The 72089-nt window shown below is 43.1% G+C and overlaps 1 long non-coding RNA gene across 1 annotated transcript; it reads right to left on the reverse strand.

Moving 5' to 3' along the window:
• Window positions 1-26653: 26653 nt before the first annotated feature.
• Window positions 26654-47298, reverse strand: LOC121855657. Its single transcript, XR_006086824.1, has 2 exons — window positions 47267-47298; window positions 26654-29232 (listed from the first exon to the last, which is right to left on the reverse strand). It is a non-coding gene; the product is annotated as an uncharacterized LOC121855657 (long non-coding RNA).
• Window positions 47299-72089: the final 24791 nt, after the last annotated feature.

The raw sequence follows: 72089 nt of genomic DNA on the forward strand, positions 1-72089 counted from the left end.
CATTAAAAACAACGGCATAACTTATCTTAAGACAACAGTAAAGCTTAAGGCAACGGCAAAGCTTATCTACAGACAACAGTAAAGCTTAAGACAACGGCAAAGCTTATCTACAGACAATAGTAAAGCTTAACACAATTCCCTACAGTCCCACAAAAAAAAATGAGGAAAAAATCCCCAGAGGTAAAAATCTTCCCTGAAAATCTTAGCTGAAAAAAATATATAAATAACGAAAAGGGAAACAGCCGTAACTAGAAGCATTAGGTTAGGTTAGGTTAGGTTAGGTTAGGTTACGTTAAGTTAGGTTAAATCAGGTTAAATTAAGTTAGGTTAGGTTAGCTTTTAACTGACAAAATAGGTTAGAGTTAAATGAATACACTAAACATGTAAACATTTCTGAATTCTGGATGCATTTTTTTTTTACCCAGGACTAACCAGTGATACCATCTAAGAAGGTTACCTACATCCAGGTTCTTACTCCTGGAATATAAATTTACTTCATTAGATGTCAATTTCTTTTGATGTCGAGTCTCTTGACGTACAGAGTAATGACGGCAGCTGCTGGAGTGCCGAGCATTACGGCCCCCAGCGAGACACGTGTCAACCTGGTCTATACTCTGATAACCCAATATATATGTATATATTATAATTACTATTTATTTAAAGTGAGGAGAAATTGTTTTATTATTTTGTTTTGTTTTTTCATTAATTAAATTTAATATATGTAATTTGTTGTGTGTTTTACATAAGGTGTTTTAGTATTGTGTTTAAAAAAATGCCGTTTGAGTGAGGGAGATGTAGAATGTTGTTTGTAGGCACACACACACACACACACACACACACACACACACACACACACACACACACATCTCTAACCCTAATCATTATAATTGAACCCAATTTACGATTAGTACCAATTAGAGTTAAGGGTCAATTTGGACTGTCCTCCAATCCTAATGAATATGTATGATTAGGTTTAGCTTACCTAACCTAACCTAATCTTTAGAATTGAGGCCATTAATGATTGCCATCCAATAGGTTAAATTACCTAATCAAACCTAATCATCAGAACTGAACTATTTACAATTAGTGTGGTTTGGATAACCTAACCTAACCTAACCTAACCTAACCATTGAAACTGTAGCCAATTACAACTGATACCTATTAGAAGTCGAACCTATTAAGTCTGGAGCCCCATTTCAGCAGTGAGTGTAGCCCCATTTGAGCAGTGAGTGTAGCCCCATTTGAGCAGTGAGTGTAGCCCCATTTGAGCAGTGAGTGTAGCCCCATTTCAGCAGTGAGTGTAGCCCCATTTCAGCAGTGAGTGTAATACACACACACACTCATACTGCTTCCCTCTCTCCCCCCAAACTAAATAAACACAGGAGGTTATGAGGTCTAGTAAGCATTGTTTACACTTGACGTCATATCCGGGTTATGGTGTCACCTGTAAGGAGACTCACCACACATGACGTAGTAGTGTACCTGGACTTTATATCAACTGTGTGTGTGTGTGTGTGTGTGTGTGTGTGTGTGTGTGTGTGTGTGTGTGTTTGTATGTATGTATGCATGTGTATGTATGTGTGTGTGTGTGTGTGTGTGTGTGTGTGTGTGTGTGTGTGTGTGTGTGTGTGTGTGTGTGTTAAACTAAAGAATTAATAAATGCGATTCTACCTTTAAATGTTATGTCCTTTTAGTTACGTATGTTTACTTAAGTTTAATTAAAACCTAAATTAGAGAAACTAAACCTAAACTAAAGATACATAAAACTTAACTGAAAGTCTTGTATAAACTAACTTGGTTTAGCCCAACTTAAGTTTAACCTAATCTAATCTATTATCAAATCAAAATTAAGATAATCTAACTTAGCCTAACTTAACCTCTTACCTAACTTTACTTAATAACTAAGTCTAACCTAACCTAACTTTAATTAGTCCAACTTAAACCTAACTTAAGTTAACCTAAGGTATATCAATGAAGCTAACCTATTTTAGCCCAATTAAAATTTAACCTAAACTAACTTAACCTAGCCTAACTTAACCTAGCCTAACTTAACCTAGCCAAACTTAACTTAGCCTAAAGCCTAACCTAAAATAAACTATGCCTAACCTAACCCTACTTAGCGAACCTTGCAAGTTAAAAACAAACCTAACTTAAATTAACATACCTTTTCACTTAGACAAAACCTAACGTATCGACACACAACCCGGACACAACTCTCATGTGGTAGGGAGGAAAGAGGAGGAGGAAGGAGGAGGAGGAAGGAGGAGGAAGGAGGAGGAGGAAGGAGGAAGGACAGGAGGAAAGGGGCGGGGCGGAGGAAAGGGGGGCAGGGAGGGCGGAGGAAAGGGGCGGGTAGGGGGGGTAAAAATGCCTTTAAATTACGCCTTATGGCTTTACATTCCCACTGCAACGATATGCCGACGTAATGTGAGCCGTAATTATAACAGACAGCATTGTTACTTCATCCCATTAGTCGGGTAATGAAAACAGAGGGACCTCGCTCACTGTGCGGCGCCGCCCTTGTCCTTAATGCATGATCGCGGTTGTACCGAGTAATGGCGTCCACTTGGCTTCGTTTTCCATGGGGCTATAAATTTTAATTATCCCTCATGGTGCCGTAGGATTCCATTATCTTCCATGGTGCCATAGAATTATATTATGATCTTACCATAGGTCGTGTTCCTATGGTGTTACATGCTGCCATCACTCTTACCATTCGTGTTTTCCTAGTGTTACAGTCATTTCCATTATTTCTCCCATAAAAAAAATCCCATGATGGTATTGTCATCGAGAAAGCAAGCGATCACGGAGTTCTTCAATCACTAAACAACTGAGACTGAATCACGCTTAGCTACAAGATTTTCAGTGTAACAACAAACTATACAAGGATTATATTAGTGATTATGAACCAACAGAATGGAAAAAAATTACCATACCACATCAAAAACCGTAATAGTATTAAACAATTCAAAGGTGAAACTAAATAATACATAATAGATGAAACTACAGGAAGAGTGGTTCGCCAGCCTCGGATACCCCAAGTACAATGTAATGCTCGTTAGACCTATCAATAAACTCCCACTAATAGTCCTGTTGATGTACGATTACTGATTAGAGACCAAACGTAAGCCTATAAGCAGAGGACTCTCCTGGAAATAAGCACCTGAAAGCTTTGTCGGCTATCCTTGGTCAAGTTGCCTCACTGTTTACTATTGGTGTCTACCTGTACTGTCTAGGTATAGTAGCTAAAACAACTATCTGTGCAGGTGGGGGTCGATATGCTCCGAAATATTACGTGTGACTAGTGACAGCCCTCATATACCAAAATTTATCGTCCATGGTGTCATAGTGTCTCCCACAAAGTATGCACAGATAGTTGTTTTAGATACTGTACATAAGGAACTATATACTGCCACTGTGTACACCATATACCTGCATAGTTTATATCCATGCTGAACTGTATACCTGCATAGTTTATATATATGCCTTTCTAATTGTAAACTTGTAGGATAATTTTACTGACTTATTACCATTATTATTATTATTATTATTATTATTATTATTATTATTATTATTATTATTATTATTATTCATGACTATGGTAGCATACACTTCCAATTATTTCCCTATCATATTTCCCTGATGGTGTTTATGTTTTCATGGCACCATTCATGTATGTTATCTCCCCAGTTCCATGATTCTATGGTGACATTTCCTTGGCACTATTCACGCTTCTATGGTGCCAAGGGCTTCAATTTTGTCTCCATTTATGTTTTCATGGCACCATATATTTCCATTTATCAGCCACTCCCATTTACATTCTATCATCCATTTCCATCCATATTCCCCTATTGTCACACGTACACCCATTACCCACCATAACCGTTCTAATCATTCCCCCATAGTGCCATCCACTCCCATTACCATTCCCATGATGAGTCAATTCTATAACCCTTTCCTACGTATCCCCATAGCCTCATACATTAACTCCCATTATCCCCACCATGACGTCATTAACTCCCATTATCCCCACCATGACGTCATTAACTCCCATTATCCCCACCATGACGTCATTAACTCCCATTATCCCCACCATGACGTCATTAACTCCCAGTATCCCCACCATGATGTCATTAACTCCCATTATCCCCACCATGACGCCATTCACTCCCATTACTCCCATAAGCAAATTAATCCCACTGTCCTCCGTCACTTAATCTCTTTACCATGGTACCATTCATTACCATTACCTCCCGCTGCCCGCCTCCTCCTCCTACCCCCCCCCTTCTCCCCCCTTATTCTAATTTCCTATACTGCTCAGTTGATGGCATTAAAACTAGCTGCGGGGGGTCAACGTTCTGAACTTCAATTAAGTAACTGAGCTATTATTCTCACTTTGAGGTGGGGTGGGGGGGTGGAGGGGTGGGGGGGAGGGTCACTGCTACACCCTCACCCCCCTCCCTCCCTCACCCAGGACCTATCTATGCTTATTCTTGTCTCTCTCTCTCTCTCTCTCTCTCTCTCTCTCTCCGTACCACAGTAAAGGTTAAGCTCAATGGCCACACGGTGAAAGTGCATTCACAAAAGGCAAAAATTACCTTCATACAATAAGAAATAAAAATATGCTATCAAACAAAATATGAAAGTGCATTCACCACATAAAAGTGAATGCAGACATGGGTTTGACATAACAGTGTAAGTGTACTCAGATACGGGGAATAAGTGCATTCAAACACACCGTAAAAGCGCATTTAAACACAGAGTAAAAGTGCATTCAAACCCATAGTAAAAGTGAATTCAAACCCAGAGTAAAAGTGAATTCAAACCCAGAGTAAAAGTGAATTCAAACCCAGAGTAAAAGTGCATTCAACTCGAGTAAAAATGCATTCAAATATTAAAACTGCATTCAAACAGGGTGAAAAAACAAACATTCAAACACACCAAAGTTGAAATGCACTCCAAAGCCAAAATGCATTAAATGAAAATACACTCAAAACACAGATTAAAAATGCATTGAAACTCCGTATAAAATTGTACACACAGACATTAGCTTTAAAAAACAAATAACTAACTCAACAGATATGCATTTAAACACAAGGCAAAGTGCATTCAGACATAACCAACTATGCACTAACTATATACTATTTAAACAATGTAGCTTTGAGGAGAGAATAATAGTTAGTTACGATCATTTAAAACAATAAAAGTCACCAAGCGGATGGAACTTTTCAACTAACAATGTACCTGAACAAAAAAATAATAATAGCATTGGCGTTTCAACAATGTATTTACTTTCATTGTAAATTGTTTAATATTTTTTTTTTTTTACAGTGTGTGTCTCGTATATTTAGTGGTTTACTTTCATATTTATGCTTACGATGTAAACTGTGTACCGTGAGTACTTGTATAATGTGTACATAATCTCTCTCTCTCTCTCTCTCTCTCTCTCTCTCTCTACATCAGCATACAACATTCCGAGCTTCTCACTAGCCAATAGCAAACCTTTTAAATTACAGCATAAAACATCTACAAACATCTACAAGTGGCAGACCCTCACCATTATATAATCCACACAATAACCGAAATATTATACCCACATTTTTACATATATATCCGTTTAATATCCGGGTATTCCTTTTCGATGACTACTGTATATATATTTATTTGCCATGAATAATATACACTCACAACATCAATATATATATTCAAAACACCTACTATACACATTCATTACACAGTCAAAACACAAAATTACATAATTGGCACCTGTCATTTTGCCCCCCCTGTCAGTTATCTGTTTCTCTTTTTTGTCATTTTAATTACATGACTTTGTGACAGGGGTAAAGCCTTCATTTATGTCATATTAAATAACTTTGTAATAATGTATTTAGTCGAACGGGGGAAATAAATCCGTATATATCCATCCATTAATTTACAAGAACACCTGAGGACTCTATGGGATTTTTACCTTGGGTTACATGGTCTCTCTCTCTCTCTCTCTCTCTCTCTCTCTCTCTCTCTCTCTTCCATTTTCACTCTTATATATCTTCTCTTGAGTTTCCCTTCCTTATTTCTTTCATCTTCCCTCCCATCACTTCCCATTTCTTCTATCACTCCCCTCGTTACCCATACCTCCCTTCCCATCACCCTCATCACTCTGCCTCACCTTTACCTCCCTCCCCATGCTCCCATTACTCCCTCACCCCCACCTCCCCATCACCCCATCACTCACTCCACGATGTGAGAGAGGTGTACTGAGGTCACAAGGCGCATTGACTCGTCCAGATGAGAGGGAAAGGAAGGAGAGAGGAAGGAAGGAAGGAGATAAATGGGAAAGGGAGAAGGAGAATGGAAGGGAAGGAGGGAGGAAAAAGAGAAGAGAGAGGGAGGAAAAAGGAGGGATGGAAAAGGGGGTTGAGCAGCTAAGGATGGAGAAATGAGAGGAGAGAGAGAGAGAGAGAGAGAGAGAGAGAGAGAGAGAGAGAGAGAGAGAGAGAGAGAGAGAGAGTTTATTTCACAAGAGGTTCTTTATTTACGCACTTAATGTTGTTTTATCCCCAGGTCCTTCCTCTATCTTCCTCTTCTCTTTCTTTTTATCTTCTTCCCTCTCTTCTCTACCTCTTTCTCTTCCTCTCCTCACTCTTATCTATTCCTACCTCTCTCACCTTTATCTATCTAACCTAACCTAACCTAACCTAACCTAACCTAACCCAATCTACCGCAGCCTAATCCAATTTAACCAAACCAGCCAGCTAGCTAGTCAGTCAGTCAGTCAGTCAGTCAACCAGCAACCCAGCCAGTCAAAGTCCCTCAATCACACCCATTCAATCAATCAGTCAGTCAGCTACCCACCCAGTCAACCACCCAGCCAATCAGTCAATCAGTCAACCACCCAGTCAGCCAGTCAGTCAGTCAGTCAACCACCCAGCGGACGTGTTAGGAAAGGACACTTGGTTTAGGCGGTGAGAGTATCCTCGTGCAGGTGATGACCCTCGCAAACTCTCAATGGTACTTCAGTCCACGACCCACCGCCCACCTACAACACCCTCGCTTGTTGGATGACGGGGGAGCCATTAGCCAAGCCGGACACGAGAGGGTATGTAGGGAGGTAGGGAGGTAGGGAGGTATACGTAACCAGTTGAAGGAGGAGGTACAACATGTATAGGGTGTTGGAGGAGGAGGTGCAACAGGTAGGGTGATAAAGGGGTGGAGGAGGAGGTAGGGAATGTTGAGGCTGGTGGAGGAGGAGGAGGAGGTACAGGAGAAGGTACAGGAGCCTCACAGGAACACTCGGGCAGGTGTAACACAGGAGAGATACACCTCTTACTGTAATTACCTGAGTGGACGGTGGATTAACCAACTCTAATATTCCTTTTGAGCGAACACACACACACACACACACACACACACACACACACACACACACACACACACACGCACGCAACACTGCAGTGAGGCCTGTGTTGAGCACCGCGTTATCAAACAGAACACAAGTAAACACACCCATTGTCTTTCTGCACCTCTTAAGTTATACAGGGGAAGGCTGTAAGCGTGCGGAGCTATCAGGCAGGAGGAGGATGACAGGATGATTGGGCAGGAGTATGATGAGAGGGTGATTGGGCAGGAGGATGATGAGCGGATGATTGGGCAGGAGTATGATGAGAGGATGATTGGGCAGGAGGATGATCAGAGGATGATTGGGCAGGAGGATGATGACAGGATGATTGGGCAGGAGTATGATGAGAGGATGATTGGGCAGGAGTATGATGAGAGGATGATTGGGCAGGAGGATGATGAGGATGATTGGGCAGGAGTATGATGACAGGATGATTGGGCAGGAGTATGATGACAGGATGATTGGGCAGGAGTATGATGACAGAATGATTGTGATGACAGCTGTTCAACACGATAAACACATCGTTCAATATTGTTCAAAAGTCTTTATAGAAAACAAGAATAATAAGACTTCCATCACTCTAAGTTTACTAATAATAAGCCTTTCGATAATCCTGTAAAAGTAATATGATAAAGGAGCAGTCAGAGTATTATAACAAAGGAGCAGTCAGAGTATTATAACAAGGGAACAGTCAGAGTATTATAACAAAGGAGTAGTCAGAGTATTATAATAAAATATACTTGAACAGTCTATATTCTGTATATGATCATAAATTTACCTTGTATACACCAACTCAAGTATTATATTCCAACACTACATCTCTTTATACAATTATACCTGTATATAGTTCATGTATAGTGATATGTAGTTTGTATAGTTTATGTATAGTGATATGTAGTTTGTATATTCTATGTATAATGATGTGTAATTTATATACGGAGAAATTTAGATAGTTTATATATATATATATTTATATGTGTGTGTGTAGTATGGTGTATATTCTGTATATTATGGTGTATATTCTGCATATTATGGTGTATATTGTGTATTATGGTGTATATTGTGTATTATGGTGTATATCCCCGTATGTACCCGTGGCTCGTTCGGCAGTAAGCTTGGGTAGCGTCGATAACCCTCGACATATTAAGGCCACTCCTGTAGGCCTTCGTATCTACTGTTGCCTTCCAGAGGTCAGAGGTTAAGGTAAATCAAGGAACACGGGAAACCAGGCCAAGAGTCATTCGAGGTCAGGGGTCACACACAGAGGTCCAGTATAAAGGGGGCTTGGGGATTCGCTTAAAGTAAAATTATTCATAATCATGTCTCGGGTCAGGGTCACGAAATGTCTGTACCATCGTTGGATTTACTTAAGGTCAAAGGTCATTAATAATTACTGATGATCAATGGTTACTGTAGAATCACCATATGTAAATGGTTTAATATAAGGTGGAGTTGGCGGCAAAGGTGGAGGTGGGCAACAAAGGTGAAAAGTGGGCAGCAAAGGTGAGAAGTGGGCAGGAAAAGGTATGGTGTGGTGGTAGCCTGTTATTCCCCCCCAGAGACACCAGGAATCACCATCACCAATTAGACGAACCCTGATATCCAATCATCCCAGGAGAAACATTACCAAAAAAACACACACACACACACACACACACACACACACACATACCACCTATAATTAGGATATTTAGCCCCATTTCTTTCTTTTTCATTCTAATTAACCATGTAGTAAATTTTTATTATAGTGTACATCAAGTCAACGTTAATATATTTATATTTTTTATTTATTCCAATGTATATATATATTACCTCTTCTCCTCCTCTCTCTCCTCCTCTTCCTCTCTCTCACACGAGCGCAATGACTGAAGGCTACATCAGATACAGTATTAATAGAACAACATGATGGAATAGAGACAGTAAGTAATGGTACTGTATTATGGAACAGATCCGGAAGTGGAAGTGGAGGAGGAAGGGTTATGAGCGAAGAGGAGGAGGAGGTGGATGAGGAAGAAGAGTTGTGGAAGTAGAAGAGGAGAAGAAAGGGGAGGAGATGTGAGGAGAAGGAGGAAGAAGAGAAAAGAGATAAAGGAAGGGAGAAAGAAGAGAAGATAAACATAATACTGGTGTGTGTACCTCAGGCAGGGCGCCAGGAAGAGAGAGAGAGAGAGAGAGAGAGAGAGAGAGAGAGAGAGAGATCTTGAGCCAGGACCCTTGAGAGTAGAGGTGTGAGGTGTATCAGCGAGGCAAAAATATTATTACGGTGAATGTAGATGGCGTCGACGAGTACCTGCTGAAGGCGTCGACGAGTACCTCGAGAAGGCGTCGACGAGTACCTGCTGAAGGCGTCGACGAGTACCTGCTGAAGACGACGATGAGGAGGAGGGTTTCCGGGTAGTGTCCTCAATGCTAAGATAACAAGGAGGGTTTCCAGTCAGTGTACAGTGGAACACGACGCTAGTAATGCTGAAACAAGAAGCACAGAACGAGTCACTCCTGAAGTACTGAAACGACGACACTCGCAAAATACGACACAAAACAGGAAGACGACGAAGACGACGACGATGAAAACGACAAAGAACACTAGAGGAGGAGGAGGAGGAAGACACAGAGAACACCCAGGAAGAGGAAGAAGGAAGGAAGGAAGGAAGGAAGGAAGGAAGGAAGGAAGGAAGGAAGGAAGGAAGGAAGGAAGGACCCAGGAGAAAGTAAGGAATCATGGACTATACTTGGCACGCACAAGGTTTCAGGAGGCAGGATATTCAATTACACTGGAAGGTGGAACGAAGAGAAGCCACACTGATTACTCCCCTTAACTTGTAAGACACCGAACGAGGTAATACTGGCCAAGGCTGACACAGAGAGAGAGAGAGAGAGAGAGAGAGAGAGAGAGAGAGAGAGAGAGAAGGGCGGACGGATGGATGGATGGACGGACAAATTATTGGGTAGACAGAATAACGGACAGATGAACGGATTTACGGACGGACAAACAAGCACAAACTAATAAGCCCCATTTGCTTTGCCGGTACCATGAAAGAAAAAAACAAACAAACATAAAACAGTTAAATTAAAACACTATTGAAATATACAGTCAACAGTCCAGACACACACACACACACACACACACACACACACACACACACACACACGGTAACACAATGAAATAATACAAACATTAAGAACAAAGTCATGCAAAAATAAAAATAAAATTGCAGAGTTATAACTACACTCACAATAGTTTACCTTCATGTTGCAATTAAAAATAGACAAATAATTAACCCACCCCACCCAAAAAAAAAAAAAAAATATATATATAAATAAATAATAATAATAATAATAATAATAATAATAATAATAATAATAATAATAATAATAAAGTAAAGAAGTAATAAAAAGGTAATAAATAGCGCAAAAAATGTATAAGAGTTAAAGCTAAAAAAAAATCACCAAAGTATATCTTATATATTCACGAAAAAATATATATATAATTTACGAGGAAAATGACAGTGGTTGCCGTAAGTGTTGGGTAGTGTGAGTAATGCCAACACTGTATACTAAGCCATCAATGTGAGAGAATATACGATTGGCACTGCACACTACCGCCTTCCATTTCCCAAACTGTAAAATTAAGTACCTAAGTCTCAGCTGGGTCGACAAAGAGGGTTGTACTAAACCGGTATCTGGTAGTGGGTATCAAACAGGTGATCATTGAATAAGGAGGTGAATAATTTTTACCCACTCAGCCACCGCGCCCTCATAAAAAATATAAAAATAAACTAAATTGAACAGGAATTACAAACATAAATATTATAAACAAACAAAAGAAATATATAAAACACAACTGTGACAGACATTCATACATATTCACGCAACACTTCACGGATAAACAATGTTGCAGCAAGTAAAGCAATTCCATCACCAGAGTCTAAAATACAATATGCAAATAGAACAACACACACTAAGAACGTCAAATCTGTATTAGAACAATGGATAAATATTCAAAAACACACACACACACACACACACACACACACACACACACACACACCAAAAGTTGAAAATCAAGTGTGAAATGCTAACCGAGACACCCCACCCCACTCCGCCCCCTGCCCCGCCTCACCCAAACTGGAAATTAATCCCCCGGGCAGATCAGTCACCTCCAAACACGATTACAATTCCGTGATAATAATGCCCCGTCAATAGTGTAACTGAATATACCCTTGCCAATTATTGTCATTGGCTCAATACCCCTCAACTTTGTGCTACAGTTATACGAGTGGGTGATTACTGCCCCTCCCCCATGACGTAGACACTGTGAGGTGAGGTTAGGTTAAGTTGATTAGGTTAGTGTTCATTTTATTGATATACACACACACACACACACACACACACACATCCCATTATTCCCTCTTATAGAATATGTTTACTTAAAAAAAAATCACCTTGTTGACGATTACTGTTAAAGGCACAAACTTACAGAAAAAATTGTAAGTGGAGATATAAGTATAATTTTTAATGACAAAAATATGTAAATAATTCCATGAACTTTTAGATATTGTAGTGGAGGGAAGAATAAGCCACACACTTTTTACTCTACTCACTACAACTCTCCGCCAGTGAGTGAGTGAGTGAGTGAGTGAGTGATGTATAAAGCCGCTGACGCAACTTAAAAATAAACTGAACAATTTTTTATCCTTAACTTTGGGTAAAAATAAAAATGATCGTCTTAAAGTTTTTGTATAAGTAATGTAACATAACGAAACACCATCTTATAGGAGTTACTGTGTTTTTGTTATGGTGTAGATGTAACAAAAGGCAAACAAGTACATAAAACAGGCAAACAAGTACCCAATACAGAATAAATAAACAAGAACAAAATACAAGACAAACAAGTACATAAAACAGGCAAACAACTACACAAGACAAACAAACACGATAGAGTCAGATAGCTATACATGCCCATTGAGAGTTTTTTCTGACTCTTTGTTTCTGAATCATAAAAGTTTGGCAATATACCGGAAAGTTAACACACACACACACACACACACACACACACACACACACACACACACACACACACACACACACACACACACACACACACACACGGGATAAAAATACTAAGTGGGTTAATAATAATAATAATAATAATAATAATAATAATAATAATAATAATAATAAAAAGGCAAAAATACTAATAAATAATAACAACTACTTACAACAGCATTAATAACAACAATAACAAAAAGCAACTCACCAAGATCACTAACCAACAATAACAGTCTAGAGTTGGACAGGATTAAACGTATCGAAACATTTATACAGATTATCATTTTAACCAGGAGGCGGCGACAGACGTTCACACACCATCAGACACACCACCCTGACAGCCCTAACCCTGACTCCCATGATAATCAGGTTCCTCTTTGAATTATAATGAATACACGGCAAGACGCACTAAAGACTTTGTTGAGAGAGTGTGTGTGTGTGTGTGTGTGTGTGTGTGTGTGTGTGTGTGTGTGTTTGCTCGCCAGGGCATAAAAAGAAAAAACCCACATATTAGGGGAAATTATTTTGTAAGGCAGAGGAGATTATTTTACGCTTTCTAAAACTTTCCTTTACATAATACCGAAGGAGTGAAAGTTTATAGTGTTAGAGAGAATATGAAAGTTTATTTTGTTGAGAATTTGCTGGAGAGGATATGAAAGTTTATTTTGGTGGAGAGGGATAAAAGTATAAGTAAAAACCAAAAGTAAATCAAAGTAAAAAAAAAGTAATAAACGTGACCATAAAAGTAACTATAAAAGTATCACATTTCTTCGAGGAATAAAAAAGTCCTTAACCCGAAAAGCCGTGTGTGTGTGTGTGTGTGTGTGTGTGTGCGTGCGTGTGTGTGTGTCCTCGTGAGTTGTCGTCTTAACCAGAATAACCTGGCCCCTACTGCCCCCCCCACTGCTGACCACCCCCCATCGCTGACCACACCTAACCACCTCCCACCCCTGACCACACCTACCCCTCCAAACTAAGTTACATTAATCCTTCAGCGCCAAGTGTAGTTTACTTTCATAAAACAAAAGTTGGGAGAGGTTTTAAAAAGTTTTAGTTCGATCCACTTTTTCACCCCCGGCTAATATTTTTTCCCCAGTACGTGAGGGAGCGTTTGATGTTGGTCGTCGGCACCGTGTGAGAGGCGGTTCATGATGTGTATATATGTAGCGAATAATATATGACCCAGAGTTGAATGTTATGGACAGTGGGAGCCAGGTGTGTGTACTGTACTGGATGGTAGGGGTACAGCGGGGCACACACACACACACACACACACATAAACACAACATCAGGGGTAAGAGAAATACCAACAGACGCCTGCTCCTGCCCTGCCCTACCTCCCCCACCTCGCCCCGCCCCGCCCCACCCTACCCCTCCCTCAAAATAACCTTGGAGGCAAAATTAACACATTATGAGCCGCCTTCCCCAACACAACATCTCTCTCACCTATATCTACCCACGACGCCGCCTATAATTTGACGATAAAAGATTCTAATTAACTTCTGCAAGCCAGCCGTCGTAAATTTGTGTACGGCCACGCATTAGACCGTCTTTGTGTCGTGGGTTATGTTGTGATGTTGGGTTTAGCGGCCGTGATGGAGGGCTACTGTGGGGGGGGGGTGAGGGGGCAGGAGGTGAAGGTGGTAGGGGGTTGGATGGTGGGGGTGGAAGATGGAGGGGGGAGGTGGGGAGGACTAGTGATAGGGGGAAGACTACTGTGGGGTGAGGAAGGTGAAGGCACGGGGGACGATGATTACAACAACAAAGTAACAAGAATGACAAGTGAACGACACGACATATGATAACGAGTGATTTACTACCGCGAGAGCCAGTACAGCACTAGCAGCAGCAGCAGGTGGAGTTGATATACAGTGCATGGTAGGTCCTAACAGCTGTAGTAGGTATAGGCACAACAGAGGAACAACAACGACAAACGGAAATAACAGCAAGAATTAAGAAGACTCAAGAGGAATCATTAACAGCCGTGCCCTTTACAGCAGCAGTAACAGCATGATGTGAGAGAAACAAAGTCACAGTTACAGCGGCACCCACCAACATAAACACCGGCATCCTTCTCAATAATCGCAGCAGTCGTGACAGCATTATACAGCCATCAGGCGGCACCTGCCATCACCGCCTGTGGCAGGAGCGCGGTGAGCTCGTTGGGGGCGCCGTCTGGCACAGGAGAGGAGACTCCTGGAGCAGGGAGGCCGACGTGGGGGGGGGGGCGTGAGAGGGGGTAATAGAGGGCCTCCACCGTCTGCCTTGGGGCCAAACTTGAGACCAGCCATGCAATAACCAGTCTACTGTATCACGGACACAATAACCAGTCTACTGTATCACGGACACAATAACCAGTCTACTGTATCACGGACACAATAACCAGTCTACTGTATCACGGACACAATAACCAGTCTACTGTATCACGGACACAATAACCAGTCTACTGTATCACGGACACAATAACCGGTCTACTTATCACGGACACAATAACCAGTCTCCCGTATCACGGACACAATAACCAGTCTACTGTCACGGACACACAACCAGTCTACTGTATCACGGACACAATAACCAGTCTACTGTATCACGGACACAATAACCAGTCTACTGTATCACGGACACAATAACCAGTCTACTGTATCACGGACACAATAACCAGTCTACTGTATCACGGACACAATAACCAGTCTACTGTATCACGGACACAATAACCAGTCTGACTGTATCACGGACACAATAACCAGTCTACTGTATCACGGACACAATAACCAGTCTACTGTATCACGGACACAATAACCAGTCTACTGTATCACGGACACAATAACCAGTCTACTGTATCACGGACACAATAACCAGTCTACTGTATCACGGACACAATAACCAGTCTACTGTATCACGGACACAATAACCAGTCTACTGTATCACGGACAATAACCAGTCTACTGTATCACGGACCCAATAACCAGTCTACTGTATCACGGACACACCAATAACCAGCCCTTACTGTATCACGGACAAAGATTCAAACACCTGCTAACACACGACTCTGTCCGTATTCACAGTCACCTATACCTTCACACACACACACACACACACACACACACGGTAATCATATGCAAATGATACACAAGTGTTTTATTTTTTCCAGGTGGTCAGTGACGTATTGACTCAACAAATGATTTAGGATCAATGTCAAGTATATTCACTGTAACACCCATTTGGTCCCTGTGTAATGTCCTGAAAGCTTCGTGTTTTATGCAGAGGCGTTTATCCTGCTCTGCTTTTAGTGTAATTTTTGTTAAGCTCTCAGACCTCAGTAATCATTGATATAAATACTCCTACATTGTTTGTTTTTGTGTTTTGTTTTTAGCTCATACACGACAGGTACATTATTGTTTACAAGACACGCGGGACCTCTTTGTTTACCTGTCTATTGTGTATAAATGACTCAGGCTTCAAGGTATGTACATACACGTACACCTGTCGGAATTAACTCACCTGTTCTCAACTTTCTGCGTAATTTATATCTTTGTATGTCCTAAATGGTATAAGAGAAATAGCTTTACATATACCAGGAATAATCTACAAAAAAGAGGATTTATCTACAAAAAGAGGATTTATCTACAAAAAGAGGATTTATCTACAAAAAAGAGGATTTATCTACAAAAAAGAGGATTTATCCACAAAAAAGAGGATTTATCTACAACAAAAGTGAAAGTGGATCTCCGTTGTTACGCCACACAGTGTATTAAGCCTGAGGTAAGTAAGAAGGCAGATTGGACAGCATTGCTCTCGGAAACTAATGAAACTACAATAAATGAAAATAAAACAAAGAGAAGCGAGAATGTAAACCTGTGTAGGCCAATGATACGTACAATAAAGTCCAGACCACACACACACACACACACACACACACACACACACACACACACGCAAATAAAAATAAATCGCGTTAGTACTGCATAAAAATAAATTGAATGATATACTCCCCAAAATCCCGAATTGACCCACAAAAAAGTTACATACAAAACAAGATTTTCCAGTAATGTACACACACACACACACACACACACACACACACACACACACACACACACACACTGAAAAAAACAGGGAAGGAATGATGTTCAAACAGCGAAAAATTACCTGTTCCTTCTTTGTTTGTTTACCAGGTTACGGTCACCCTCTCACCTGTGTGTGTGTGTGTGTGTGTGTGTGTGATAGCCCATAGTATTCATTCATTAATAACATCCTACACTTTGCCCACCTGTATAATGACTTGTATAATATTTGGGGTGAATTACAAACCTAAAGTGCAAGTGATGATAATGAGAATGACGAGTCTGGCCAATGATGATGATGATGATGATGATGATGATGATGACAAAAGATCTGGCAAAAATGTGGGAGTCATTCACTTTACTTTAATTCACTGAATTTTATGAACTCCTAACCTAACCTAACCTAACCTAACCTAACCTAACCTAACCTAAACTAACCAAACCAAACCAAACCAAACCAAACCAAACCAAACCAAACCAAACCAAACCAAACCAAACCAAACCAAACCTAACCTAACCTAACCTAACCAAAACTAACCAAACCTAACACTAAGAGACTAATTAAGGGGTGTTGGTGATACAGAGTTAACGACCGTATCTCTTACCACCTTATCCTGGGTTCATTCTCCGGCCTGGGACACTGTGAGAAGGTATAATCCCGTGTTTTCGCCAGGTAGGCCTACTCGGTTTTCCTCCAATAATAACACTAATTAATAAAGGTCATAATAAAGCAATAAAGAACAGACCACCCGCCCAAACGGCTACTGATGAAACGATACTACTACTACTACTACTACTACTACTACTACTACTACTACTAATAATAATAATAATAATAATAATAATATGACGATAGTTGAAATTAAAGATACAGTTGAACAGTAGATAGACAATGTTCAGACTTGGTGTTAGTGATAGATAAACTTAAGAATACACTCAAGGTACAAGAAGGACAGCAGGTAAACACAAACTCACCTGAGGAGACTTGGTAAAGGTATGTTAATTACGGGTTAGTGGAGAGAGACTGACTTCAATGCAAGATGGTAAGTTCCATTGGAGTATATGAAGGCAGGTCGATCAAAGGAGGGAGTATGATAAGATTGCTTTCCTTCAGACAATGACTGATAAGGCCGCACTTCTGAGGCTAGGCCAACGCTGTCCTAGCCAAGATAACTGGATAAGGTCAACGTATTGGTGCCATTTAACTTCATGGATGTTCCAATTTCGGATAATGTTGGATTTGCAGATGAAGTTGAATGGAGGCCAATATATCCAGATTATGATACCGCTGTGAGGGCGAACAAATCGATCAGAAATGCTGAGCAAAGCGACTACCTGGATCTAGGCGATGTATTCACTCCATTCAGCTTCATAAATCTCTTACTTGTGGATAATGTTGGATTAGAGCGTGATAAGAGTGACTTAAGAGAAGACTTTAAAAAGAGAGAGGACTCTATCTCTCAAACACAGAGTTACCAGGAGAAGATCTGCAAAAATAAGGCATTACCACAATTCTAACATCCTGGGACATATTTATTCCGTTTGTGTGTGTGTGTGTGTGTGTGTGTGTGTGTGTGTGTACGGAAACATACTCTTACTTTCGTTTCTCATATTATAAAGTTCTCCACTGGCTTCAGAATTTATGGCTAGCGAGGAAATTTACACATAAAACTACCGGGGTAATACTTGTCGTTATCACTACAGCTTTATGTTTCAATAATAAACGCGACAATCATTATGTATAACAGTGTTTACGATTGAAGTAACTCTGAAGAAAAAACATATATGCTTATGTAGTCAGTTATTCACCACTACCTTCTTTAAAAAAATGATTAATGAATAATAAGGAAGGAGAGCTGAAGTGGGTTGCCTCGCCCGTGTGTGTGTGGTAGAGGAAGCGAGCCTGATTACTTCTAATTTCCAACTCTGTTTACAACTTTTCAAACTCTTCACCGCATCTGAAATCAAGCCATTCCTCTCTCACATCAACTGCTTATATAGACGAGAAAAAAAAAATATTCTGAAGACTTTATTTTTTTTCTTACTCGTGATTTAGAGCGAAATTCCCATTGGAGTGTGCGGAGGGCCGAGTGTGAAGTGTAAGGTGGGGTGTGTCAAGGGCGAGGTAAGAGGGTCCTCCTCCACCCTCACCACACCATCACTACCACAAAGGCCACGCGTAAAAATTCATAACCAGCTTTTCCAGCATTTCATTAACAAGTGCTGGTGGGAATATATTATAAACAGAAAAATGCTTCCATGACCAATGTGCGGGAACGAAGCTGTGGTTAGTATTGATCAGCACAACAAGAAGAATCAGAATAAGGAAATCAGTTGAATTTATTACTATGAAATCTCTTTAACATCAATACAATCAGAGAATCTAGGAGACAGCGTAACTAACCAAACACACGACAATGGACATATGACAATTTACCTATACAACAACACAAGAGAATCAGCGTCACATTGGACAAAATATCCACATTAAATCATTCCAATTGTGTGGCATCATACAACTAAAACCTTAATTTAAAATATAAAATATGAAGGATATCGTAAACATCAATGACAACTATACATACCATTTTCTCATTTGGAATTTTCAGTGTAATCGAAAAAAAAAAAAACCTCGAACATGACAAAAATTACTTCATTTATTTGGATGATCTGAATAAAATACAACTGCGGAAAATGGAGAGTTAGGTGAACAATGGCTCCAGCACGTTGTAAAATATTAGGCAGCACCAAAATGACACCGTGATGTACTGTTTCAAAAAGATGCTACGGGGGTGAATAATAAAAACACCTGGTCATTATTTATACAAGAACACACATGATACCCCCACGATCCTCTGGTTAACCATGGAAGCACCAGATCCGACCTCTCGACCTCTCTGACCTCTCTGACCTCCACACCGTTAATGGCCTCAATATTACACTGAAACTATACCCTAACAGCTTAATTACACACACACACACACACACACTCTTCACCCCACACAAGGAAAAAATTAATAACCAAAATTTTTAATCTTTGGTGATGAAGTTAGACAGGTGGCGGTACAGGTGTGTGGAAGTTAGACAGGTGGTGGTACAGGTGTGTGGAGGCTAGACAGGTGGGGGTACAGGTGTGTGGAGGCTAGACAGGTGGTGGTACAGGTGGTGGAGGCAAAACAGGTGTGAGGTGTGTGGAAGCTAGACAGGTGGTGGTACAGGTGTGTGGAAGCTAGACAGGCCTGCAGGTGTGGAGGCTAGACAGGTGGCGGTACAGGTGTGTGGAGGCTAGACAAGTGGTGGTACAGGTGTGTGGAGGCACAGGTCACGGTGGCCCCAGTGTACACGTTCAGTACATGACCACATCACCATTACTGTACATAAAACCCATTAACCATCGTCCCTCATTACAGTAAAAAAAAAAAAAAGTCACCATTACCAAATTATTGAAAAAAAAATCTACTTTCGTTCAATATATTAAAAAAAAATAAATGTCGTTTATCATTGATTATAAATATTCAATGTTGTATAATCCAGCAAATGGCACAACTTACATATTTCAAGGATCTTACTTGTTTAAGCACAGATATAGATACAACACACACACAAACACACACATATCGGCACACAACCAAACACCATCACTCACAAACCATCTCGTGTGTGGTATAGTGCATGATGGTGTGGTGGCCCTTCTGACACCTGCCACACCATACTTGAGTCACCATCTCGGCCACACAGTCACCATTTTAAGCGTCAGAGGATGTTGTACCTTATCTTCATGAACACCTCTTGTATACACATAGTTCCCGGCGTTAGTGTTGTACAGGATGGCAACGACTGTGTGTCTTGTCCCGGTGGAGAGCAGGTGAGTGTCCAACAGCAAATACAAGGCGGCCTTAACTTCCTGTACAGTGTTCGTTTATTTTTATTTATTTTTTTAATATTACCAATAATGACGATGTAAGTGACCCCCAGATAGCTGAATTTCATTATTATTATCATTATTAGTAATATTATTGTTGTTATCGTTATTATTATTATTATTATTGTTATTATCGTTATTATTATTGTTATTATCATTAATATTATTGTTATTATTATTATTATTATTATTATTATTATTATTATTATTATTATTATCGTTATTGTTGCTATTATTATTATTATTATTACTCTGTCTAAAATTTCGTCGACTATTCAAACTCCATCTTACTTTACACTGACTTTGGCCATGTGTACATGTGTATTTACCCATATGTGCGCATGAGAAAAATCAAACCAGTGTGTGTGTGTGTGTGTGTGTGTGTATTGTGATGCACAGTCCGCCAACACAACAAACACCATGTCTCTGTATACCCACACGCCGATGTTCTCTTGTTTCTCACACTCGCTTGATGTTAGCGCGTTTCAACTATTTCAGCGGATGTGATGTAAAACCCTGACGAGAGAGAGAGAGAGAGAGAGAGAGAACAACTACTAGCATAATATTTGCTGGTGGTCAAATATAACCCCGGATCTACCGAACAATGGTGACTAAAAACAGGTCACATAAATCACACTAACGTTTCGACTCAATGGTAATGAATTTCTTTATATGTGGCCATGTAACTAATTATTTCATTACTTATATATATAAAAAGTCATTTATTTTCATCTTTGAGAAGCTTTAAGATGGACAAGGGGAGGATGAGATTTACCGCAATACAATATTCAACTCATAAATATTGATCTCTGTACCGTATGTCAACACAGCAAGGACGGAGCTGAAGATTACACACCCTAGCTTATGTCGTAGCATGTCTCAATATCCTAAGCTACCTGGGTTAGGTTGGGTTAGGTTATTGCGTTTAATCATTAGGTGAAAATAACCTGGAAAGTCTAATCTCCAGGTGATGCAATTAATCGCTTGAAAGGTGATGCAATTAATCGCTTGAAATTCCCAAATAAAATATATCTATCAACAAAATTAGAATATATATATATATTTTTTTTTAAACTTCAATATAAATATTCACACACAACTTATTTTTTGGGAGGTTTTCTTATAAATATTAATATAAACGACAAAGCGGATTTTTTACTCCATATTTTAGTATAATTTTGGTCGAGATAAAAAAAATACTATACGAGTAATGAGATTTAAACTGCCAATTAAAATGACTTCAAAGAATCAGATTAAAAAAAAATATTAGTGATAATAATGTATTTTTTCCTTATTGTTTTAAAATTCGAGAGTTTGATATTTTGACCGAAATTAGCGGTTTTATATCAGTGGTACTAGGACTTGACATTCAGTAGATACCATCACTTAACATTCACTTAACATACACTAACATTCACACCTATAATGTCACTGGGGCAATTATCTGTTTTCATTAACTGATTAATATTTCCCCCTTTTTCAGCACACGACACATTTAATTTACACTAATAATATGTAAAATGATTTGAACTACCGGTTGTGTTGTCATAATCTGTCTGTCCTGTCGTGATGGAGAGAGGAGTTAAATAAATGGGTTTTGTTGGTTATTTTTGGGGACAGTTTAAAGGCCACGTTATTATTGTTAACTGAGTTGGGTTGGGTTGGGTTGGGTTGGGTTAGTTGGGGTTGGGTTGGGTTGGAGTTGGGTTGGGTTGGGTTGAGTTTAGGTTGGGTTGGGTTAGGTTGGAGGTTGGGTTGGGTTGGGTTGGGTTGGGTTGGGTTAAGTTAGGTTAGGTAAATTAGATGAAATGTGATGGTGAAAAATACGGATTGATATATTTTTTTTAATAAGTGAAATGAACAACTATTAATTAAATCAATTAAAAACTTTTAAAGAATAAAACGAAAAACTCTTTAATAAATGATATGAATGAAGGAAATGAAAAAAATATCTGAATAAACTAATAAAAAATATACTTAATAATTGAAATGACAAAAACTCTCTCTCTCTCTCTCTCTCTCTCTCTCTCTCTCTCTCTCTCTCTCTCATTCTTCCTATTTTATAGCACTAGACATTAATATTTCTTGAGGTATTAAACTATAAGCTATATTAAACAAGTACGCTCTCCAGGTGTGTCAGAGGTCATATAACCCACTAATTAATGTGCTTGTGAGGCAGGTAAAGGTAATTAAAACATACTCACCTGGGAGCCATACCTGTCTCAGTATAACTCCTTCAGTATATTCTAAAATGATTTCCTCAACTTTTCTTAAACATCACCAGCAGAGAATAAAGAAATATTTAAATCTTATTAGCACAAAGAATAAAGTGGTAGAATATTTAACAGCAAACTTTTAAAACTTAACTTCATAAAATAAGGAAAAAAGATGATTTAAAATTATTCTTGAGGAAAAGTCAAATGAAAAACTGTACTATGTGTGGGGGTCAAGATCTCTGCCCCCCCACCCCCTCCCGTCACCGGTCCCTAAGTAGCTTGGGTTTAAACCGACGCGCGTGGGTTAACTTCCTCGTGGTGTAATGAATAAAACAATAATATTCCCCTAGATCACCACACAGACAGACAGACAGACAGACAGACAGACAAGACAGATTCATCCATCCACCATCCCTCTATACCTACACCCACAGCCCTACACCACCCCCCCCTCCCCACACACGGTAACTCAGACAACAGTATATATTATGTAATTTAAATTCCTTCAGCAGGCCATGCAACGTAAACACAACAACGAGAAACTAACAGATACCTCGGAATATCTCTGTTTACTGCTCTTCTCTTATACAGTTTACGTGTTGATGATTCAAGTCTCCAGGTATAATGTTTTAAGAGAGTCGAAACAACTTAAAACAAAATCGTCAAATTCATTCAGTAGTTTCCATCAGCAACTCATCAAGCCTCGAGGTAATACTTCACTGACGTCAATCGTGTTAGTTGCTGAGGACAACGTCTATCGATAATTAAAAATCGAGAAAGTTTTTAACCTGCTTCCATCTAGGTGCCCAGGGGTTGAAGGCGCACTGCTCAACACACCTAAATGATAATGACCATCACACTGTACTTGACGTAAGAATCAAAACCACCAACAAGCTGTTCTTTAGTCGTGTACAAGATAATATTTACACCATGAATCTAAAAATCCATAATGTATAACAACAACAACAACAACAACAACAAAAACAGTCAAAAAATAGCCCATTACTCCGGGTCTGTTTCGAGGCGCGGAGTTGTCACCTGGTGTCAGCATAGCACTGGCTCTCGCTGGACTAAGCTCTTCTCGCCGTGTTCACAACCCAAAGCTGAATATATTCCCTCAGCTGTCGGGCCGTGTTCACTGTTGTGCTATTTAGAGAGTAACATCACCAGTGTGTAAACCTGATCTAAGGTCTTACACACTGAACTCGGAACGAATACTTCAATAGGTAAAATGAGAAGGAATTAATACCATAGTTTCCCCCCCCCCCCTACTGCTAAGTCCAGCTGCCTATTACTGAGCCCTGCTGCCTACTGGTGAACCCTGTTATCACCTACTAAAGTTATGTCTGCTCCTGAACTCTGCTGCCTGTCTCTAAATCCAGTTGGCGTTAATATACCAAACCAAAAAGACACGAAAACACAGCAATAAAGATATTCTCAATTATTAACACCGTAGCGAGCGTCAAAGTGTACAGCAGTAAGTTCACTACACAAGTTTCTGAAGAGACGCTCAAATTACAGGTCACATGATTACAAGGTATATATTGCATGACGCTCACACGATACGTATACCAACCTCCTTCCTGAACACCATGAGTCACCACCGACACGCAGGTACAATACATCACCTGGAGGGTAACAACGGTGTGGTGGGGGATGGGGTGCAAGGTGTGGCAACGGGTTAGGGTGTTTTAAGGGTTGAGGGGGGTGGTGTAGGTGGTGAGGGGGCTGGTGTAGGGGGATGTTGGGGGGTGTAGTGGGTGTTGGGGGGGTGAGGTGGGTGGTGTAGGGGGTAGTATGGGGTGAGGTGCCTGGTATAATGGGTGAAAGGGTGAGAAGGCTGGTGTGGGGGGTGGGGGTGAGGGAGCTGGTGTAGGGGGTACTCGGAGGGTGGGTAAGCAGTTATGTAGTGTTTGGTTCTCTAAATGATGGAACTGTGGCGAGTAGACTGGTGGTGAATTCCTGGGTGGCGACTCTCGTATTGGCGAACTATTGGGTGGCGACTCTTGTAGTGGCGAATCGGTCCATGGCAAAAAGAACCCTGACCTTCTTAGTATCGCCAATAACATGACCTACACTTAACCACTTCACCTTAACTCACTTGTAAATGACGGGGTACACGAGAAGCTCCCCTAGGTCACCAAAGTGTAATTACTCCGGTGAAACGATGCCAAATTAGGTAGGTAGGCGAATTTCTCCCTACCCCACACCTATTCTTCCCCATTTGTCCTCCCCTTCTCCCTCCTCTCCCCCATTTGTCCTTCCCTTCACCCCCCTGTCTCCCCATCTGTCTTTTCCTTCTCCACCCTCCTCCCCATCCACCCTTCCCTTCCCATCCTCCATATTTACTTTCCCCTTCTCCCTCCCCAACTACCCTCCCCTTCTTTCTCCCCTCCTCTCCTTCTCCCCATCTCCCCTCCCCATTGTGTCGGACGCCCAGCAGCTCCGGGGCCAATTTCCACCAAGACTTCCTCCCCTAATTTCACCCCGACGGTCGATCGCTTATTATAACCATAAAATTATTTTCTTCATCAGCCTCGGGGACGACAGCGATCGACAGCCAGAGTATCAAGCAAGTTATTAGCCTTCGTGTGTGGCATATTAAGGTTATAGTGCTTTGGGTTATAGTGCTCAAGAGTATATTACGTTGAATTATAGTGTTTACGTATATTGGGTTATAGTGGTTACGTGTATATAAAGTTATACTGTGTTATAATGCTTTCAATTTCTCGATTTATCCTCATTGTATTGTATAGTCTAATAGATAATGTCTAATAGGTTAGGTTAGGTTATAATGCTCACCACTTTATAACCAAAGTGTAATTACCTCTTAACAATTAGAAACAAAATAATAATAATAATAATAATAATAATAATAATAATAATAATAATAATAATAATAATAATAATAATAATAATAATGTGATGTATAGTGAAGAAAGGAGGTTGTAGTGAGGGTAGGAGTGTAGCAGTGAGGGGAGAGGGTGTAGCAGTGAGGGGAGAGTGTAGCAGTGAGGGGAGAGGGTGTAGCAGTGAGGGGAGAGGGTGTAGCAGTGAGAGGAGAGTGTAGCAGTGAGGGGAGAGGGTGTAGCAGTGAGAGTAGGAGGAAATACATGATAAAAACGTTAGTGTGGGAAGAGTCTCTGACCTAACTGCGAGGTGAGTGCCAGGCAGCAACACACTCTACAGCCTCACTACTCTCAGAAGTGTGTCATGACGGGGCTCTAAAACTCTTCATTACCCGAATTTTTGCCCACCGATATAAGACAGTGTCGGTATAGCCCCTACGGAAGCTGGCGGTGGTGAAGGTCACTTGAATTATTAAGATAAATATTACGACAAAACAGGAAAGTCATTTACATACTTGTATATTCATAAGTTTGTCGTATTTGTTTGTCATATATTAATCCACACGTTACGTCACATGTTTTAGTGAGGTACGAGTACTGTTTGTGGTACTTTATCCATGTATACAGTGACCTGAGCGCTGATGTAATCGTGAAGGAACTAACGACTTAATACATAATACATCAATAAACTAAGATTGGTACCTTACACCCACCTGGCAACACGACCAGGTAAAACTTAGTCACTTCTCACAATACTTGGGTAAATATTTATTTTCTTCATTATACCTGAAAGACTAAACCAGCTCAGATGTCGTTAGATACTCGTATAATCATGTGAAATATCGTTTATCGACGACCTGTACTTAGGATGAACTACCAGTTATTAATTGTTTCCTAACAGAGTAAACTTGTTATATAATTCTCGAACACGGTCTAACACTACAACGTCAAAAGTAAATAAATATCCTTACCTGGAATCTTGAGTCAGTCATGTGATTACATTCTAAAACACATTTCACTCTCCTAAGGACAGCACTTGGCATTGTTTACACTAACACAAGCGTCACTTACCTGGAACTCGAATTTGGGGAACTGATCCACGGTGTTGACGTCAGTCTTGGGGGCGGCGATGGCGTGGCACTGGTGGGAGGGGATGACTTGACCCTGACCGTCGTCCACCAACTCACTCTGCCTCTCCGCCCGCCGCTCCCCTCCGGCTCCCCTCGCTGCCTCCTGCGGCTTATCCTTGAGCAGGTGGGGGTTGGGTGTGCCGGATGAGTAATAGTACACGTACACCAGGGCGCATGCGGCCAGTAAGCCTAAGAAAGAAAGCCGCAGCCAGCCGCGGCGAGGCACCATCTTCACCATTATGGCTATCAAGTGCTCGTGTGGCCCCTCACTATCAAATTAAAAATCAAGTCTAAAATCCAGTTTCAAAATATTTTTTTTAAATCAGTCTTTCATAAACCACTATTCATAAAAACTCTCTGGCCTATTGTCTGTTGGTACACTAAGTCTTAACCGTGATGGTTCACTGGAGGAACATGAGAGAGGTGGCTCAGCTCAGTCTACTTCAAGATGTCAAAGGCGTTCGACCCTCTTATTCTTGTCGACGTCGTGGCTGTGACGGGATGTGACAAGGATGTGACAGAAGGGGATCTTAGAGCCTGACTGACGAGGGCTTCCTATTCAACTCTTGTTATCACGTCACTGTTTTCTGTTACACAAAGAAGGTTGTTTACAAACACTTTTTTTTCGGTGCTTTTTTCTGCTCGTGTTTTAAAAGTCCTCACTATTGTTCACTTTTCGTCTTTTTACCTGCAGAAGCAACGTTCTAAGGGATGGTGTGTGATTCTTTATAACTCAGTTCGTCAAGGTCTAGCCGGAGCTTCACACTATAGTGTTAGTCAAGTGATAAATGATGACTTCGGCAAATCCTTCTTCAAATAAACGTGACTGAGTGAGTGGTGACCAACCTTTGTGTACCTCGTTAATAATTGTCACCGTCAGCTACGTGTTTACTCCACTTGTGTCAAAATTAAAATATATATATATATATATATATATCGTTTTCACTTACAGCTGACGAGATCAGTGATTAAAAATGACCAAGTTTACCTTTCCTTCCTTACTAAAAGAAAATGGAACAATTCAAGGTGTTGACAGAGGCGAATCAACAGGGCGTTGGCTGGAGTGGCCGCCGGCCTCGTGTGTTGACCGACAATATGCAGCGTCAGTGTGCAGCTGCAGCAGAGACAAAGCCGCAGCCGAGGAGGTACAGCAGCCTGTACACGTCCCTCTCAACCCTCACACGGTGCCGCCTGATGCTTCAATTCTTTATTAATTTTTCTTAATCCTGTGCGACATATCTCACAGCCTCGCGACACAGACTGCTGCTGTTAATCTGCTGCCCCACAAATTTCACGAGTCATAAAACAATGAAAAGGTCTTGGTCGTAAACCTTCTCTCTTCTCTCCTCTCGAGACGCTGCCCATAAATCCCGCTCTAACTGTCCTTCCTTGTGACTAAGCACCAATTTCCATAATAATTCTTTGCGCCGTGTGTCGATGGACGTCCGGGTCTGCAGATTTCTTTGCCTCAAAAGTGGCTATAAATTCTCGAGTCTTTGTTTTTTATATTAGGAAAAATTTAGACAGGAATGATACACAAGTCTATCACATATAAGACTAGGTTTCTGTTCATAAAACTTCGTGTTCTATAGATTGGAATTTTTCTGCACAGACATTTGGTTTCAGTATCACAGACAATGACCGGTTCCCGACGTGAACCGCACAGATTACACCTCACTGTACACTGCCAAGCACACACTTTAAAGTTAACAAGAATTACTATAGAATATATTCAATACTGACGTATACTTAAAAACAAATTTAAAGCCTGACTTTCTACGCTATATACACCGACTACACGGGTCCCGGGAAGGCAAGGTCAACCAACAACAACAGTCATGTAGGCAATATATTGAGCTACGACTTATCACATAGCAACACTTTTTACTTTGGCTTCTCTTCTATGACGTCATATCCAGACGCTAGGTCAACTCTTTCATCAAGGGTCAAAAGTCACTGGAAAAACGATCTGTGTTGACAGTGGGCGTGATGAACCTCCGGGATAATACTGCTTGGCCCCCTCATCATACGCGGGTGGTGGTGGTGGCGGGTGCTAGGAGTCTGGACGGGGGCAGCAGTGGTGCACACGACGGAGGGCAGCAGCAGGTGGCACGAGAAGGCAACGCCATCAACACTTGGGTCCTCAGATGATATCTTCTCTCGAACAGAGGAACGAGAGAGAGTGGTCGCTGGGGTGGCGGTGTGTGTGTGTGTGTGTGAGGGCGTGTACGCGTGTGTGTGTATGTTGTGTAAGTTTGCTGGGGACAAGTACCGTCGAGGGTTGTCGCTAAGAGGATGGTTATCACAACACCTCACTCTCTTGACTGCATCGATTCTGCTTATAGACAGATCCCCACTGTTACTGGATGGTGAAGATGGTGAGCGCAATAGACTACTACTACTGTCTCCTCCTCGACTGTGTCTCGCCTCAATACACCTGCGTGATGGAGTCCTCTTCCTCACACATTTGGGGGCGTCAAAGGCGTGAAACAAATCACAGCGAGAATGAGGAGAGTGTGCTGGTGCTGAGGGGCTGCTGCCGTAATCTCATCACCACCGTCTTTCTCTGATGTTGCTCCTCACTCTTCACTCCTGGGAGGCCCGTCCTGGAAAGTGGAGAAAACGAAATTAGGACTCGTCAAAATAAAACTTTTAGGCCATGTTGTCCCTCAAGAACACCTTCGAGGACTCAATCTTCTTTCCCTAACAGAGATAAAACATCAGGTCATATAATTACATAATAACTGTTCTTGATTACACTTAGAGAAACAAAATCGTGATAGAAAAGAACGCAAGAACACAATACGAGTATACTAAACACACACACACACACACATACACTTGGTGAATATTAAACTTAAACCAAGGAAGCCAATTTACTGTTGTCTGAAATGTTAATAAAGACGATAACATGATTGTTAACTATAAGCTGCCGCCCACATTACCTGACGTCTGCGGCACACATTACCTGACGCTGCCGCCCACATTACCTGACGTCTGCGGCACACATTACCTGACGTCTGCCGCCCACAATACCTGACGTCTGCCGCCCACAATACCTGCCGTCTGCCGCCCACATTACCTGACGTCTGCCGCCCACAATACCTGCCGTCTGCCGCCCACACACTAGTTTAACATTCTGCCTCCACTTGTACTAAATGTCATACTCGACAGCAAATACGCACTGATTCCAAGGTCTTATGGCACGTATTATTACACGTATAGTTACAACTGACCTCACTACCCGTTGAGGTCTCCAACACGACCTGAGATATGTAGTGGCTGACTGGCATATCGTCAACAACAACAACAACAACAACAACAATAATAATAATAATAATAATAATAATAATAATAATAATAATAATAATAATAATAATAATAATAATAATAATAATAATAATAATAATAATAATAAACAAACTTTGAACATGGATACACACACATGAATACAACAGTGTGCAGTGCATGGTAATGTTATGGGCGTAATTGTGTAAAAAAGCAAAAAAAAAATCATAACACGAAAGCCTTACAAACAATTATTGCAGTGTGTGTGTGTGTGTGTGTGTGTGTGTGTGTGTGTGTCCACTTCAAAAGAATCACATTGCTAATACACACATATATGTAACATCTCTCTCTCTCTCTCTCTCTCTCTCTCTCTCTCTCTACCTACATTCTTTAGTTTCACTCCTCTCTCTAACCCCTCCTCCCTCCCTCCCTCCCTACCCTCCCCTAATAACACTCATTCTCACTCATCTCCCTCTCTCCCCCCTCCTCCCTCTCTCCCTCAATCTTTCCTCCATCCTCCCACCCCTTCCACCATCCCACACCCAATCCCTCCTTCTACATTCATTCCAAACTAAACTGCTCTTAATAATATCAGCTCAAACTCTCCCCACACACTTCCCTCCTCTCCCTCCCCACACAACCTTCCCTCTCTACCTCCCTCCCCCTTTCCCTCCCCCACACGCCCTTCCCTCCCTCTCCCTCCCACACACCTTCCCTCTCTACCTCCCTCCCACACACACCCTTCCCTCCCTCTCCCTCCCCTCCCTTCCCTCTCTCCTCCTCCCCACACCCCTTCCCTCTCTACCTCCCTTCCCACACACCTTCCCTCCCTCCCCACACCCTTCCCTCCCTCCCCTCCCCTCCCTTCCCCTCTCTACCTCCCTCCCCACACCCTTCCCTCTCCCTCCCTCCCCCCACACACCCCTTCCCTCCCTCTCCCTCCCCACTCCCTTCCCTCTCTACCTCCCTCCCCACCTGTACCTGACATGGATGGTGGGGCTAAGCCAGTGAGTGAGGCAAGTATAATAGTGTTTACTCCCCCACTACTACTGCCTGTGACTCCCTCCACTGACTCCCTCCACCACCTTCACTGACTCCCTCTACCTGTGACTCCCTCCACTGCTCCCTCTACCTGTACTGACTCCTCCACCTGTACTCCCTCCAGCTCCCTCCACGCTCCACTCTCACCTCCCTCCACCTCCTGTACTGACTCCCTCTCCACTGGCTCCTCTACCTGTAGTGACTCCCTCCCACCTGTACTGACTCCCTCCACCTGTGTACTCTCCCTCCACTCCACCCCGACTCTCCTCCCACCTGCTGACTCCCTCCCACTGCTCCCTCCACCTGTGCTGCTCCCTCCCACTCCCTGTAGCTCCCTCCCTGACTGACCACCTCCACCTGTAGTGACTCCTCCTGAGCTCCTCACCTGTACTGGCCCCTCCATGACCCTCCTCCACCCCTCCCTCCCTCCACCTGTACTGGCCCTCCTGACTGACTCCCTCTACCTGTAGTGACTCCCTCCCGCCTGTACTGGCCCCTCCACCTGACTACCTCCAGCTCCCTCCCTCTACCTCCTCCACCTGTACTGACTCCCTCCACCTGTACTGGCCCCCTCCACTGACTCCCTCCACTAGTAGTGACTCCCTCTACCTGTAGTGACTCCTCCACCTGCTGGCCCCTCCACCCCTGTAGTACTCCCTCCCACTGGACTCCCTCCTGTAGACTCCTCCACTGACTCCCTCCCACCTGTACCTCCTCCACCTGTAGTGACTCCCTCCACCTGCCTCCCTCCACCTGTGCTGGCTCCCTCCACCTGTAGTGACTCCCTCCACTGGCTCCTCTCCCTCCTCTGACTCCCTCCACTGGCCCCTCCACTGACTCACCTGTAGTGACTCCCTCCATTGGCTCCACTGACTCCCTCCACCTGTACTGGCTCCTCCTCTTACTACCCTCCTCCTCAAGGCACTCCACCTCTCACGAGCCTTAGCACAGAGCCTCATGCACCCACCTTCAGCCAGTGACACTCACCTCTGACACTCCAGGTGTTAATAAGCTGCTCTAGGACAGGTAATGCCGGTACACCACTCCGGTCACACACCACACACACACACACACACACACACACACACACACACACACACACACACACACACACACATATCAGCTCTAATAAGAAGCCAACCAATCGTGATAAAGAACCAACCAGCCCTGATTAGAGTCACCCTCCCATTGGCTGCCTCAAGACCCAGGTAGGGTTAAAGGACACCATCACTTAGGCAAAAAAATGTTTCACGTCATCATCATCATTATTCTCCTCCTCATTACCATCATTATGTCACCATCCTCATCATCATTACATCACCATCCTCATCATCATTACATCACCATCCTCATCATCATTACATCACCATCCTCATCATCATCATTATCGTCATCATTATCATCGTTATCGTCATCATCATTATCGTCATCATTATCATCATCATCTATTCATGGGCTGTAAAAAAAATGGTCTGTGTTCTTTCCTCTCTTGACAGAATATGTTAATAACTGTGGGTAAACATCAGTGACGTGTGCATCATTCATCACCCCCGCCCCTGCTCCCGTCCTACCCCCATCATTATGTCACCATCCTCATCATCATTACATCACCATCCTCATCATCATTACATCACCATCCTCATCATCATTACATCACCATCCTCATCATCATCATTATCGTCATCATTATCATCGTTATCGTCATCATCATTATCGTCATCATTATCATCATCATCTATTCATGGGCTGTAAAAAAAATGGTCTGTGTTCTTTCCTCTCTTGACAGAATATGTTAATAACTGTGGGTAAACATCAGTGACGTGTGCATCATTCATCACCCCCGCCCCTGCTCCCGTCCTACCCCCACCCCTTCCCCCTCTTTGCCCCCTCCCCGACCCCCGCCCCTTTCCCCCCACCCCCTCTCTGCCCCGTCTCGCCCCGCTTCGTCACCCTACCTGCGAGTTAGTGAAGACAAAGGTGAATATTTAAGAAATGTGGGTGTGGTTACAAGTGTAGAAATGGGTGTGGGTGAAGGGGTAGATGAGGGTGTAGATCTGGGTGTAAGTGTGGGTGTAGGTGTGGGTGTAAGTATATCAAAATGACACAATCAACAAACCAGTTCTAACTTTTTACTTTGAACAGTTTAAAATCATAATTAAAACGTGTTACGTCATTACATTATGTTCAGAAATAATATTCCTCCATTTTATTTAATACACATAGGAGCCCTGACACACACACACACACACACACACACACACACACACACACACACACACACACACACACAGGATAAGACACATAAATATACCTGGACAGACAGACAGACAGATAGATCCCTAAAAAACTACGAACACCAGAACACAATCTCTGCTACTACGCACCAATATTTTCCCTCCCTCTCTGAAATTCGTGGTGTGACAGATTTATGTGTCGTGGGGGTGATCCTTGGCCAGCTGTAGAGGATAGCAGGTCTTGTTCCCTGAGTCAGCTTCGGCCCGTCCACCACACACACACAGCTCTCTGTTTCTCTCTCTCTGTTTCTTTGACTTTATTTCTGACTCTTTCATAGAACAAGCCTTCCATTATGATCAAGGCTTCCACTATGATCAAGGCTTCCACTATGATAAAAGGCTTCCACTATGATCAAGGCTTCCACTATGATCAAGGCTTCCACTATGATAAAAGGCTTCCACTATGATCAAGGCTTCCACTATGATCAAGGCTTCCACTATGATCGAGGCTTCCACTATGATAAAAGGCTTCCACTATGGACAGCTGAGCAGATAGGTGAAGCATCCACATCGAATACAAAAAAAAAATGAAAAACTTCACGCCATTTGATATTTTTGGCCGATTGTAAACTTTTTCGCTTTATTTACTTGCAAAATGAAGAAGGTTTGGGTGTAAATTAATATACTTTCTCTGGACTCGCAAAGTTTTCAAATGTTAACTTATCTAAAAATGTTACTTTCATATACTTTAAATGTTGTTTCAGTGGAAAGTAATAATTTTTGTTTCAGATTTACCAAAAAAAAAATATATACAATTGTAAGATATAATTTTAAGTTGCTTCAAATAGAAAAATTTGTTGCTATTTCATAAAAAAAATACTATTAAATTAATTGCAAGTTGTTTCATAATGGAAAAGCAAGCGGGAAAACTCGTCTTTTTTACAGTAATTTATATAAACAAAGGTATTAAATCTTACATGAGTTCAAAATAAATCGTCACTCATCCTACGGAAATGATTTCGTTTTACATGAAGATAAATAAAAAAAAAAAAATAAATAAATAAAAATAATAACAATAGTAAATCAGGTTCATACAGTTTTCCTCATAAACACATCACCTAATACTGTAAATGCCATGTAAACATCAGAGTAAATCCATGTAAATGCATATGGTTTTTCTCTCTGCCACACATATATATATATCACCTGATACTGTAAATCCCATGTAAATATTCGTGTAAATACGAGTAAATCCGTGTAAATACGTATAAAGTGTTTCCTGGTTGGCGGGTCACAGGGCGCCGGGTCGGCCACTCAAACACACAACTTCTGGGTAAATTACAGCTCCAAAGGTCCAATTTTGTGGCATTTTCAGGTAACTCGATCCTATGTGTCTAATTTGTAGCAGCGGTCGACAAGCAACTGATGTCACGGTGGTTCTGATGCCTTCTTTTCCATCCACCTACTTCCCTCCCACTCTCCTTCCACCTACTTCCCTCCCACACTCCTTCCACCTATCCCCCTCCCACTCTCCTTCCACCTACCCCCTCCTTCCTTCGGTAGATTCTACCTCTCTCCGTAACTCATCTCTTTATCTCCCTCTCCCCCCCCCTCTCTTTCCCTCCACCTCCATCCTCACTCTCTCCTTTCAACCCCCTCCCTATCTCCCTCCTTACTTCCCTCCCTTCGTCCTTCCCTCCACCTACCTACCCTGCCTTCTCGCTCCTCTCTATAAGTACAGTTCACTCCTCTTCACCTCAACTACACTTTTCTCTTTCCACCTCTTCCACCTCTTCTTCCCACTTCCACTATCCACCTCCTTCTACCTCCCACTTTCCCTAGTTTACTCCCTCCTCCTCCTTCTCACACTTTCTATGACTATCTCCCTCTTTCTTCCTTCCACTTCATATCTCCTCCCTGCTCTTCCCACTCCCACTGGCCACCTCTTCCCACATGCCTAATACTACGTTACTTTAACATCTAACAACGAGAACTATAATGAATTTAAGAAGAACAACAGACAAAAACAATATACCTATACTTAGAAAAACTCTCAAAATACTTAACTAGATCTAGATTAACAGCCACATGTTGGTACGAGTATATAGACGTGAATTCAAATATCCAAAGTAGTGCTTAAGGCTTAGAACATGACACACGAATCATTACTGAAGGTCCGCTTTAACTTAGGTCGATGTCGCGCTGTGAAAAAAATAATAATAATAAAAAATCCTCATGTATTATTTTGCCTTTCCATTAAGTGAGAGACAGGTAACTCCACGTAGAGAAAACTCCACTCATAAACCCTTGAGTTTGAAAAGTTTGAGCAGGAACGATGATTGAGGGAGTATAAAAGAGTTACTAAATATGATCACTGCAGCCTCAAGTTTACCTGGTGTCACCTGACGTTGGGTTTTTGCAATGGTTTTAAATCGCAGCTTTGAGAGAGAGAGATATCACACAAGAATTGGGTTTGGATAACGTTTGTATTCTGCTCCGGAGGCAAACTTACACACAGTTGATAGGTGAAAGATACCTGTGTAAGTGTGCCAGGAAGTGTGTGTGTGTGTCTGAACCATACAATACACACAGCCGAGGCCCCTAACTGAAAACGCTGGACGAGACGACAAGTTTTGGACTGAAGAGGAGGGAGAATTATCTACCCCATACATGACTGCTAGTGTGGCCAGATGGTAGAGACAACGTACTGATAAGACTCTTCTATCTACGCTAAAACTGATAAGAGATGACTACTTAAAATCTTAAGTAAATACCCAAGTGATTTATTAAGTTTACCGCGATATATTTATATATTATTTTCGAGTTATCAATTTTAACAAACTTTTGAAAATCCTAATCTTAGTCCCTTGGTTTTATGGTCAAAAATCATAATTCAGGGGGTGATTATTTTTTCATTATATAAAAGTCATTATCCAGAGAAGCTATTATGAACGATTGTAAGTCATCAAAGGCCACTCTGGGATGGATTAACAATTACTGCATCAATCGACTCCCACCCGACACCCGATTCAAATCCAGTTCGAAATATCAAACAAACCTCAAAAGAAGAATAACCTCACAAATACCAATTAATCTCTATGTCAATATTGTCTGTTTCCTCAGTACACATGAGGATAGGATATGAGGGTCTCGAGTGATAGATGCATTTTTAGATTAGATTTTTTTTTCTCTCCATTACCGACCGTTTCCGACACATTAAACACAACTTAGCGATATTTTGAACGCTGGTGTGTGTGTGTGTGTGTGTGTGTGTGTGTGTGTGTGTGTGTGTCACCCTTCTACGTACATATCGACCGACAAGAATCATACTTCATACTTGCTTACCCAACCTAAGCTATGTGTGTGGGGGAGGGTGTGTGTGTGTGTGGGAGTAATGTGTGGGGAGGGTGTGTGTGTGTGTGGGGAGGGTGTGTGTGGGGGAGGGGTGTGCAGAGGGGGGGGGGTGGGGGGAGAGGGTGTGTGTGGGGGGTGTGTGTGTGTGTGGGGGGTGTGTGTGTGGTGAGGCGTGTGTGTGGGAGGGTGTGTGTGGAGGGTGTGGGGAGGGGTGTGTGGGAGGCGTGGAGGTGTGTGGGGGAGGTGTGTGTGTGTGGGGAGGGTGCGTGTGTGGGGGAGGCATGTGTGTGGGGAGGGTGTGTGGGGAGGTGTGTGTGGAGGGTGTGTGCATGGGAGGGTGTGTGTGTGTGGGGAGGGTGTGTGTGTGTGTGTGGGGGAGGGGGGTGTGTGGGGAAGGTGTGTGTGTGGGGAAGGGTGTGTGTGGGGGTGTAGGGGAGCTAGGGGCTAGGGAGATGATATTTACACACCGACACGTTAACTGGTAAAATTATACTGACGGTGGTGGTGAATAATAGTGGGGGAGGGGAGGGGGGTTCCTTTCAAGTGAGGATGTATGGTGACACTGTAATGATGATGATGATGCCTCGTGGTGGTGGAGGGGGAGAAGGGGGAAGGGAAGGGGGAGGGGGAGGAGAGAAGGACTTACCTGCCACCTGTGTTGAGTTATTAGTGACCTCCCAGGTATACACGCTTCAATATTACTACCATGGTGTTGACGTGTGTTCGGGTAATGTTACTACGGGGGTGTGGAAGAGCCGTTTGTTTTATTTTCTTCAGTACACGTCTACACTTCCCCCTCGCCCCTCTACTAATGCAGTTATGATCGCCACTTACTGCTATTACTCCTATTATATCTGAGACTACTAGCACCAGGGAGACTACTATTGTTGTTATTACCACCATTACTAGTCCTAGACACCAATCCGAGTACCAGACATACCACTATTAGTACCAGACATACCATAACTAGCAACCAAACACACTTCTACTAGTACCAGACACCACTACTAGCACCCGACACACAACTAGCACCAGACACATCACTACTAGCACCAAACACACAACATCTAACACCAAACACACTACTACTAGCACCAAACACACCATTACTAGCACCAAACACACCTCTACTAGCACCAAACACACCATTACTAATAGCAGACATCCCTTCTCATTAAATATACTAGCAACATCATCATTTAACTCAAAAGAACAGTTCATATTTTATTTTCCTCTTTAACAAAATAAAAACAGAGGGAGTGACCAGACACATATTACTGTCACTAACTCGTCTCAATGTCCTTTGGGCGTTGACTTCGACTACAGTAGAGAGATGTATCATGGTCCCTAGATTCCCTATAGTCAGTTCAGTTACTAAAACAAAATCTACAAGGGTTTACAATACACCATAAGCCTGTTTAATATTGTACTCAATACGGAATAAATTGTATATATATCCATTTAAAGTGTCTTGTGGTTTGGAATGGATGAATAACATGTATATATAAGTGTACAATAAAAGAACATATGTGTGAAATATAATTCTTCTCCCCTAAAAAAGACAAAAAAAAAGTGCCATGTATTATTGGAATCTAGTAAAGGAGAATGGTGTTAATTATTTATCAAGGTCTTTGGGTCGTATTAAAAAAATTAGGTAGAAATCTTTTGCTTCATAGCTGTGTGCCAACAAGTACGTTCCTTCTGTTCAATACTCCAAAGATGGCAATTCACACCTATCTTGTTCACTTCTTTGAATGATGTAACTGTCAGGTATTTAATATTCCTTCATCATCGAATTCAATAATAATAATAATAATAATAATAATAATAATAATAATAATAATAATAATAATAATAACAAAACAGCAGTAAATCACTAAAAAAAAACTATCTGTACTTGGGGTGATCGATGAATGTCAAAATGAACACTGTGACTCCTATTGTCTCGGTAGGGTTGTCAAAATCCTTCGTCCGTTATATCATATTGTCTCGACGCAATTTTGTAAAGATAGTTTTTTTTAAGCGACTGTACATTAATTTCAAGGTCTTTTGTTACCCTGATGTAATAACAGAATCTCACACAATTGAGTTAATAAAAAAAATCTTTAAGTGCGTCATCCATCACTGAACTTCATCGAGGTATTTAAAGTTAATTGGGAAGCCGTGACGTTATTGTGCCAGTGTTAATGTGAGTTGAGTTTCCGACACCATTTTTACTTGAACACAAAAATACAAAGTAAAAACAAAAATCAAAGATACATTATATAATTAAACTGGTCCATTACTCGGATTTTTTAATTAAAAGTAATTTGTGAAAGCAGAACACGGGAGAACACAGGGGAACACGGGAAACACAAGAGAACACGGGAAACACAAGAGAACACGGGAAACACAGAACACGCTAGATACACTAGAACAATGAAAAACACGATAGAACAAGGTAGAACAGAACACGGGAGATTTGAGGGGGAATATAGTGTTAAAGTTGAAATTTTGAAAGTCTTTGATTAAGATAATACACAAAGGTTATATTCCCGTGCTTTTCTTATTTGGCTTTCGTCCTTCAGTACAGTATATTATCTCATCTCAAGTTATCTCTCAGCCTCTCACCTCAAATTATCTCTCAGCCTTTCATCTCAAATTATCTCTCAGCCTCTCATCTCAAATTATCTCTCAGCCTCTCATCTCAAATTATCTCTCAGCCTCTCACCTCAAATTATCTCTCAGCCTATCATCTCAAATTATCTCTCAGCCTATCATCTCAAACTATCTCTCAGCCTCTCATCTCAAATTATCTCTCAGCCTATCATCTCAAATTATCTCTCAGCCTATCATCTCAAATTATCTCTCAGCCTCTCATCTCAAATTATCTCTCAGCCTCTCGTCTCAAGTTATCTCTCAGCCTCTCATCTCAAATTATCTCTCAGCCTCTCATCTCAAATTATCTCTCAGCCTCTCATCTCAAATTATCTCTCAGCCTCTCATCTCAAATTATCACTCAGCCTCTCATCTCAAATTATCACTCAGCCTCTCATCTCAAATTATCTCTCAGCCTCTTGCTCTCCCTATTCCAGTGGTGTTCCTCAAGGGTCACTCCTCTTCCCTCTGCATTCTTCTATCTCCTTTAAAATTCATTCTGTCTTCACTCTCTCTCTCATTCTTTCCTCATTTCTACCAGTAAGTTAAATTCGCATCTGGATTTGGATGTCTGAGTGAGGATGTCGAAATGCTCCTGGATTTGGATGTCTGAGAGAGGTTGTCGAAACGCTCCTGGATTTGGATGTCTGAGTGAGGTTGTCGAAATGCTCCTGGATTTAGATGTCTGAGTGAGGTTGTCGAAATGCTCCTGGATTTAGATGTCTGAGTGAGGTTGTCGAAATGCTCCTGGATTTAGATGTCTGAGTGAGGATGTCGAAATGCTCCTGGATTTGGATGTCTGAGATGAGGATTTGGATGTCTGAAACGCTCCTGGATTTATATGCTGCTGGATTTGGATGTCTGAGAGGATGTCGAAATGCTCCTGGATTTGGATGTGCTGATGCCTGAGGATGTCGAAATGCTCCTGGATTTGGATGTCTGAGTGAGGATGTCGAAATGCTCCTGGATTTGGATGTCTGAGAGAGGTTGTCGAAACGCTCCTGGATTTGGATGTCTGAGTGAGGTTGTCGAAATGCTCCTGGATTTAGATGTCTGAGTGAGGTTGTCGAAATGCTCCTGGATTTAGATGTCTGAGTGAGGTTGTCGAAATGCTCCTGGATTTAGATGTCTGAGTGAGGATGTCGAAATGCTCCTGGATTTGGATGTCTGAGTGAGGTTGTCGAAACGCTCCTGGATTTATATGTCTGAGAGAGGATGTCGAAATGCTCCTGGATTTGGATGTCTGGGTGAAGTTGTCGACATGCTCCTGGATTTAGATGCCTGAGTGAGGTTGTCGAAATACTCCTGGATTTAGATGTCTGAGTGAGGATGTCGAAATGCTCCTGGATTTGGATGTCTGAGTGAGGTTGTCGAAATGCTCCTGGATTTAGATGTCTGAGTGAAGTTGTCGAAACGCTCCTACTACCTACAGTAAGCTTTTCCCTCTTCCTCTTTTTAAAACTGTTAATGTTTTTTTTCATCTCCACGAATTGTTCTATAAGTCCAACAATGAACACGATAATTCGGTCTCAATGTCTCATCTAACCTATTTATAAAACCTAATATAATTCAGGTAAATGTTGCTCTAAAAACCTAAATCTTGTTTATATGTCGAATTTTCTTCACTTTTCATCAACTTTTCCTAAAGACAAATTCGACTTCAGTTTCTGCTACCGGGTCAGGGATACACTAGGTCAGGGAGTAGAGTGAGGCAGGGTTATACTAGGTCAGGGAGTAGAGTGAGGCAGGGGTTATACTAGGTCAGGGAGTAGAGTGAGTCAGGGATACACTAGGTCAGGGAGTAGAGTGAGGCAGGGTTACACTAGGTCAGGGAGTAGAGCGAGGCAGGGTTACACTAGGTCAGGGAGTAGAGTGAGTCAGGGATACACTAGGTCAGGGAGTAGAGTAAGGCAGGGTTATACTAGGTCAGGGTGAGAGAGATTAAAACAGGGTCGAGATTTTTTACAGCCTGCTGGAAGTGGCACTCACAGGGTCATCGTGGCACTAGGGCAATACACTGGCACTATAGCGAGGGGTGGGGTGGGGTAGGGATGGATGGAACTAATGGATACAGAGACAAGAACATAAGTCTAAACGTATAAAGAAGAGAGAAAAAATGCGATAATAAGCCATAGGTACTGAAAGAGGGAAGTAACAATGAGGCAAAAGGAAACGGGGATAAATAGGGGAATAGAGGGAGAAGGTAAGGAGATAAGGGAGAAAATGAAACATAATAGGACAAAAGAGGAAAAGGAGGAAGAGGAGGGAGGAGGAAACGACACAAGAACGAAGAGGAGGAAGAGGAGGAGGGAGGAGGAAACTACACAAGAACGAAGAGGAGGAGGAGGAGGAGTTCCCGTTCACACCTTCACCTCACCTTTACCTGGGAGTCATTATACTTATTAATCTCCTTATTTATTATCTATTTACTATTCCAAATACGTAAAAAAAAAATCAAATTAAAAAAAGTAGAAGGAACAAAGTCCAAAGATCAATATATGAATAAATTTGACCTTCACACAGCAGACAAAATGGGGTCAACAACACATGCCACGTAGGTCAAGGTCATGTTGGTTATTGGGGTCATACAACACCAGATAAATCTGACCCTTGCCAAGATGAAGAGTAGAATAGGGTCAGCTGGATGTGTGAGGTCAGATTTTTGTGTGAGGAGGTCAGCAGGGTGTGTGAGGAGATCAGCAGGGTGTGTGAGGAGGTCAGTTGGGTGTTTGAAGAGGTCAGTTGGGTGTGTGAGGAGGTCAGCTGGGTGTGTGAGGAGGTCAGCTGGGTGTGAGGAGGTCAGCTGGGTGTGTGAGGAGGTCAGCTGGGTGTGTGGGGAGGTCAGTTGGGTGGTTGAGTCCAGCTAGGGACAGGAAGTATCGGTGGTCGAGGAGGAGGGGTCCAGTATTGACTTTGGCAGAGCGCCATCCACACGTCCCACACACCCCTACCGACAAGCCTACTCCCACACCATACTACCTCCCCCTCCATAGTACCTCACCCCTCCCCCTAACTCCTCCCCTCCCATAGTACCTCCCACCACCCTCCCATCATACCTCCCCTCCTAGCACCTCCCACACACCCCTCATCCTACAACCTCCCCCCTCCATAGTACCTCCCCACCACCCCTCCATCCCATACCACCTCCCTTCTCCTTCCCCTCGTGCCTCACCTGGGAGATCCCTCCTTCCCTTCTCCTCACACATCACATCCCTCCCTCACCCACGTAATCCCTCCCCTCATCCACATCCCCTCCCTCACCATCATCCCCTCCCCACCCACACATCCCTCCCTCACCCATCACATCCCCTCCCTCACCCATCCACATCCCTCCCCCTCATCCACATCCTCCTCACCCATCCATCCCTCCCTCACCATCCCATCCCCTCCCTCACCCATCCATCCCTCCCACTCATCCCATCCTCCCTCACCCATCCATCCCCTCCCTCCTCATCATCCCTCCCCCACTCATCACATCCCCTCCTCACCCATCACATCCCCACCTCCTCCACATCCTCCCCCCATCACTCCTCCTATCTCTCCTCTCCTCCCCCATTACCCCCCCCTCCTCCACCCCACCAGGAACCTTCATTAATTAACGTTTATGTGCTCTGCCTCACCCGCCTCTGTTCTGCCGCTGGTAAATTCTTGCAGCAACTTTCTAAAGGTCATCTGGGCCGCGGGGAAACAAGATTAAAAAAAAAAAATAATGACCTAGAATTTCATGTATGTGTTAAAGTGAGATAAAAATATTTGGGTATTTTCTGAGGCATTCTATACGAGTTTGTTTATGGCTCTTGGGTATAATAATAATAATAATAATAATAATAATAATAATAATATATATTAATATATATGGGATAAACGTCTTTATTTATTTTAGTTTTTTCAGGTTTTTTTTTAAACTTGCAAGATGAAAGAAAAGAATTTTTTGTTTGTTCATGATAAAGTGTTTTTTTTTTAATGGCCCTACACTTTTTTCCTTAAGTGGTATTTTTCCCCCACAGTGGTACCCTCCTTCCTTCACACTAGTAACCTCCTCCCACACTAGTACCCTCCCTCCACACTAGTATCCTCCCCCCACTGGTACCTCCTCCCCCCACACTGTTCCTCCTCCCTCCACACTGTACCCTCCTCCCCCCACACTAGTACCCTCCTCCCTCCCACAAGTACCTCCTCCCTCCACACTGACCTCCTCCCCACCTAGTACCCTCCTCCCTCCCACACTGGTACCCTCCTCCCCCCCACCACTAGTACCCTCCCCTCCCCCCACACTGGTACCCCTCCTCCCTCCCACACTGGTACCCTCCCCTCCCCCACCTAGTACCCTCTCCCCCACACTAGTACCCTCCCCCCTCCCACACTAGTACCCTCCTCCCTCCCACACTGGTACCCTCCTCCCTCCCACACTGGTACCTCCTCCCCACACTAGCCCTCCTCCCCTCCCCACACTGGCCTCCTCCCCCACACACCCTCCTCCCCCACACTGGTACCCTCCCCTCCCTCCCCACACTGGTACCCTCCCTTCCCACACTAGTACCCTCCTCCCCCACACTAGTACCCTCCCCCTCCCACACTGGTACCCTCCTCCCTCCCCACACTAGTACCTCCTCCCTCCCCTCCCTCCCTCCCCCCCACACTGGTACCCTCCTCCCTCCCCACTAGTACCCTCCCTCCCCACACTAGTACCCTCCCTCCCTCACACTAGTACCCTCCTCCCTCCACACTGGCACCTCCTCCCCCACTAGTACCTCCCTCCCTCCACACTGGTACCCTCCTCCCTCCACACTGGTACCCTCCCCCCACACTAGCACCCTCCCCCCCCACACTGTACCCTCCTCCCCCCCACACCAGTGCCCTCCTCCCCACACTGGCACCCTCCTCCCTCCACACTGGTACCCTCCCTCCACACTAGTACCCTCCTCCCCCACACTAGCACCTCCACCTCACCTCCTCCACACTGGTACCTCCTCCTCCACACTGGTACCCTCCTCCCCCACACTAGTACCCTCCTCCCTCCCACACTGGTACCTCCTCCCCCCACACTGGTACCTCCTCCCCCACACTGGTACCCTCCCCTCCACACTGCACCCTCCCCCCCACACTAGTACCCTCCTCCCCCCCACACCAGTACCCTCCCCCCCTCCACACTGCACCCTCCACACTACCCTCCTCCACACTAGTACCCTCCCCCCCACACTGGTACCCTCCTCCCTCCACACCAGCACCCCCCACACTAGTACCCTCCTCCCTCCACACTGCACCTCCCTCCACACTGGTACCCTCCTCCTCCACACTAGTACCTCTCCCCCACACTGGTACCCTCCTCCCCCACACTGGCACTCTCCTCCACACTACCCTCCCCCACACTAGTACCCTCCCCTCCTCCCCCACACTAGTACCCCCACACTGGTACCCTCCTCCCCACACTAGTACCCTCCTCCCCCAATAGTACCCTCCCTCCACACTAGTACCCTCCTCCCCCCACACACCTTCCTCCTCCCCCCCACACTGGTACCCTCCCCCCCTCCACACTGGTACCCTCCTCCCCACACTAGTACCCTCCTCCCCACACTGGCACCTCCCTCCTCCCCACACCAGTACCCTCCTCCCACACCGTACCCCACACTGCACACCCTCCCACACTAGCACCCTCCCACACTGGCACCCTCCTCCCCCTCCACACCCACCCCACACCCTCCTCCCACCCCACACCTCCTCCCACACTGGTACCCTCCTCCCCCCACACCAGTACCTCCTCCCACACTGGCACCTCCCCACACTGGTACCCTCCTCCCTCCACACCAGGCCCTCCTCCCCCACACTGCACCCCCCACACTGGCACCTCCTCCCCACCAGCACCTCCCTCCCTCCACACTGCCCTCCTCCTCCCACACCTCCTCCCCACACACCCTCCTCCCCTGGCACCTCACACCTGCACCCTCCCCCCCACACTGGTACCCTCCTCCACACTGGTACCTCCTCCCCCACCTCCCACCTCCCCCACACCCTACCCTCCCCCCACACTGGTACCTCCTCCCCCGTCCCCCTCTCCACATCACCCTCCTCCTCCACACTGGTACCCTCCTCCCCCACACTAGTACCCTCCTCCCTCCACACTAGGCACCTCCTCCCACACCTGCATCTCCTCCCCACACCACCCTCCACACTCCCTCCTCCACACTGCACCCTTCCTCCACACTGGTACCCTCCCCACACCAGTACCCTCCTCCCCCACACCCCTTCCCCCCACACTGCACCCTCCTCCCCACAGTCGCACCCTCCTCCCCCCACACTAGTACCCTCCCTCCCCACACCAGTACCCTCCCCCACACCTGCACCCTCCTCCCCACACTGCACCCTCCTCCCCCCACACTCTCACCTCCCCACACCGTACCTCCTCCTCCACACTGGCATTCTCCTCCCTCCCACACTGGCACCTCCTCCCCCACACCAGTACCCTCCCCCCACACCAGCACCCTCCCCCCACACTGTACCCTCCTCCCCCACTGCACCCTCCTCCCCCCCACCAGTGCACCTCCTCCCCACACCAGTGCTCCTCCCCCCTCCACACCTGCACCTCCTCCCCCCCACACTCTGCACCCCCCTCCTCCCCACACCTGCACCCTCCTCCCCACACCTGACCCTCCTCCACTGGTACCCTCCTCCTCCACACTGGTACCCTCCCCCACACTAGTACCTCCTCCCCCACACTAGCACCTCCTCCCCACACTAGTGCCCTCCTCCCCCACACTTGCACCTCCTCTCCCCACACTGACCCTCCCTCCCTCCACACTGGCACCTCCTCCCCCCCACACTAGTAATCCTCCCCACACTACCCTCCTCCCCACACTGCACCCTCCTACTGGTATCACATAGGGCGTTCTAATATTTTTCTATAAGCGTAAGCACAATGCAATCCACCCCTTCACCATCCCCCCTTCACTGTCATTCTCTTCAACCATTACCTTCACCATCACCCCATCACCATCACCATCACCCCCATCCACCATCACACCATCACCATTCCCCTCACCATTACCCCTTCACCATCACCCCCTTCACCATCACCCTCACCATCCTTCATCACCTCACCACCACCTCCACCATCACCCCATCACCATCACCCTCCACCATCACCCCATCACCATCACCCCTCCACCATCCCCCCTTCACCATCACCCCCCAATCTACCAAAGAAAAAAAAAAACAGATGCGAGAAGAGTGACGTAATGCTGGAGTAGTGGGCGGCCCAAGGCAGTGTCAGGCGCCGTCACTAAAGGCGCTACCAAAGTGAGCAGCGGCAGTTTACACCCACCAACAGATGGCACCAGTATCTTTAGTGTGGGTTTGGTCTTAGTTTGAGATGTTATTACTGCATGCAACTGATGTTTTTATTATCATTATCCTCATCATCATCATCATTACCCTCATCATTATTACTATTATTATCCTTCTTATTTCTTCTGATTACTATTATTATTGTCATTATCATTATTATTATTTACACTATTATTATCTACGTACTCAACAGTAAAAATCCACTTAATTTAGACTGGCTCTTGATTGACATACACACACACACACACACACACAGTTCGTGAATGATTGACTGTACACCAAAATCTTCTCAGTGACCACAATAAGACAACGAAAGCCTCAGTTACATAGTGAAGAACTCAATGACGAAAGAAAGGTATACACAGTTAACATTACTAACACTAAATTAACACAAATAACGGTAAATAACACACACACTAACACTCGTAACTAAACACACTAACACTCGTAACTAACACACTAACACTCGTAACTAACACACACACTAACACTCGTAACTAACACACACACTGACACTCGTAACTAACACACACACTAACACTAGTAACTAACACACACACTAACACTCGTAACTAACACACACACTGACACTCGTAACTAACACACACACTAACACTCGTAACTAACATACACTAACACTCGTAACTAACACACACACTAACACTCGTAACTAACACACACACTAACTTGGGTAGGTAAGAACAACCTGTCAACAACCTGTACTGTACGTGATTCATCTACTCACACCTGATGGCAGCTTGAACAATTACCTGTGGAGAGAAAGAGAGAGAAAAGGATATTAGTGATAAAGATAACAATATAAATAACACAAGATAAAAAAAAATATGTATACTAAGCATAAACATTGTCTAAGGTCTATCTTTGCAGGGGTCAACCATAGTTAATTTATTACTGACCCTTGACCTTTGACCTTTGGTAATGGTGGTGGTTACAAAAATGTGTGTTGTGTGACCTAGAGACTGAACCAATAGATACGGCATGGGGAGAGAGAGAGAGAGAGACAACACCAATTATTATAAACAACAACTATTATAAAAAACAACAACTAAGCCCTATAATAAACAACCACATCCAAACAACAACAATTACAACCTTTACTAGACCAGCGAAAATTAACAAACAACACACTATGCAAATTAACAGGAAGCCAAAAAAAAAAGTATATATAGTATTAAATTCAGTCCAAAACAGAAGCCCACAACAGCCACGGTGCCAAAAGCTTATGTTTCCCGAATTCACAAAAAAAAGCCTTATTTTGAGTCAGTATCCGAGTCACTTTTTTTTTTCCTATTCTTTTATATATATTTTTTTGGGACAACACCGCCGGACAGAATATAACAGCCCAAACGGTTAACATCGAAATAAAAATGGGTGTCGGAGCGTGCACAGTGAGTGAGTGTTGTGTGTGTGTGTGTGTGTGTGTGTGTGTGTGTGTGTGTGTGTGTGTGTGTGTGTGTGTGTGTGTGTGTGTGTGTGTGTCTCTGTTGCTAGAGTCCTGTAGCCTCGATGTTTACAAACAAGACGGTGGTCATCCTAGGAAGACACGTGCGTCGCCTCTCCTACCTGTACACACACTAAGTGAAAAATGAACCTGACGACGTACATATACTTGTTGAGGCCATGAAGACTTTGTAAATTAAACCTATACATTTGATGATCAACTTAGTAAACAAGAAATAAGAAATAGATAAAGAGAAAGAAAGAATAATTTTAAAGTATATGAAAAGTTTTTCTACATTACATTGATTTTCATTTTGGAATATAAAATCTTACACAAGTTCGAAAGAGGAAAACCTTCTACCCAAACCTGAAACAATGTCATGATTAACGAGTTATCTTACTCCATGTTTGGATTATCTTAAGCCACTTAATTTTTTTAACATTACCAGTATAATAACAGAGTGTGAGTCCTGACAGGCTCGAAGAATTACAAAAAATATATTTTAGTTTATCTTTGGATGTAGAAAATGGACGTAGTTCTTAAAGACACATTTTGAAAGACTTATTCAATAAATATTTTCATCTGACAACAGAACACATCTAGTCACGTTGCCTTGTTCTTCTAATACCTAAGAAACTTTTGACAACCATCTTAGTGTCACAACTAGTCCCTAAATCATTAGTTAGACGAAAGACTCTAACGAATCTCAGAACATCTAGGGTCGTGTCCTAGCTGAAGTGAGACATAGTGCTCTGTTTCCTCCACAGCTTCAGTCTGAGGGAAACTTACCCACGAACCTTTGAGGCTTCGGATTTTAGACAGTGTTCAGGTGGAGGATTTGTATCGAAAATCCCCAGATAACCGTCTTCAGCTGCGTCTTCAGCTGCATGAAAGCCTTTCTAGACTGACTGACGGCCCGAGAGGGTCTTAGGAAACACTCTTCTTGGTTTATGTTTGGATATAGACAACAAAGCCTCCCCGGGAAGTACTCTAGAGACCAGCTTATGTTGCGAAAACGTCTGGCACGAGTGTTTTTATTTACGAGTGCAGGCAGTGTGCCGGATAGTGTCGAGGACAGTGTCTCCAAGACCAGCTGGTGTCGTGGTTTAATTGCCACCTACAAGTGTTTCTTCTGAGGGTCTCCAAACTTGTCACGGTTTTTCTCACTCTACCTTTCATAACGTCTCTCTCCCTCTCTCTCTCTCTCTCTCTCTCTCTCTCTCTCTCTCTCTCATCCACTCTCATGCCAACGGGTGCGCGTGAGAAGGTAGGGAGGTTAGTTCTATCATTATCTAAACATATACTTTAGAAAATAGTCAAGTAAATAAGTTGGTATTAACCCCAGCACGATGATCCACAACAACACTCAGGGTGGGTGTGACAAATAATGAAAGTAATAATTTGTTGACTTAATTTTTGTTGTAACTCCGTAACACTCCCAGCTCCCACGTCCTGGGTTCGAATCCTTGGCTAATGGGTTATTGTTAGTGTATTAGGGTTCGCGTGATGGGATAATTGCCGATTAGCGATTAGCGTTTTTTTTTTTTACATGTAACTGACCATACACAATTAACTATATAATTGTAATACATATAAATGAATAACTATATAAAAACCTAACCTAACCTAACCTAACCTAACCTACTTCTGGTATAATATAAGTATCGTGTGATGATAAACGAAGTCCTAAATTAGTGAAACAGATCAAATTCAACGACATAAGAATTAATATCCATCAATTCACAGCAATAAAAACAAAAAAATTAGTTCCTATAAGACAAAAAAGATCAGAGAGAGAGAGAGAGAGAGAGAGAGAGAGAGAGAGAGAGAGAGAGAGAACACCACACCCCAGACTATAACAAACAATATGGAAATATAAGAGGATCAGGCCACATGCAGATGGGGTTTAGAACGCAGGAAAACAGATTAATAAAGAGACAGAGAGGAACAAAGACGCAAATAAAAATGATCAGTAGGAAATGAAAGTCGCGAATACTCTTAAACTGGTACACCATATCCCCTGAGACCAACTCCTGTAGGGAATTTAGATCAGATAAAACACATAAACATTTGTATATGTGATAATGACGGCAAGATAAGAATAGGGAAAGATAAAATAATGGATAGAATAGAAGAAGGAATTATAATAAGTGGAGAATAGAGAGAAATTTAAATAAAAGGAATAAACATGGGGATTAATATGAGGTTATGTTAAAGACTGAAAAAAGGGGGAGGTGGGAAGAAGAGGAGGAGAGGGGGGAAGGAAGGAAGGAATGAAGGGAGGTTATTTAGGAGGGAGAAGAGTAAAGGGAGAGATGGAAAGAAGGGAGGGAGGGATGAAAAATGGGAAGAAATGAAAGAAATGAGGGAGGGATGAGAGAGAAAGGTAAGGAAAGGAGGGAGGTAAGGGGGCAAGGAAGAGAAGGAGGAAAGAAATGAGGTAGGGGGGAAGATAAGGTAAGAAAGGGAGGGAGATAAGGTAAGAAAGGGAGGGAGGAAGAAAGATGGATGGATGGAAGGAAGGAAGGAAGGAAGGAAAAAATGCAATGAAGAAAATACCAACATACGAACATAACCAAGGGAATGAAATTTAAGTCTACACCCAGTGGTTCAAATTGTTACACACATGCAGCAGGGGTACAGATACTTTTTGGGTTACTTGTGACAAAGGTACAGATACTCTTTGTTACATGCAGCAGGGGTACAGATACTTTGTGTTTACATGCAGCAGGGGTACAGATACTTTTTGTTTACATGTGGCAGGGGTACAGATACTTTTTGTTTACATGTGGCAGGGGTACAGATACTGTTTTGTTGAAGGTATAGTGTATAAAAGGAAGCAAACAGGAAATGCAATGACAGCGAAAAATTTGGAAATGCATCATGGTGGAAAGGGTGAATGTGCAACCGGGCGGAAAAGGAGAAATGGAGAGTAGAAATAATAGAAAGGTAACACAGGGGGGGAAAGAGGGAAGAGGAACAAGGGAAAACAAAATGTTGAATGGAAAGGTAAATAAATCCAGGTTAACAGGACAGGTAAATGGAGGTAAATCCAGAACAGGTAAATGGGGGTAAATCCAAGAGGAAAAAATAGTACAAACAAACAATGAGAAACCTGAAACTTAAAACTAAGAGGAAGTTTATGAATGTAAATGAGAGAAATGCAAAAAAATGAATAACGAAAGAAATGGAAAAAAATAATAACGAAAGAAATGGGGAAATAGATAACAATAGAAATGGAAAAATGAATAACGATAGAAATGGAAAAAAGAATAACAGAAAATTAACCAAGACCTAAATGGGAAAATTTTTGAAAAAAAGAAAAGAAAATTAAATAACAGCAAAAATGGACAAACAAATGCAGAAAAAAAATGACCAAAATATTACAATAGAGAAATGGTGAAAAAAATAGAAACAAAGGAAATATAAAACGACTGAAATAACAAAAGAAAGACGTCAAAAAAGACAAAAAGAAAAAACGGCAGAAACTGAAAAATACGACCAAAAAAAAGTAGGAAAAATACCATAGGAGAGAAAATCGAAAAATAATCAAATACAAATCGAATAAAAGTGACAGAAATGGCAAAATAATAATAAAAACTTGAAAAATAATAAACGGGAGAAATAAAAAAGACAAGAAGAGAAAATAAAAGAGATGAAAGGAAGGAAGGAAGGAAGGAAGGAAGGACAACTGAAAACAACAGGTAAGTTATAGTGGGTTAAAAGAAACGCATCTTACAGTCTCAGTACAATTTCACCGCCATTTTAGCCTCAAATATATACTGTAGATACTCACTGAATACAGTAGTACTAAGCCAACCCGCTGAGTACGATGAAATAGATTAAGACAGGGGTTCTCAACCAGGGGGGAATTTCCCACCCTCAGGTTTTCAGGAGAACTAATCTATGGAAAAATAAAGGATATTGGACTGCACTTTTTGAGGCAGACAATCTTGGAAAGGAGAATGACATTCTGACATATGGTGAAAAGGGGTGCATGGGGCAAACAAGGTTGAGAACCACTGGATTAAGATATACTGTATCATATAACAGAGCACGTTGACGCCTTGAGTACGACGACGAAAATAAAAACTCATATATAAGGAGATAATAATAATAATAATAAAAATAATAATAATAATGATAATAATAATAATAATAATAATAATAATAATAATAATAATAATAATAAAAATAATAATAATAATGATGATAATAATAATAATAATAATAATAATAATAATAGTGAAGAACCTGCGTCAGCCAGCTCAATGAACGCCTTAATTGAATACCTGACTGACTCACAAATTGACTGACTTCACAAATTGTCTACCCGAGTGACAAATTGACTATCTGCCTAACTGACGGATTTATTTACAGATTAACTGCCTGACTGACTGACTGAGTGAGTGAGTGACAGAAACACGCAAAAACAGACTGATTCTTGTCCACTCTTGTTCAACCTGACGTGAGCTAAACTATGGGTAAAATAACTCAATGTTTCAGGAAGATACAGTGTTGACAGTGTGTGGTCGTGTCCAGCAATATGACGGATAATACAACGCACGAGAGTTTCTGGACCACCACATACAAAGGCACTCTTGACATTGTTGACAAGTGGTGGAGGTGTGTGTGGTGGAGGTGTGTGTGGTGGAGTGTGGCTGGTGGTGTGTGGTGGTGGAGTGTGGCTGGTGGTGTGTGGTGGAGTGTGGTGGTGGAATGTGGAGGAGTGTGGTGGTGGAATGTGGCTGGTGGTGTATGGTGGAGTGTGGCTGGTGGTGAGGTGGAGGAGTGTGGTGGTGTGGTGGTGGGTGTGGCTGGTGTGGTGGGGTGTGGCTAGTGTGTGTGGTGGTGGAGTGTGGCTAGTGGTGTGGTGGTGAGTGTGGCTAGTGGTGTGTGGTGGTGGAGTGGCTGGAGTAACTCTCATCAGATCTCAAAGCAAGTTCCTCTCCCATAACTTGATGAGAGAGAGAGAGAGAGAGCATTTGCTTACAATAGAGTTAAAATGTAGTTTCGAAACCATTTGGTTCGCCATCTTTTTATCGTAGCCAAAGTGAGTCAAACAGATACGTTCTCACACCACGACCCTCTAAGAACCTGGTGTGACGGTGCTGGTTTGGTGGGACACTTGTCGGCCAGTAACCCAGCCAGACAACACCCTATGTGCTCTCTTTAACACACAAACGGCACCGTCAGAGCCCCCCCCCCCCCCACGCTATATATAAATACAATGTCACTTTTTACAATGAGAAAACGGTCCCCATTAACTCCTGTTTACATAGGGTGTGTGGGAGTCCTGGGTGGGGGGGGGGCAGCGTACACTATACCTTACAAATGCGTTCACAATACAACAGTCCGCCCTCTGCCTTATGATAATTGGGGGAAGTTGCTCTGTGCATGAAAAGTTTTATGGTAATGTAAGCTGCGCATTTACATGAAATTTGCATGAAGTTGGTTTCCTGGGGTCTTCTTTACCCCTGGAGGACGATCTTCAGCTATTGTCGTCTTTCCTATGTATGTAACCCCGTCAGGCAAGCTCTCTCTCTCTCTCCGTTGTTCTCGTTGTCACCCAAATTCTGGTTAATCGGACAAAACAATGAGGGAACTTATGCTCCCCTTGAAGACTTACCCCCGTGTACTCATATTGGTTTCGTTCTACAACCCGCTGGTCCCATCCTGATCAGCTCCGAGATCCAAAAGCATTTCAGTTTACTTTGCAATCAATATAGTAACTGAACCTCTACCATTATATCTTGTTGACTTTAATACGGGAATAACTTTTAAGTGTAGATGAGTGTCCAACAATATTCTACATCATGAGCAAGAGTTTTGAAGAGTTTAAATTTTACTAATCTTTCTAGTGATGATTTACTCGCGGTGAAGTCCTGTGACAGTTACTCGTACTAGTAAAGTAAATCATTCGTTTTAACCACTTTTGTTTATTTCACTGATTACATTAAACTTTGTAGACTATAAATGAGTAATGCTCTAACTTCTCTGGAAAGTCATATAAACTGGCTTGAGGCACATACCATTTGTTTTAATAATATCCAACAAGTGCAACAAAACATAAAATTACTATGGTGTTGTAGACGAAGCGATCTTGTCTACCCGGTGACCAATCACAAACCCACACGACAGATTGTGGGAGGGGCTTATTTTTCCCTTTCATAACAAACACATTACTGGATGGAGTGTTTATAAAGTCCCTTGATGATTGTGTTTACCGAGTCCCTTGAAGTTACGCATCTAAAATAATAATATATTTCATTATTTTCTGAACCATGTGTGTGTATTCTCCGCCATTACTGTTGGAACGAGGACTATAAAAATCGCATTATGGAGGACCAGGAAGAGTTCTTTACAATTCCACATAAAAATGATGCGGTACCAACCAGTGTTTTGGCTGCGTAAATTCCCCCCACGAGACTAGACAAACACAAACATCAAGGAACTATAAAAAAAAAAAAAGTTCTGTAAAGTATATAAGAAACTGCAGAATCTTTAAGAGAGTTTGACAGTCACAGCATCATGGTAAGAGTAGCTTGGTGATGATTTGATTATTAGTACTGTAAACTGGAGGGTCAAGGTGTGGTGCTGAGGTGGTAGTGGTGAGGGAGTACCATGAAGTAGCCACCATCTACAGCTACCCCTCTGTGCTGTTCAGGGGGCCGTAACTCCTCCTCCTCCTCCTCCTACAGCCAGATTTAGGTTCCTTTAAGGCCAAGTGTCACGTTAGAGAAAATATTTTACAACACTAGAGAGAACAGATCATGCTTGTGTGGTAAGGGCAGTCTGACCCCCCAAACTTATTAAGAGTACAACTCAAGTACTTTATGAAATACTCTGCCAGCAGTCAGAGTCAACACGGAGTAATGATGTCAACAGGAAATTATTTATAAACACAGTATTACAGAAAACCTAAATATAAAATATAAATATAATCTAAATAAACACAAAAGTCAGGTAGAACTAAATGACTTATAAACTAAAACACACCTAGCCTAATGAACCCCCAAGACGCAGCCATGAGTCATCAGTGAGTCAAATTAAGCTCCCCATGACGCATTACTCCCCCCGCCCCCTCCCCAATAACCCTCTCACCCCCCAAACATCAACCAGATCACATTCCTTAATATATTTTTTTTAATCTTACCACTAAATAAAAATTATTACGTTACACAAACAATACTCAATAATCCTACATTAATTTTTTTTCCCCAAACAACAAAAACTGGTGAGTGAGAAGGGGGGGGGGGAAGGGGGGAGGGGGTTCAGGTGGACAAAGGGAGGATCAGCGTGCAGTATTCAACCCGTGTAGACAGCTGGACAAACGAACATCGAGTTGGGGAAAGTTGAGTGAGGTCAGGACAGGTTGACAATCCATTATCAATGCCGGTAGTCGAGGGTCACACCACTAGAATAACGTTGTATATGAATAAAAAAACACACAAAAAAACACATCACTGTTTGTGTCTATATAACGAAAAACTGTGTTGGTCTCTTTGTTGATGTTTTGCAAAGGGTAGAGATGTCACCGCTTGTATTCCTCTCTCTCTCTCTCTCTCTCTCTCTCTCTCTCTCTCTCTCTCTCACACGGACACACAATCTAGTCACCTCTTTCGCTTACCTGATGGTGGGTTCTGGGTACAAGTGTGAGCTCTGTAATAAACACAATCGCGGCAGAAAAACCAGTCATCCTTCTATTATCCTAACGCAGATCTTTAGTTGAGATGTGACAAAGTTGCTGATAAATTCTTGACAATAACACAACGTCATTTGAGGTCTTGTGGTAAGGATGTGTGCGATGTGTTGTAAATGACACCCACACACCTTTTCAATTATAATATCCACATATATGTCCAAAAATAACACCTACAAACACCTACACACCTGTCTAAAAATAACACCTACACACCTGTCCAAAAATAACACCCATACATTATTCAATAACACCTACACACCTGTACACACCTATCTAAAAATAACACCTACACACCTGTCCAAAAATAACACCCATACATTATTCAATAACACCTACACACCTGTCCAAAAAATAACACCCACACACCTATCTAAAAATAACACCTACACACCTGTCCAAAAATAACACCCATACCTATTCAATAACACCTACACACCTGTCCAAAAAATAACACCCACACACCTATCTAAAAATAACACCAACACACCTGTCCAAAAATAACACCCACACCTATTCAATAACACCTACACACCTGTCCAAAAAATAACACCCACACACCTATCTAAAAATAACACCTACACACCTGTCCAAAAAATATCACACCCACACCTGTAACATACCATCCCCCCCCCCCCACCATTTAACTTCGTCACAAAACTCGCAACACCTTCGCAAAGTTAAAAAGACAAACCCTCTGAGAATGAGAAAAGATGAGTGGAGTGTTGTAGTGTCCCTGTCTGGGCTGGGCTGGGCTGGGGGATTGTTTCGCCTCCTTGTTTGTCAGATAGGATTATATCAGCTAACGCAATGGCTCAAGGGATTAGAGCTCAGCCTTACCCTCTCTCCTCCACACCAAGTTAACTCCTGTAAAATGCATTAATAAAACACGTATGGGCAAGTGAGACTCATATTCCTTGAACTTCATTTAGACGATAAATGTGAAGTTATGAAATTTCTGTAGATAGATTATTTTCAATGTATGTAACTGACTCTATTCTACAACTAGATATCACATACATTCCTAACTGACTCACTTTTGCACCTAGACATCAGATGACATAACAAACTGACTCACTTTTGTAACTAGACATCAGATGACATAACAAACTGACTCACTTTTGTAACTAGAGATCAGAAAACATAACTGACTCACTTTTTAACTAGACATCAGAAGACATAACTGACTCACTGACTCATTTATACAACTAGACATCATAAGACACACCTAACTGACTCACTTAAGCTGAGATACAAAGAACTATTGGCAAAAACAGACATCGAAATTACACCCCAAAAACTCCAACCAAAAATAGATGCATTTTCTTGACTCGGAGTTTCAAAGGGGGGAAAAAATACATCGGCTAAAGAATCCTTGAGAATCGTGGTCAAGGTCCTACTCGGCGGTCAAGGGCGAGATGAGAGATAACAAGTGACGTGGTGGTGGGCAAGGGAGAGGGTGATGAGAGGTAGAGAAGAGGAAGAGAAGAGAAGAGAAGAGGAAGAGGAGAGGAGGAGGAAGAGTAGAGGGAGAAAGAAGGGACGTAAGAAATGAAGAGAAGGAGAAGACAGGAGAAGGAAGACAAAGGGATAAGAAGACAAGTGTAAAATAAAAGAAAAGAGACGAGATGAGAAGAAGTAAACAAAGAATAAATGAGGAACCAATGAAAAATGATAATAAAGACAAGAATAATTAAACAAGAACTAACCATCCCATTTAAGAGAAGAAGGAAATACGTACGATATGCCATAATAAAGAAGAATAAGAATAAGAACTAAGAGGAGGAGGGAATAGGAGGAGAAGGATGAATGGAGAAGGAGGAGAAGGATGATGGGGAGGAGGAGGAAAGATAAAAGGAGGGGGAGGAAGAGGAAGGAGAAAAGGAGGGGGAGGAAGGAAGGAAGGAGGGAGAGGAAGAGGAAGGCGAAGGAGGAAGGAAGGAAGGAAGGAAGGAAGGAAGGAAGGAAGGAGGAGGAGGAAGGAAGGAGAAAAGAAGGAAGGAAGGAAGGAAGGAAGGAAGGAAGGAGGGAGGGGGCTGGAGTGTGACGACAACCACCGCTAGCTAACATATAAGCTTACAACTCGCCCGGCGGTACCTTGGAGAATTTATCAACAAAAATTATCTCATTGCTTCCCTCTCGCCCCGGGAAACTTTCTTAACTCTCGCCTTGGCGTCAATTACACCCCCCACCACGACGACGACGGTGGCGCCGTTCACTACACGACCCCTCACCACGACAACACTGCCACGACTCAAGGAGGAGGAGGAGGGGGTGATGGGGAGAAGGAGGTGATGAGGGAAGAGGAGGCGAAGGAGGTGAGGAAGAGGAGGAGGAGGAGGAGGGGGAAGAGAAGGGGAGGGGGAAGAGAAGGGGAGGAGGGGGAAGCATGGTAGGGATGATGGGACGAGGAAGGGACCTCTTACACCTTTTCCTTCTCTCTCTCTGTCTCTTATAGCCACGACGCTACACTACCCACCACCAAAAGGAAGAGAGTGTGGAAGAGGAGGGTGAGGAGGAGGGCAGCCCTTAAACATTTTCTCACTCTCCCTGACTCTCACAACTACGTCCCCTCACCACGAGGGAGAGGGAGGAAGAGTGGGAAGAGAGAGTGAGGGGAGAGGGATATAGTGAGGAGAGACAAAGAGAGGAGAGAGGGATAAAGAGGGAAGAGATAGAATGGAAGATGAAAAGAGAGGGGAGAATGATAAGAAGAAAAGAGCGACAGAGAAGGGAGAGGGATAGAATGAGAGAGAAACGTGCATTCTCTCTCTCTCTCTCTCTCTCTCTCTCTCTCTCTCTCTCTCTCTCTCTCTATAATGCAATGTGTTAGCAAACGGAAGAAGAATAACAAACAAACAGACAGACAGACGTCATTATATAATATGCCTCCAGCATTTTCCCGGAGTACAAAAATAGACCCTGGACCACGGTAGTTATTTACATAATTTACATCAACAATGAGACTATACTTTATATATTATTATTATTATTATTATTATTATTATTATTATTATTATTATTATTACATTTCTTATAATATATTTGTTCAAGAATATTTAATGATATAAAATTTTCTCCATTCTAATATACAGTATATATAAAAACAGTTAAAAATATAAACCAATAGTCAATACAATACACAAAAACTATGAACTTCAATACCAAAACATACACTAACATCAACTAAACGCTAAAATGTATGAATACAAGAACATACAGTAATACAGAGTGTGTATTCCTGAGCGACCATTACAGGAGTGTGTGTGTGTGTTTACAGCGGTACAGGAGTGTGTGTGTGTGTGTGTGTTTACAGCGGTACAGGAGTGTGTGTGTGTGTGTGTGTTTACAGCGGTACAGGAGTGTGGTGTGTGTGTGTGTGTGTGTTTACAGTGGTACAGGAGTGTGTGTGTGTGCTTTTAGGTAACAGGAGTGAGTGTGTGTGTGTTTACAGAAAGTGGTACAGGAGGGTGTGTGTGTGTGTGTGTGTTTACAGGTACAGGAGTGTGTGTGTGTGTGTGTGTTTACAGTGGTACAGGTGTGTGTGTGTGTAAAAGCTTACAGCGGTACAGTGTGTGTGTGTGTTTACAGTACAGAGGTGTGTGTGTGTGTGTTTACAGTGGTACAGGAGTGTGTGTGTGTGTGTGTTTACAGCGGTACAGGAGTGTGTGTGTGTGTTTACAGGCTGTACAGGATGTGTGTGTGTGTGTGTGTGTTTGTGGTACAGGAGGTGTGTGTGTGTGTGTGTGTGTTTAAGACAGGAGTGTGTGTGTGTGTTTACACAGGAGGTGTGTGTGTGTGTGTGTTTACAGTGGTACAGGAGGTGTGTGTGTTTACAGCGGTACAGGAGTGTGTGTGTAAAGCAGCGGTACAGGAGGTGTGTGTGTGCTTACAGTGGTACAGGAGTGTGTGTGTGTGTGTGTGTAAGTTTACACGGTACAGGAACACCACAGTAACTATCAGAAGGGTTCAGGTTTATGTATAGTGTATGGTAAAGGGGGGGGGTAGGGGGGTGGGGGTCCCAGTAGTGTGTTGTATAATGGTACGGTCACCTTTAACGCCAACCCTTACCCCGCCGTCACCCCTTAAAGCTGTTATCCCTTAAACGCCGACATCCCTTATACGTCAACACCATTAACTTCTACACCCCTTGATGCCGACACCCCTTAACCCCCAATACCCCTTAACCCCCAACACCCCTTAACACCCCCCCTAGATTCAGAAGGTACATTATCTTCCTTCAACTGTTGATAAGAAAACGCATTTAGTAACGCCTAGTTATCGTCGAGTCACAGCGCTATTTGGAAGCCATCTCAGTGGCCATATTTGAGCCGTATCTTGAAGCTGGTGGGGAAAATGTCTATGTAAATTTAAAGTTACGGGAAAATACTCAACTTAGCCTGGGTTTTTGAGAGGGTAAGCTATGGGTGGTGGTGGTGGTTGATGGTGGTAGTGGTGGTGGTGGCTGGTGATGGTAGTGGGTGGTGTGGTTGGTGATGGTGGTGGTTGGTGGTGGTGGTGGTAGTGGTGGTGGTGGTGGTGGTGGCTGGTGGTGGTGGTGGTGGTTGGTGTTGTGGTGGTGGTGGTGTGTGGTTGGTGATGGTGGTGGTGGTTGGTGGTTGGTGTTGGTGGTGGTGGTGGTGGTGATGATCGTGGTGTTGGTGGTGGTGGTGGTGGTGGTGGTGGTGGTGGTGGTGGTGATGATGATGATGATGGTGGTGGTGGTGGTGTTGGTGGTGGCTGGTGGTTGGTGTTGGTGGTGGTGACTAGCATCGAGGAGGTGTGTTTCTTGAATGATGTTTGGTGGTAATACTGTGAGGGAGGAGAAGGAAGAGGAGTAGGAGGAGATGTTGCTTCAGGGGGAATTTGTTGATAAATATTGTGATGATGATAAGAGGAAGAGGAGAAAGAGGAAGAAGAGTGCTTGAGGCCGTGTTTGAGAGTTTAGGAGGTCGTAGGTCCCAAGAGAGAGAGAGAGAGAGAGAGAGAGAGAGAGAGAGAGGCTCTACAGTCTACACGTGACAACACACCTCAAGGTCCTACCAAGATACAGGAGAGCAAGAAGGTCAACTTGGAACTTCTATGAAAATACTGAGAAACTAAAACACAAATACATACACTGAGAAACAAAACAAATACGGGAGGACGAACAAACACACCAACAAACCCTAACAAAAAAACAACAACAACAGACGTGACGGATATGTAAATAAAAAAAAATATATATATAAATAAATAATCCTCCTGGTATATTTTTTAAGGCTTCGTACGATATCTGGTGACGTAAGAATTCAGCGAAGTGGCTTGATTTTGAAGCTACTGTACATTAAAAAAAAAAATGGCATTAAAATCACACCGCGACTCTACCTAAAATAATATATTATCTCGGCATCACTTACGATAAAAAAAACAAAAAACGAAACGTAAGAGATATTTAGAAATCCAGATGTTCAGTTTTGATGTGACTTCCCCCCTCTTCCGAGCGGCGCGAAGACCAGGCGGACCCAATGCCCTCTCCCTCCCTCTTACCCTCCCGCCATCTACACCGCAGACAGTCACGCGCCAGCCCTCCCACACCCCCTTGTCCTCCCAGCAACACCCAAGGCCTACCCACACCCCTACACCAACGCCACTATAAGCCTCTCCTTATAGCCAATGTTCACCTCACAATAACATTACTAAACCATTGCTATCTTGCCGTACCGTTACCCCCCCCCCCATCCCCACCCTGCCATCGTCACCATATTCTTTGCACTATCATCACACCCTATGATTCTAGTGTTATTACACCATTACCATCGCCGCCATGCCGTTAGTATTGGCTTACCGGTACAACAGAGGCTGTATTACTCTGTCAATAACAGGGCTACCACAAAAACTGTAGTGTTATGTTAGAGATGTTCATTCCTTTATTAACATTAATAGAAGCTAATAAACATAAATAATGATTATTTTATTAAACATTTATATGGCGTAATGTTCATAAATTATATCAGAACAAAAATGTTTATAATATTCGAACCGAACTTGGAATGCTTCCATATCCTAAGATCGACTTCGACCGATCTTGGAATTTACGGCCTCTTGAGCCATGTAGCCAGAAAGACGAAGCGTTATCGCGGGCTCTGATGACGTTAACACTCTTATTTATTTTTAGCACTGACCTTTTTTATTTATTTTTTCATTCGTTGTGTTAAATAAATAAAAGTAATTTGTACAATATGACTTTTATATTAGGTGGAAAACTGAGAGATACAACTCGTAAAAATTAGTCAAATGTGTTTTTTTTTCACTAATTTTATTATAACTCCTTTCCATCACTTATCATTTCACTGTTCTTTGTTACGCATTATCCAGTGTTAGTACAACCACAGAGCCCGAAAAAAACCCACTGGCAAGTTAGGTGGGTCACACTGGATAAAACCCTCCTTAAAATTGTTCCGACGACCGCAGAAGTGAGAGGCGCCACATTGTTAACATCATCTAATTTGATATTGTTTTTCTGTACTGTCAGCTGCAGTATCTCACAGCGGCGGGGTAACACACACACACACACACACACACACACACACACACACACACACACACTTAAACAACAGAACACACCCAAGGACAACAGCCAATAGGAACTGTCCTAACAACAACAGCTTACCGGGAAAAAACAATTCACTCCAGCTAACAACCTGAACAGTGGCCATTACGTGTTCCTTATTCAGCGTGACAAGTCTGATTTCTCATCCACCTCTGGAATTCTGATGGACTACGCGGGTTATTGAAGACGACACACCAAGGCGTGATGTTGGAGGGAGAGGCGAGGTTGTTTTTACCAATCAGGTAATTCGTCTTTAAGCTTTCTTATTTTCTTCTCTCCCATAGCAATATTGTCTTCTTATCAATGACCTTCAGATAAAAACGATATTATATTTGTTTTAATTTGTTTTACTCATTCACTAAGACGACGACACTTTTTGTAATTTTGATTTATCTAACGCTAAATAATATTCTTCAGCTCAGAAGTTCCCCGTACACAGGGGGTATGAACAAATAGTTATGTTAAGTAGCCTAGTAACGACAACAGGTACTTTAAATACATAATTTAATGTTTATATTTTTAACATCCTAGAACCATACGAGTAAACACACACACCAGCTACCTGCCTCACGTACTTAGTGTTTTAGATGTTAATTAAGAACTAAATATTAATACTGTATGTTTATATTACCTTTAGGGTCTACAATAACAACTCAATTACAACATCTAGTTAAAAAGGAAAAGGTTAGTTATTCCCTGAAAATTTTGTGTCAGGTTAGATGGTGTCAATTACTCACACACACACACACACACACACACAAGAGATCAACACCACCTCCTATACTTCCTTCACCCCGATATGATAGGTCGACGTTACGTATTTCTTTCTAGTCGAAGAAATTGTTCCTCGACGGCGGGAAATATTTCAAGAAAATCCAGGTACCAGTAGGTGTGGGCGCTGTAACATTTACCATGGGCTTTGTCAGACTAGTGGGTTGGGAAGACTGACACACGAGAGAGAGAGAGAGAGAGAGAGAGAGAGAGAGAGAGTCCTCCATAGCAAAATAAAACAGCTCAAGTTCGGTCTCCCTCAGGTTCGGTCTCGCTCAGGTTCGGTCTCGCTCAGGTTCGGTCTCGCTGGAGTTGTTGGAATATTTTCTCGTCCGGCAGCTTCAGCAGACGCTACAAGTTGTTTGCTCTCCTTGGGAAACGATTTGGAGGTGGGAGGCCGCGGCGGGAGCTTAACAGAGCCTGGTGGTGGTGGTAGTAGTAGTGGTCGTCGTAGTCGTGGTGGTGTGGTGGTCGTCGTGGTGGTCGTCGTGGTGGTAGTGGTGTGGTAGTGGTGGTGGTGGTAATAATGGTGTTACTAATGGCAATAATGGTGGTACTTCCATATAATAATGATGATGGTGGTAATAAATGATATGGTGATAGTAATAGTGGTGATAATGGTGTTGATGGTGATAATAATAGTGAAGATGGTAATAGTAGTGGTGATGGCGGAATGAGTTACGGTAATAATGGTGATTGTGGTTATGGTAGTGGGGCTGTAGTAGTAAATAAACACATAATAGTGGTAGTTGAGGTCATATAACAGGTATCCTATACTCTTGTGTCTTGAGAACGTACTGACATGATTATTACCTGCATCCTGGACTCTTGATTGGCAAAAAAGTTATTTTCTACTTAATTATGAACTATAATATATCTAAAGAGTTAAATTACACTACAATATAGAGATGGTAGTCAAAATGGCGTCAAAATTGCACTGAAATTATCCTGGTTTGGGTACCTGTCCTCATCCCGCAGCTACAGGTAAGACTATCTTAATCGTCTACTAATTACCAAGGTTCACGTACCTATAAGGAGGAGATCATGTGCTCAGGGTATCAGAGATGAGTATGTTATTATCTTTCCCGTCAGTGAGAGCCGAGAGAAAACATGTAAAATAGGGAAAAGTCATTGATGTTTTTTATCGCAATTTTTGGTGTGATAGGCAGAATCCGAGCCACTGATTTCGTGTGTGTGTGTGTGTGTGTGTGTGTGTATGTGAACCCGGGAGAGATGGTCGTTCCACTTAGTGCTATTAACACTGAGATAATCTGGACTGTTGTTTCAAAGGGATTATAGGGTAATTATATTTTCAAGAGGATTATCGGTGTCCCTGATGAGCGGGAACCTGTGGATGTGTAGCTCCTCCAGGAAGTGTTGGAGCTATTCGAGTTATCTGGATTATTTCTGTCTAGGAAGGAAGAGGAAATGGCTACTGCAACACAGGTTACCTCTATATGTACAACCAGGCCATACATAACTCCCCCGTCACCAGAAGGTCAGTAAACGTGATTTGTGAAGTCATTTCCATTATCCTTGTTTTAAAAGTTAACAAAATAGATATGGTTTTATTTACAGTCGCTTTGTGTTCTTCGATTTTAAATAAACTCCATCATTTTAGGATTATGCAGAAAAGAAAATTACATTATGACTCGTGAGAGGAATACCTGTAGTGTCGCTGGCAGCTCCACATATTCCCATACAAGGATAGCAGGGAGCCCAGATGCCGGAGCCTTGTACGGAATTTCTCACCATATTGTTCAACACCGAAATAACAAAAGGGAATTTATACCTTGACTCTACGTCCTCATCCACATCATCCACCTTGACTGTACGTCCTCATCCACATCATCCACCTTGACTGTACGTCCTCATCCACATCATCCACCTTGACTGCACGTCCCTCATCCACATCATCCACCTTGACTCCCCACGTCCTCATCCACATCATCCACCTTGACTGCAATAGTCCCCAATCCACATCATCCACCTTGACTGTACGTCCTCATCCACATCATCCACCTAGAGGAACTTTTTCAGCTTCAGTGACCTGAACCAACACTTCTTTTTTCTTTTCTAAATTCCTTTCTTTTGACTCTCATCTCTACCTACCACTTTCTCTCATCTCACCTCTTGTTTTCTCCTCCAGCTCCTAATCTCTTTCTTTCTCTCCTCCTCCCTAATCCCCCTCTCTCTCCCACATCCAACTCCCTCCCCTCCTCAATCCCCCTCTCTCCCTCACATCCAGCTCCCAATCTCCCCTCCCCTCTCCCCAATCCCCCCTCTCTCCCTACATCCAGCTCCCAATCTCCCCTCCCCTCTCCCTAATCCCCACCACTCCCACCTACCTCCTTCACCCCCCAGTCACCAGAGAGGTACAAGTTGTGTAGAAAATCGAAATCCTCCTCGAATGCTTTATTTTCTTCCCTTCACCTGACTGTTGTTGTACAGGAGAACCAAGAGTGTTGTGGCTACCGTGCTGATCAAACATACTATTGGGATCAGCGGCCTGTGAAATTATGTAGTCAGTTTAGTTGAGATTTATTTAAAGTCTTTTCCACAATATTAAGCGTTAGTTTACTTTCAATAAGAGATAATAAGATTTTTTTTTTCTGAGATGGTGTTTCTGTTGGATCTTCTACTCGGGTGATGTTTTTATATTACACACTAAGAATATTCAAGGATAAGTTCCCTTCTCTATCTCTCGTGTGTGTGTGCGTGTGCGCGCGAGGTAACCAAGGCTCACGACAATCTTTCGTCTCACATACCATAAGACGCAGCTTCGGTGTTACTATAATATGCGGTCTACTGAGCTGGAGTTGGTCTACCGGGATATTTAAACTGTAGCATCCATTAACCTAACCTAACCTAACCTAACCCTTCAACCACTCACTCAAACACACCTCCTTTTCATTTCCTCCACACCGCAACCAATCGTCCACACCGACTTACCGCATGTGAGAAGACTGCGGCAAGAGGCTCCGGTATGTCTGCGGTAGGAATGTTTGTGTTGCTGGTGTCAGGGGGAGACAAGACGGCTGGCGGGTCTTACGGCTATAGACCTCAAGCACAGGTTTTAGACCCCCCCCCTTCCCTCCCTCACCCCCCAAGGCCTTGCCGACAGCAACAGTTGGTCACCAGGGCGAGGTACACAACACTCCCTCGCCCTCCTCACTGACGGGGTCCTCATGCTCACACCTCCTCATGCTCACACCTCCTCATGCTCACACCTCCTCATGCTCACAGTTCCTCATGCTCACACCTACTCATGCTCACACCTCCTCATGCTCACACCTCCTCATGCTCACACCCCCTAATAACTACATAACTTAAAAACTGGGTCGTGGGTCCATGTGGTTTTCGTCCCCATCTTAAATGCTAATAATAATAATAATAATAATAATAATAACCTCAGGAGACACCATGACATACTTGTAGAACAATTACCACAAGCCAGAAGGTAAACATGAGCAGACTGTATCAACACCCCAGACCTGTTACCTGACGAAGGCCTACACGAGGAGCACCATATACCAAGTACTGAGGAGGAGAGTATAACTACACACACACACGAGAGAGAGAGAGAGAGAGAGAGAGAGAGAGAGAGAGAGAGAGAGAGAGAGAGAGAGAGTCAAATAATTAGTACCAGCCGTTTATGGTTGGAGGAGACGCTCAGTAATGCCAGGAATCACAAGGAGCTGCCTGAAGGAGGTCCTGCTGCGGCCGGATGTGACCCAGCACGAGGCCTGACCGTGTGTCTTGGGGGGGAGGAGGAGGAGGAAGGTAAGAGTGGCGGGGAGGATCACAGCACTTTTGTGTGTGTGTGTGTGTGTGTGTGTGTGGACAGTCTACATCAGTATTTGCACGTAAAACATCTACGGCCGTGCGTAAGTGAATGCACGTCTGCGATTATACGTGCGTGCGTCTGCCAGCATGCGGTTATGAATGCGCATCAGTGTGATTAAATGAATCTTCTCCTGTACTGTACTGGACCTGTAGCCTCTCTGACCAACAACACAAACAAGGTTACACGTTACAGCTGGAATGATGCCACGGGGAATTTACCGGAGAATACCAAGGGGTTGTGGGGTGTGTTCACTAGTGGCAGCCTGGGAGGTAAACATGACCACAAGGTGATTAACAAGTCCAGGTAAAAGATGATCACCTGAGGAGATAATATTGAATACTACTTCCCTCCCTCCCTCCCTCCCTCCCTCCTTCCCTCCCTCCCTCCTCCTTCCCTCCCTCCCTACTACTTTACCTCTCCATTCCTCCTTCACTCTTTCCTACCGTCACTCCCATCCCATCCTGACAAAGTTATCTCTTCCTTAAACCGCTATTTTTCGACCTCATCCACCCCATCCGCTTCTTACCCTCCCCATCCGCCTCGTACCCTCCCCATCCGCCTCGTATCCTCCCCATCCGACTCGTATCCTCCCCAAGGCTCCTCGTATCCTCCCCAAGCCGCCTCCGGAAGCGACAAAAATCCAGTAATCCCCATAAGGATTAAGGCAGCCCAGCTGAGGCAACTTTTCCCCAGTCTTCTGCACACTGCTCCTCCTCCTTCCTCCTCTTCCCCTCCCCTTTTTTCCTTCTCTTCCCTTTCTTCCACCTCCTCCTCCTCCTCCTATCCCCTCCTCCTCTTGCTTTTACCCTTCTCCCTCTTTCTTGTCCTTTCCACTTCCTATATTCCTTCTTCTCTCCTCCTTGTCCTTTCTCCCTCCTCTATTCCTTCTCCTCCTACTTTCTTCCTTATCTTTCGCCCCCTCTACCTTCGCCTTCCCTTACTACTACTACTCTTTGTCCTTCCCTCCCCTCCTACCCCCTCCCCTCTACTCTCTTTCTCCTCCTCCTTCATCTCCTCCTCAACTATTACTTCTCCTTCTCCGCTCTCCTCCCATTCCTCATCCTTTCCTCCTTAACTCTCACCCTCTTCCTCCCACATGAACCCTATTCTTTCTTGTTCCTTTGTACCCCCCCTCCCCAGGTAGGATCAGACTCAGGTGAGGATTAGGATCAGGGAAGAATTAAGATTAAAGGTGAAGGATTTGCATCAAGGAGAGAAGGAGGAGGAGGAGAAGGGAGAAAGGGAGAGGAGTGAGGAGGAGGAGGGGCAAGAAGGGAAGTAAAGAAGGGAGAAAGAGAAGATAAGAGAAGCAGGAGGGAGAGACTTAAACTAATGTAGAAAAGTAAAAATAAAATTAAATTACAATACAAATAATTATAGACTCATATTATACAACAATTAAAGTGAACATTAAACTAGAGCCATTACAAAGAATAAAACAATAAATAAATAAATAAATGAAGGAATAGAAGAAAGAACAGATTAATGTAGTTAAGAATATGAAGATAAAAAAAAAAAAACATCGAAAAAAATTAGCAAAAATAAAAAAACAATAATAATAAAGATGGGGAAATAAAGATAATTAAGATAAATGACACACAAACAAAACAAGAATTAAAATAAAACAGATTAAATTTGAGTAAACAAACAGGGAATAAGAGAAATTAAAAGACTCTAATAATAAACATAAGAGAGAATAACGTTAAACACAGAAGGAATTAACACAAACAGAAAAGGAATTACACAAACACACGAAAGAGAATTAAAACAAACACAAAGATAATGAAGGTAAACAGAACAGACGACTAACTGACATGGAGAAGAAAAGTGGGAGGAAAGGAGACAAAGACAGAAACAAGAAGAGAAAAAGGAAGAGATAGGGAAGTGAAGGAAGAGGAAATAGGTAAGAAGGGAAAGTGAAGTAAAGAGAAAAAGATGATGTAGGGAAGAATGGGAGGACAAGAGAGAGAGAGAGAGAGAGAGAGAGAGAGAGAGAGAGAGAGAGAGATAAGCCGTGTTTCTAGTAACCCGATCAATCCCAAGAAAAAGTTTCGAGGTAAGGATTAGTGGATTAGGGTAAACAGTGAGGTAAGGATTAGTGGATTAGGGTAAATAATGAGGAAAGGATTAGTGGATTAGGGTAAACACTGAGGTTAGGATAAGAGGATTGGGATAATCACTGAAATAACATTATCAAACAGTAAAGTAAATAAAAATGCCAATAGAATAAATATTAAAAAATAAGGAATATAAACACTAGAGGATAAATCACTATGGATAAGGTAATAAGGCAGCTGGATAAACATTAAATGGGTCATATATTGGTGTAGACAAAAGAGCATCCAAGGAGATACTAACACCTCAGTTATTAAGAAATATCCATGGGTTAAAAACAGAGAATCCTTCCCTTATTCTCATTATCCCTACTCCCTTCTATACCTCCTCCCTTTCCCCTTTAATTCCTTCTATACCTCCTCCCTTTCCCCCTTAATTCCTTCTATACCTCCTCCCTTTCCCCCTTAATTCCTTCTATACCTCCTCCCTTTCCCCCTTAATTCCTTCCCCCTTAATTCCTTCTATACCTCCTCCCTTTCCCCCTTAATTCCTTCTATACCTCCTCCCTTTCCCCATTAATTCCTTCTATACCTCCTCGCCTACATAATTCTTCTCTACCTCCACCCCCCTCCCTTCTCCCCCCTCCCCTACCCCTTCCCCTACCTCCCTCCCCCCATCTCTACCTCCACCTCCCCTACCTCCCTCCCATCTCCCTCCCTCCCCTCCCGAGACTCAGAGGAAAGGAGCGAAGTCTAAGTTACTGAAGCCGACTTCCCTCCCTCTTTCTTTCTTTCTTTCTTTCTTTCTTTTTTTACTTCCTTCCTTCCTTCTTTCTTCTCTCTCTCCTCGCCTTCACTTCCTTCCTTCCTTCCATCCATCCCTCCTCTCCTTTCCTCTTTCTCCTCCCTCCCTCCCCTCTTCCTTCCCCCCTCTCTTACCCTTCCCTCCTTCCCTTCCTCTCCCATTAAGGAACGGGTGGGTATAGAAACTCTTTCACGGCGGTCATCTTCAAAGAGAAATGATAATGATAATGATGATGATGATGATGAGTCGTCACTTTTAACTTTCAGGGGCCATAACGACGCATGAAAGGGGCTTGTTTCCCCTCTCCTTAATCTATCCCACTCATTTTCCCTCTCTTCCGTCTTTCTTTCCTCTCAGTTTCCCTTCCCCTTTTTTTCCCTTCAATTTCCTTTTTATGTTTCCTTTCTTCTTATTTATTTCCTCCCTCGTCTCTTATTTCCCCTTTCTTCACATCATATACCTTCCCTTCCCTTCTCCCCTTATCTATTTTCCCATTTCTTCCTTCCCCCTTACTTATTTTTCCTACCTTTCTTCCCCCTCCCACCCTGTGTCCCTTTCTCAACCCCTTTCTTCCCTCCTTCCCTCGTGTGTTGTACTTCCCTCCCTTGCTTCAATCCATCCTCTCTCTTGCTTCACCCCTTCCTGTTTTTGCTTCATATTTTCCTTTACTTGCTTCGTCCTTCTCTCCCTCACTTCATATCCTCTCTTCCTTAATTCATCCCCTTCGTCTAACCTATTACAACCCCCCCTCCCCCCTCATCATTCCATACCCTTCCTTCACTCCCCTCACCCCCCCTCCCTCCCTCTCCATGTACATCTTTCCCCCCTTCCATACCATCTTCTTTTTCCCCTCTTCATCTAATCTAAATTCGGCCCATTCCATCTGCTTTCCCCCCATCTCAACCTCTAACAACCTATCTCCCTCACCCACAATAACCCCCCCTCCCCCCCACTTCCCTATCTCCTACCCCTCCCTCCTCTCCTCTACTCATCACCTCCCACAATTAAACACAATATATATTTTTTTTATTAGACTAAAATTCAGTATGTTGTTTTTAATCAAAGTTTTATAGCATTTTGAGTGTTTTTTTTTTAGAGCAGATTCTGAAGCCGATTACAAAGTGGATTTCGTGTTGCCGTTCTCCACTACACGTCCGAGTGAGTCCTTGCCATCACCCACCAGCCAGTTGTTGACAAGGTGAACTTAAATTACTCTGTACCTTAACTAACCCGTAACTAACCTGGGTAGTGGGTAATGTAATGTCATAATAATAATGATAAATAAATAAATAAATAAATAAATGTGCTAATGAGGTAAACACAATTGAATAACAGAAAAATTTGTAATGAATAAGAAAATCACTGCAAATGAATAAATACTAATAGAAAATAAAAAAATTGGTGAAAGAATAAATACGGTTCGTTAATATACAAAATATTATATTAATCAATAATTACATAAATACAAATGCATTAAAAAATAATAAAATATAAATATAATTGTCCGCATAATTAAAATAAATATATAACATGAATAGAATACAAGAAACAAACAAACTCACTAACTACAACAAATAAATCCGACAAACAAGTATATAATAAACAAATAAACTTACGGTTACACAAAACAAATAAAAACAAATACAAATTGATCAATAAATTAATACATACAAACTTTTCCAGCATACATTTAACCCAACAAACAAACAAACAAAAACAAACACACACACACACACACACGCCACAACAACAACAGTGACGACCCCACCCCTGTCCTCCCCACCCCACCTCACCCCTCTCCTCCCCACCCCCACCTCACCTCTCCTCCCCCACCCCCACCTTACCCCTCCTCCCCACCCCAACTCACCCCTCCTCCTCCCCACCCCTCTCCTCCCACCCCACCCCTCTCCTCCCCACGCCACCTTACCCCCCACTCCTCCCCACCCCACCCCTCTCCTCCCCGCCACCTTACCCCCCTCCTCCCCCCACCTCACCCCTCTCCTCCTCCCACCCCCACCCCCCTCCCCGCCCACCTTACCCCGTCTCCTCCCCACCCCCCCACCCCCTCTCCCTCCCCACCTCTCCATCCCTCTCCTCCCACCCCATCCTCTCTCCCACCCCCACCTCCCTCCCTCCCCATCCCCTCTCACCCCCCACCCCACCCTCTCCCACCCACCCCTCTCCTCCCCTCACCCCTCTCCTCCCCACCCCCCACCCCTCCCCTCCCCGCCACCTTACCCCTCTCACCCCCACCCCTCCCCTCCCCCACCCCTCCCACCCCACCCCTCTCCTCCCCCTCATCCCTCCTCCCCTCCTCTCCTCCCTCCCATCCCCT

Source organism: Homarus americanus, unplaced genomic scaffold (genome assembly GCF_018991925.1).
Source record: "Homarus americanus isolate GMGI-L3 unplaced genomic scaffold, GMGI_Hamer_2.0 scaffold1438, whole genome shotgun sequence".
NCBI lineage: Eukaryota > Metazoa > Arthropoda > Malacostraca > Decapoda > Nephropidae > Homarus > Homarus americanus.